This window comes from Myzus persicae, unplaced genomic scaffold (genome assembly GCF_001856785.1).
Source record: "Myzus persicae strain clone G006 unplaced genomic scaffold, MPER_G0061.0, whole genome shotgun sequence".
Classification (NCBI taxonomy): Eukaryota; Metazoa; Arthropoda; class Insecta; order Hemiptera; family Aphididae; genus Myzus; species Myzus persicae.
The window spans coordinates 409,502-481,590 of NW_019101024.1; the positions used below are offsets into that span (position 1 = coordinate 409,502).

Consider the following 72,089-nt stretch of genomic DNA (forward strand, 5'->3'; position numbering starts at 1 on the left):
CATAATATGCACAATTTCCTTTTATAAGCATTTAAAGTTCTAACTTTGACAAAATTCATCAACATTTAGAAATTTAAATTATTTTCTAGTTAAAAATGTATAAAATGTTTTTAATTTAAATCTGGCCACAATTATACAGATATTTAACTGAAGAATAATGCTTTTAGTTATTTTGTTGATAATTGTACTTATGCTGATTAATTTTCTATTCAGGTCTAGTTTTTCATTCTCTGAATTAAATTTCTCCTACAAGACGATTTGTATTGAGTACGAGTTTATCTTGGTGTCATGTTGATAATAATGTAACTGTAGGTAGTTACAAAAAATGAAACTCGATTACACGTTTTTTTTATTCGAAGTACTATTTTTGTTTTATAAATATCACTGAAGAACTAAAATACAAGTACCGTTTTCATTAAAGCGCGGAGATTGTCCTAGTGCAATAATAATAATATTGTAATAATAGTTGTTATAGGTAAAGGTAATATTATTTATTTTAGTTTACTTTAATGTGTTTATAGAATTTAATCATAAAATTAGTATACCTAAACGAGCGCTGACGAGACGTAGGTGTTTAGATGTCACGTAAACGCGCGTGCTTCTCTGCTTATTAGATTCATAAGAGGGGATTTGATATTATTTATTAATTATTATATATCTTAATAGTGTGAGCTTTACAAATATCATGTACTTATATAAATTGTAATTGTCGAGATGTCATAATTGAACATTAAAATCTTATTAAATAAAAAAATAATTATATAACCTTTATTATTTTCTAATATCTAACAAAAGAAGTGTTTTGGGCGAAATGAATACTATGGCGTGGATAGTTGAAGTTAAATCACCAAATATTTTCAGTAAATAGGGAAAAACTTTATTTGTGCATAAACGTTTGGATTTTATCGATAACATTTCGTTATTTTTTTATGCGTAGGTAAAAAACTTTATACTTTCAAAACGTATTACGTATACAAAACCAAGTATTTGATTTATCAAAATAATCAAAACTCTTAAGCATAGATAATATTATTCTCTGTAAGTCAATATAAATTCGGAGAATTTAGTACCATTGTCCATTATAGTCTATAGACCTTACACTATTTACAGTATTAAAAATCGTGAACCATGTTTCTGCCACGGATATAGATACTATATATACTAGTATCTATATCCGTGGTTTCTGCTCTCATAATTAGGGTGGATAGGGTGGGGCTGAGACAGATTTCTCGATTTTGATAGCGGTAGTGATAAGCTTTTGGCCGAAATGATAAGAGTGGTTGTTCTTTGGTATAACAGCGGTTACACAGTGACCAACCTGAGGTGGTGTTGCATAGCAAGTTGAGGGATATTTTCGATTTGCGGAGCGGAGCGAAGGCGCCGAGGAGCGTAGCGACGTCGAGTGCCGCTAACAAGGCATCACTGTAAATTATTTCTTATTGGTGGTGTCACTGCTGGATCTCTGGTATATTCTTGTACGAGTTGTGGTATATCGAGATATCATCAACATTTTTTCGCTTATCAAAATCAGGATAACTATACCCGTCCCTCTTTTTGCATTATTAGTAGTCCCGAGTCCGTGATTATTATTTTATCATATCATGTCATCATCATAATATTTATTACTGTAATTTTACATTATAATTTAGTATTTACCAAGTTAGTATTTTAATATTTACGTATAATTTTTATTTACTGATTGAAATCATAATGTCTTGCATGTTTATCATGTCATATTATGCTGTTTATTAAGGAAGTGTCAAATTATAGTGAATTCTACTAAAAAGGAAATAATAAGCTACAATCTGGAGTATTGCAACATATTTTCTTGTTCATTCAAATACCTAACCCATACGCTATAAGATGGACGCCAAAAAACCACAGACTGTTTTGCCCGAAGAAGAATATTTAGAGGTAATAACTTATAACTTACATTAATGTACCTTGTTTAAGCTTAAAATTGGGAAGGTCTTATTAGACTTTGCAGCTTCCATGACCCATATAAATAATTGCATAATTTATAAAAAATAGCTAGTACCTAGGGACAACGAGTACTAATTTATATAAAAAAAATAATATTTGTTAGGTATCTCATTTGATATCAAATTATAAACAACTATTATTGCTCAGTATATGTATCAGTACTGAGTAGTTGTGAATGGTCATCACTAACAATGAATCTAAAAACCAACATTAATTTGATGTGAATATTACAAAAACTAGTCTTATCATTTTAAAATTGTCTACTACTATATGTATATGAATTATATTTACTTGTTTTAATTATCTGATACTTAGTAGCACTTACATGTAGAATTTTGGTGATGGATCATTAGGCGTTGCTTTTATGGCGCACAACTGATTTGGGAATATTGATGTTCCATAAATACATAAAAGTTTTCATTTAAGATAAATTAATATATTTTATCTGTATTTTATAGTGTATTGTGCATACCATACGGTATACGCAATTTTTATTGTATCACAATTTCTACTATGAGACTTATAGTTTTACTGTACATATTATATAATGTCAAAGCTGTATTAAGAAAAAACAATATTTATAATTATTTTTAGCCATTTAGAAAAATGTATAAGACAGACATTAAAAAAAATTCATAAAATGTGAGTAAAAAGTTTTTAATAAATGATATTTGTAAAAAATATTGAAAAAAGCAATTAAGAATTGGCCACTAAAGGCTAAAGAATAGCTAAAATAAAAAAATTCATAAAATGTAAAAAAAGATTCTAAATTAATTTGATTGTATTCAAACTTTGTGTTAAGAAAGTTATGTTTTACAATAAGCTAAAAAAATGCATTTCCCTACAAATTTACTGTCTTACCTAAACAATATTGATTTTAATCTTTAATTTATAAATATGGATATCAAATGTAACGGTTGAGGGGCGAAGCCTATTTATATTTTCGCCATTCTTCATAATTGGTTAACCATAATTACCTTGGTTTGTACATATTACTAGGTTTTAATTCATTGCTTTTTATTTGTTTGTTCCAGAGTATCGGTAAAATTATAGAAAGGGATTTCTTTCCAGATTTAGAGAAATGGAAAGCCCAAAAAGATTATTTAGATGCAGTTCAACAAAATGATACAAAGAAACTAAGAGAAATATATGAAAAGTATAGTTTAAGCAAACGATTGCTTATTGAACAACCAGGTAGTTTTACAATTTGTTATATTCAAAACTAAAAAAAGTCTGAATTCTTAATATATTATGATAGAATTATAATTGAAATTCTGATTGTTTCATTCTCAAAATATTTGGTCAACTGGCATTGTCATACCTAATTGTTTATTTTCACTTAGGTACTTGAAAAAAATATGATCAGTGTTGATTATTTTATTTTAAATAGATGCAAGTGATAAAAATCAATCACTAAATAATATCTTTTATTTTTTTTTTTATAGAACCTATTGATCACCAATAATATTAGTATTATTGATTACCAGTAATATTAGTGTATTTTTATTTTTCATCCGCAGATGCTAGCCCAGATACATTTGAAACACCACAGCCAACTAAAGGACCAATGAGTAGTAGAACTGTTGATCCTACAGATTTAGATGATGGTAAAAATGATGATTCTAAATCAAAAGACACTGGTCAGTAAATATAACATTTTTAAATACATTTAATCTGTACTTTTGAGTTATCACGACTACCACATAATCAGATTTTAAGTGCCAAGACTATATTAATTTGTTTTTGTTACATATATGGTTTGTCATTTCTACTATAATATTATAAAAAGTGAAAAGTGTCGCCATGGAATTTGAAGCAAAGCAATATTTTTGGTTTGAAGTGTTTGAACCCTACAACCCCTCACGCTTTTAAGCATGAGAACATAGTATTGTTTAGTACACCATTTAAGATGTTAATAATTATAATATAGAATAAATTCTGATATTGTGGCGGTTGGGATAATCCGTATGAATATTTCCTAAAAAAATTAAAGTAGTTATGATCATAGTATAAGAAATCAGAAATATTTATGCTCAACATGAGCTGTGTTTTCATCCTCGTTTGCTCATATGCATCACCTTGTATTTTTGTGCATACTGCATTGCATAAGATTAAATATATACTTGTGTCGTGTGATGTGTGCCCCTTCATAAAAAAAAAAAACGCAGTCTCATTATTGAGTATACTTCTTATTTCTTACTATGCCACCATGGTTATGCTAACTCAGAATAACAATTCAATCTAATGGCTGAATTGGATCTATTGAATTTTAATTTTTGAACAATTGCTGCAAAATAATTATTAAAATATTCCAATATTCCAATATTTCTAATGTAGTTACTAGTTATATGCATAATTATATTACACAATTCATGTTTCAGAAATTATTGGATTGGACAAATTTTTAAGCAATACTACAAGTGAAGATAATCATAGTTTTAATGAAATCATTAAAGAAGCAGAAATTCAATACAAAAAAAAGGTTTTGAATTTTAAATAATTAATAAATATATAATAAATAATAAATCAACATATCATTTTTAGAATGCATGGTTATTTGAAGGTGAACAAAAAGCATTAGAAATGGTTGATAAACTTGAAGTGCCTTCAATTGAAAGCCAAGCATCTAATCCAGAACGTGCTTTTAATCTAGACTCATGGGCATTTAAAAACAAAAACTTTATTATGTATATTCCTGATGGAGTTACTTTGACAAAAGACGAACTTATAAATATGGCATCCAAACGACAAAAAATTGACCATTCTAACACAAGACTCAAATTAAACCCATTTGACGAAAGACATAACAAACAACAACTATGCAGTTTAGCACACATGCAGACAAGACAATTGGATGGCAAAATTGGAGTTGATGGCAAAGAATTAACATCTTCTACCCCTAAAATTAATGGATATGGATTTGTTAAAACTCCATCCCCAGCTCCTGGTGTTAATCAAAGCCCACTGATGACCTGGGGAGAAATTGAAGGTACTCCATTCCGTTTGGATGGTAGTGATACTCCACTGACTCCTCATAACTCTGGTCCTATTTTCAAAATACCTGAACAACCCAAACGTGAAAGATTAGCACATGCACTAGCTGAAAAAGCTAGTGAAGGTCATAGAAATAAAAAAATAAAAGCTCTAGAGACAGCCCGAAAACAATTATCTACGTAAGGAATTTTTTTAAAATTTTTTTTTTTAAATGAATATGTATTTTTAAAATTTGTTTTCTTTATACAATTTTAGACCATCGCCTTCTAATCTAATGAATAGTCCATTGGATCGATTAAATTCTATGTCACCAGCAGCTCAAAGACTGGTATGTAACCGTATAAGTAGTGATAGAAGAAGAGATGCTGCATTAAGAGCATCTTATAGTCCATCACCGCATACAACTCCATCTGGATCTCCATCAATTTCTGGATTAAAAAGCAATATTAAAAAATCTACACCTACTTATCAGAAAAAACCGTATGAAGTACCTAAAAACCTTACTGATAACTTATTGAATATCAATGTGTCCAAACGTTCAAGAGCTGTAGATTTTTTTTAAATAATTAATTAATTTTAAAACAAAAGCTATGTCTTTGCACTTTGTCATTAATGTTTAATTTTTATTTTGTAAAAAGTTTGATACAGTAGTATTAAATATTGTAACATTTCCTGCATCTTGTTCAACAAATGATATTGATATACTGAAATAATGTAATAAGAATCTTATATTATACATTTGAAATATTAAAAATTGTATAAGTAATAATATTGTTTATGTTTATACTTCTTATTGGATAATTTTAAATTATCACTGATGTGTTTTACAAGTTTTTCAGCGTGTCCAATATTTTGTTTGGAACTGATTGTTCCAGAGCCGCCTACAATTTTCAATGTTCCTAAGACACATGGACCATCTAACCCATACCAATATATCTCTTGATCAGGGTTTATGTGCACAACACAAAACTATAATTAAAAAGTAAAATGTACAAATTAAAATAGGTATTAATTAATATCTCAAGTTCTTAACAATAATTATACATAATTTACAATTTCTATACTGTTATATAATATTTTTATACAACTATACAAGACTATGTACAGATGTGCTGTAAATTTATGTTTAGTTTTAATGTGAAATTAACACCTTTAAATTTTAACCTTCTAAATTTTAGTTTAAAAATTATGTGAATTAAAGTATTAAATAATATAGTAATTTATGTAATTATTCTTTTTTTTTTAATTGATAATTTCTCAACTAAATCACAATTTGTTAAGTTATCCCATTTATGATACTATATTTTTATCTCAACAATTAATTAGTTTAAGAAGTTTTTCCTAAGTACTTTCGTTTGGTATCTCATCAAAAAATAAACCCCAGAATGCGAATTAACAAGCCATTTAATCACCATGCCAGAGCTTAGTTTTTGAAAATATCCATTTAAAAAAACAAGAAACAAGTATGAGATATGAGAATATTAAAAGTATGTTACAATAATGTTTTTAAGCATTTTATTATCTCACGTTTAATGGTGATTTAAAAACATCTGCCATTAGTTCACAAGTCTTGATTGAAAAATCTAATGGCACATCAGTCATTGATAAATTGGTATCAATTTGCAAAATTGGCATTTTAGTTGAAAGTTTGAAATAATGAGAGATTTATTTAAAATCGTAAAAAAACAAAATTGTTAGAATATAATATTATTACATTAGAATAATGATCATAAATACATAGAACATGTTATAGAATACGCTAATATAAGTTTTATTTTATTATATGAGTGCCTGTAAGTACAGATCACATAATTATAGCAGTTGAGCTATTAACAATTTAAAAAAAAGTTAACCAATATTACGTCATGTTTTTGTGGCTATTTATTTTTAATATAGTGATTAAAAGCTTAATTATTACAACTTATAATTGTGTAACAAATTGATTATTTTTTCCACGTATAATTACATAACAAATTTAAATATAAAAAAAAGGTAGGACGTAAGTGGATGTCGCTCTGCAGCTCTGCTGTATATTAGGTGTCTAGAGACTAGAAGGTCGCTGTAATAAATGGTATTAACTTTAAATTCAATGATATAATATTATAATATCATTGTATACGAAAAATGATTCTGAGCAGAGATGGTATGTCAGTCTAGGATATTTTATATTGTTATTACTTACCTTCTATTAACATTTAATACGGTAGCCAATAAGTTAAATTAATATTATTCTAAAATTATCAGTGATGCTAAAAAAATATTAAATGAACTTATGTAAAATTGGGCTCTTTTGGAACCGAATTACAACAAAATGACAAAAATCGTTATTCATTGTGTTAAATGTTAATATGTAATTTTGTCTAAATTTGAACTTTAAATGCTTATAGACAAAAAAATTGTAACTTTGTATTTTTAATAATTTTCAACTGCTATTGTAACAATATATCAAGAGTTTTGTATTTAATTTTCATACTTTTTAACCCAACCAATACAATTTTACTGACAATTAATCCGGACTAATTGGTTTTCTAGGTTGTCTGAATTAATGAAAGTCCGGATTAAACAAAATAACCATGAATCGTAAATTATAAATTTAAAAAAATTGTATTGGCTATTTTACTATACTTACAATACTTAAGTCTATCTAATACATATATCGAACAATAATAAACCTAAAAAGTAGTGCATAGGTAGTTGTATAATTGAACTTGTTTTCATGTTTATTTTAATCTACATCATGAACTAGTGTGATAAACCGCTGTCCAGATTAAGCGAAGTACGGAGTAATGAGGTTTTACTGTATTAATATATACATATATTTATTAGATATATTTAAACAGTAGTCAATACTCGACTCTATTTATATTTAATATGCTATAATAAAATGGTATAACAGTATAATCAATCGATAGTCGACTTAAAATAATTATCAACTTAATATACCTACCAAATACCTACTTATAGGCAGTGGCGTGCCTAGGAAATTTCAATGGGGGGGATATATGTTATAAATGTTTTGGTAAAAGTACATTTAAATTATTATGGTTATCCAAATACAAAATTTGCTCAACAAAAAAAAGTCAATGGGGGGGGGGATATAACCCCTAACCTCCCCCCCCCCCNCACGCCACTGCGTATAGGTACCTTTTTTTTTTTTGCGTGGTATCGAGAACCAGAGGGGGGACCGCGTTAGCATTACTTCCCCTCAAAAGGTACCTAAAACTACCTTATACCTATAGTACGAAGGTCTTATAGTTTTAGTATTTATTATACTGGATGAATTTAATTTTACCTGCAAGTGGTTTTTGGATGTATCTTATTACTTATTAGGTATGTCAATTTTTTTTACCAAACCATAATTTTGTTGGTGATTGTAAGTGGTAGTAGCTAGTCAAAATCACTTATTAAAATTGACAAGTTAAATAATGTTTAACATCTTATTTAACAGTATCTACGACTATAAAATATTAAGATAGATCTTTAAATTTTAAAAAATAGATTGTTTTTATAATGTTTAAGTACGAAACAAACGTTCTACATCAACATCAGCATTGTGGGGTTTGGCTGATAAAATACGAGCCTGAAACATATATAATAATTAATAAGTCTTATAAATCCGTTATAGTTACATTTATAATACTTTTTTTCGTTTGCTTTTATAGTGGGTGCTTGCTGGCTACTATATCCATGATAGGTAATTTACTCAATTACAATTTGAATAAGAAATCAACTAATTTATTCAAAATTAAACCAGTAAAGCTACTAACACTAATAGGTAGTTATCTAAATACCTACACCAGAGGTCTCCAACATTTTTTTAGGGCGGGCCAAATTTCAAACACGCTTTGCCATTGAGGGCCAACATTTTTAGAGGAATAGTTAGCTAATGAAATTGAGGCATAGATAATATTTATTTCGAAAAATGTTGGTTTGAATTAGCAGCGTCGCTTGTAAATGTTCGTCACCTAAGTTGTTTTGTACTAAGATTTGACGTATTTCATTTTCGGAAACATCTGCTCACATGTATGTTGAGCTAAATATTAACATCATCTCACGCTCTTGTTTTTTGAGATTTGGAAATGATTCCTCTGGCTACATGATGTAAAATTGTCGGAGACTATTTTCCTTGAAATAGTCTTTAAAATATGTGTTTGATATTAGCTTTATACCTTCAATCTGAAGCTCTGTAGGTAAAGTTTCGAATTTTATTGAAAAAAAGATTATCAAAAATTAAAATACCGTCTTCCGCAAGTTTGAAACTTCTAAACTGAGTCTGGAACTGCTCTTTAAAATAAGTGAGAACTAGAACAGCAAAATATATTACAGTAGACTTGCAGAGTTCGAAAAACTCGTCGATCACACGTTCGATAGCGTTATTAGTATAGCGGAACAAGTCGATCGTATCTTATCTGACCATTGTGTAACTTCCGAGTTTAATGGGAGTCGGATAAGTGTGATTGACGAGTTTTTCTATTAATATTAGATAATGTCAGTAAATAATATATGTATGACTATAATAAGTTGTTATGATTCATAACTTATGAAAAGTACCGAAAGAAAAAATGATAAATTCAATTTGTTTAATTAGAATTTAAAAACTATGAAAACTTATTTTTGATTTTCAAAACATTAATTAGCTTGACGGGCCGTTGCAAAACGTGCGCGATGTTACCCCTCCCCCCCACTTGAACCCAGAAACTTCAAACCACTTTAGTAAAATTGCTACTCATTAGCTAGAAATTGGTATAGGGTTTTTAGAATTTGTATGGTTTTTGTTTCCTCGGAAAACAATTTTTTTTTACTTGGGGGGGGGGGGCAACTTGACCTTAGCCCCCCACTTTAATCCAGGAACTTAAAATTTGCATGGCCCATCTTTATTCACCTACGCATTCGAACCTGGTATCAAACATTTATATTCAATTAGAATTTTAAATTAAGAATATTTATTATTCATTTTAGATTTTTTTTATTAATTCACATTTTTTATTAATTTAAGTAATTTATTAATATGCATTTTTTTTTATTGAATTTAGGCATTGAATCCAATTATGAATATTTTTTATTCCATTTAGATTTTTATATAAATTCGATTTTTTATTAGAATTATATTTTTTAATATTTTAGGCTTTATATTTAATGAAGAATATTCTTTATTAATTTTAGATTTATTACTAACTTACGCTTTTTATAAGTATTCAATTTTTTTATTAATTGAGAATTTTTATTTAATCAAGAATATTTTTTATTCAAATTAAATTTTGATTATTAAAATATAGATTTTTGTCCTCAACTGGACTTTTTAATGAAATAACATTTTCAATTCATCATATTTTTTTTTATTCCAGTTGTATTGTTTTATTAAATATCGAATCATTTTTTTTTTATTTATTAAATTTAGAATAATTTCTCAAACATTGGTTTTTATCTAATAAGAATAAAAAAAAACTGAATAAATCTAGAAAAGAAGTTAAATAAAAAAACCTAAATTAATAAGCGTATAAAGTTTATAAAAAATAGTCTTAATTGAATAAAAAAACCTAAATGAGTAAAAAAAATCTATAATTTATAGACGGGTAGGTTGGAGACCCCTGACCTACATTATCACTCCAATCACAACTAAAAAATCATATTATTTTCATTGGTATTTACTTTACTATTCTGTTTATTGTTTTATATGAATATTGAAGATGCACACACAATATTATAGTAAAAATGATGCATAATATTATTAATTAAATGTACATTACACCCAATGAACACACTTTCTACATTTTTTCTTTTCAGAAACTTAATTTGAAAAATAACAGTATCTTTTTACATATTTACAGTGTGGTTGAACATGGAATTTTGCCATATCTATATAAAATCTTAGGTGGCCGGTGCGCATTTTTTTTTTAAGTGCACAAAGTGTGTCGTAAATCGTAATACACACAAAAATAGCCACTAACTTATAAAAATGTTCATCTTTAGACTGTAGCTTATGCTACCTAATTCAGGTACCTTCCACAATAATTGATACTGATTTGTATAGTTTCAGAAAAAAAGTATACGGAATGAAAACAAATTATTTATTAGTATTATAATATTATTACACAATAGATTTAAAAGTCATAAAAAAACAATTATTTTATTGTCACATTATCATCGAGGATCTGACAATCTATTGAATAATCTCTTGTAAAGTAGTACCTTTGACTCCAACATTACTTGGTTTTTGTTCCACGAATGATAAATAAAATCTGCAACATAACAATTATGTTTCAATAGTGCCTTATATTTAAATTAAATATATTACTATAGGTACCTATTTTATTAAAAATTAAAAATTATATCTACTTATTAATCATCAAAAGTGTTATTCGGTATAACTGCACAAGTTTAAACTATGAAAAAACACAAATATAGAATGTTATGTATGTTTAAAATAAAATATACCTACCTATAAAATATTAGAAAAGCAGTATTAATGAGATTATATGAATCAGAATATTTATTAAATATGTTTACTTATTTAGCAAGTAGTTAGGTACCTACTTTGTACTATGCCCCTAGTCTTTAGAATTTAGATAACTTAATTTATTTTTAAATGGTTACATGTTTACATGTACTTCTATAATTTTGCAGTCTCCGACATTATCTCTGACGTCATAAATTATTATATTGTGTTTAGTAACATTGTAACAAAAGAAATAATTTTTTTGTTCAAAATGATGAAAAAAAGTTTGGTATCAGTATTAAAATTTGATCTAAAGCTTATTTTTTTTTATGGGTCTTCAGCCGGGCAACTATGGCCATTAGCAAACCTTATTTTTATAAGAGCGATGTATTATAGGCTGTAAGTAGGTACCTAGGAAAAATTTACAAAAGATTAAAAAAGAGAAATATTTATCCTTAACTTTACTTAGGTTAAGTCTATTGACTTTTTTAAAATTTTAAAAATCATATGCCTAATAAACTAGGTGTTTTTAAATAATGGATATCAACGCAATATAATAAATAATAATTAGGTCTGTGAATACCATAATATATTATATAACATTGTTTGAACAGATTAATCGATCTAAAACTTAATATACCTGTCTTGGGGTATGCCAAGTTGTTTTTCAACGAAATCGTATATAATTGAAGCATAGTGCTTATTTTCCTCAATTCCGAAGTTTCCAGTTCCGGTTATGTTTCCCAGTGCACAAGGTGATTCATTATTATTCCAAAACATCTGTTGTCCAGCCTTGACTCTCACAGCAATGTACTGAAATAATTAAAAATTTGAATTTGATCAATCATATATGTAGGTAGATAGATGGATAAAATAATTGATTCATATTGATGTATATATAAATTAGGTAATAGATAGGTTAAACCTAGCTACCTATATAGTAAGTAATAACTGGGTGATAAGTAATAACATAGTTCATAAGCAATACCTATATTATAGACTAGATATATAGGTATCAATAATTAATTTGAAATAAATTTTTATTGTTCAACTTTTTAAAAAATTTCACAACATAAAGTCACATTATATAGGTACTGCCAACTGTATAGATATACTTGGGGAAGCTTGAAAAACTAAATTGTGAAAAAACTTTAAAAAACAACCAAAACCGATTTTATTACAGTAGGTCCATAAGAATCAATAAAAAAAACGAAATAATTTACTTCCAAAATGATGTATATTATTAAGTAACATGAGGTAACTATTCCAAACCAACCGGAATAGTACAATATTTTTTTTGATTTTGCGCCGCCGAGTCTCACCGGTGCACGAAAGTGTTGTGGCGTGACTTGGCACCGACATCTAAAAAAAAATAAATTATTGTACTGTTCTGGTTGATTTGGAATACCTAGTTACTCAGTAGTATACTTCTGAAACTAAAATTATTATTTTCTCTTTAGTAGACTTCGTTTGAGTAGGTTTTTGTTTTTAAACATTTTTTTAAATAGACGAAAGACATGCATGGGTTAGCTAATAAACATGCTGTTCGTACGAGACTTCAAAGATTAGCTAAGACAAATAAAATAAATTCTTTTAAATAAAAATAGAAAAAGAAATATTTTGGGGAATATAGGTGGACCTTAAGAATGTATCGACAAACTCGAACAAAGATTTTCACAAAGAAAATCTGTATTTAAACTCCGATTCAAAAACTTGGAAAATCGTGCTCATCGTCTTAGTATGATACATTGATACCCGAACGCTTATCAAACGAAATGGAGGACGATCGCCTTAATTTGATACGTGCACGCTTGTCAAATGAATCCTCCAACAGACATTGAAATATTGCTTGTCTGGCTTAGATAGCAATAAATTATTAAATATAGGTACCACACGACGAGAAATCTCTGGTGGAAATAAGCATGGGCGGATAGGTCCATCGAGAAATCGGGATTTCCCCGGTAGGCCCCCATCAATATTATACTCAGAGGCCTCTGATAATATCCCAAAATATTAAAAATTAATAATAATAAAAATAATATAAAAGTACATTTTTATAATACTGTCTGCCGCCCTGGCGGCTGTACAGTATTAATGAGTATTTGTAATATTTGTATCCATTAGGGCCAAGAGGCCTTAGTATAAATTCGTCGATACCCGTACAAATACAACTATGTATGTATTTTATTGTATGTACTATTGTGCTAAAACTTAATAATGTATAAAATTTAAATTTATATATAAATACATATAATCGATGTTCGAATAACATATATTAACAACCATAATAATAATTAATTTTTCGATTAGTGAGAGCTAAGTATGCCGTATCTACTATCTACGTCTATACACATAACTTTGTATCGTAATAAATTCGATTTGTTCTGTTTTTAGACAATGCGTATTAATATGAAAGTCTAAAATATCATTTTTTCTTACATCAACAAATAAACAGTATAAAGTATAAAGTAAGCAAGTACAATAATATAATTTACCTATTTTTATTTCTTACTCTATGCCTTACGGTATTATTTAAAATTTTATCAGGTGTTATTATTTTTATTTTACTTTTCCTATTGGCTATTGTGACACTGACTTTTTGCTAAATGTGTTTTAATTTATTAAATAACATATTATATGATCATTATTAATTATGTCCAAACGAAATTTCGAAAGTGGGGCTTCAAAAAGAAAAAATAATGGATCCAGATTTGTTAAGTAAATGTGCCAACGATAAAACTCAAAAAAAGTTAAATTTTTTTTACATACAATATATAGGCGCTAGGTACATCCGTATATGTACGGCCCTAATAAATATATCCCGGTTAAAAAAAATTACCCATCCGCCCATGGAAATAAGGCTATACGCAATCTAGATCGATAAATATACGATACATGTGTAAAGGCTATCTAAAATGATAAAAGTTGAATCCAACTTCGATACTATTTAGTATAAAATAAAAACTGTAGGTATTCAATTTATGACTTGTATGATTCACGTATTTTGTAAGAACCTATCTATGTTGATCAATAGCCTTTAAAGTGTTAAAGTGTCAAATTCCTGTTATATATATTTAAAAAAAAGAAACAAATAGATGTAGAAATATATAATGTACATTAAAGCAGTATTTGTCGAGATTCGGAAATGTTTATAGGCTGAGGAGTTCCGTTCTTCGTCTTTGAGATGAATTTGTAGGTTTTCATCAATCGTCATCAAAATCATATGGGACCACCTTGTTCATTAAAATATAAATCGTCAATAGATTCAGAAATGTATACTGTAAAAGAGTAAACTAACCAATTTTTGCTTATAGCTATAGTGATTAACTGTTATTAGTTGTGGAGTTCCTCTCTCTATCTCTAAAAGTGTTCACCAGATCTTGATAAAATTAATATGGGACCACCCCTGAGATGTGTCGTGAGTCATGACCCGTTTGATAAAAGCATAATCATTTACTTATATTTTTACCTACTCAGGTAAAAAGACCTCTGTATCTTCCATTAATAGGAAGATATCAAAATTAAATATTGGTACACCACTAGCCTTTTCTATTTTATTTTTGTGCTTCCCCAAGTTACCCTATGTGCTATCAATTAGAGGCAATCTAGCAGTAACAACTCATAAACTCGTAAAATTGTATAAAATCCAATTCTTCACTATTAAGTGCTGTCATTGGGCAAAATATTTTAATGTACCTAGATGAATGTTCAATGTTGACGGTTAAGTGTAATCAAACGCGGTCAGAACTAGAAAAACAAAATCAGTTTTTACTTCAAGTTCTAAGCTTAAATTTGCAGAATAGGTACAAACACTACAAAAGTACAAATCACAATAATTAGAAATATTCTGAAAATATTTCTAATATAACATTGTTCCAAATTGTAATGTAGGTATAGTATAGGTAGTACAGTGTAGGTATACTATAGCAGTACCTATATAGCTATATATAGGTGTCAATGAAATATAAATAATACATTTAACTTACTTGTTCTGGTGTTTGGAGTGCTTGGCTGACTAATGTTGATACATCAGCTAAAAATGTTGATGGAATTCTGTATTTTGGTAAGTTAGTGGTAATGCTTAAAGTTGGCATGTTGTTGATTCTCTATAGTTAAATACCAATATGAAAAATGTCAACTGATTAATACAGTTATAGGTACGTTAGAGAAGTGAACCAATTGTATAGCTCCAGTACAATAACTAATTTATGAGATATTCGTATTATATTATAGGTACTCCGTATTTATCATGTTAATCGTCCGTTGTGTAATGCATTAAAAAAATAAATATAAATTCATTAAAAAAAAGAATTATGCAATAATCATTATCTCATAGTCTACTCCTATTTCTTATATTGGAACCTGTAATACATTATGGACACATAGGTATAATTATGGTTCTTACAGTTTTTAGTAGGTACCTATGACGTACCTATCATTAACAATAGTCGTACAAACGGGAGTTTTGGGTGTTCAACCCCCCCCCCTAGTATTTTAGATTCTGAGCGGAGCGATGAATGTATTGATTTTACAATGATGTGTGTTTTTAATTTAATTAATTAATTAATTTTTTTTTTGTGTGTCATTATGATTTTCTTAAATAGCATCACCGTTTCTGGTAGGAAAGTGAATCTAGTTGGTGCATTCGGGAGGTCAAAATTCCCAATAGTTTTCAAAAGCAACAGAAAAAACAAACAAAAAATTAAGGAAAAACTGGAATTTTTACGCGAAAAAATCTATTTTGGTTTTTAGTGTAACTCTAACAAAAATGACCGTAGATACATGAAATTTTCACTGAATATTTGTGTAAGCACGCTCTGTCAAAAAACTTGAAAATGTAATACAAGGTTCTTTGTAAGCTGTGGTTAATGGAAATTAAAAAAAAAAGTTGAGCGTACATCCACAATAATTTTTTATCAGTGTTTAAACTTAGAACTTTGACAAAATTCGTAAAAACCATGAAAATTAGCAAATTATATTTAGTTAGAAATGCATTAAAATGTTTTTATTTATATCTAAGATTTAAAAGTTTAATACAAGATTTCTTACAAGCTTACAACCTTGATCCAAACATTTTTACCGGAAAGTCAAGTTAAATTTTTATGAGAGTTCGAAGTTGAAATTTTGACAAATTTGGGTATTCACTCGATTTCTCTTGTAGCGATTTTCTTATTTTGTTGAAATTCAAAAATGAATTATTGTAAACACTTGAAATTTACACCAAACGTTTATTTCATCAATTCAGATACTTTATACAATTTTCAAAATATTCAGACTCGTTTTATGCTGTTGACGAACATTTCAATTTTCTTTTTTTTCTATAAGTGTCAATACAGTTTTATTGGTTGGGTAGAAATGCATGAAAATTTAATACAACTCTTGATAGCTTTTTACAATAGCAGTTGAAAAATATTAAAAATACATAGGCATTTTTTTTTTTTTTTATAAGCATTTAAAGTTCAAATTTTGACAATATTTATCAAGTTGAAAATTGAAAATGATTTTGTAGTTAAAAATGTATAAAATATTCAATTTTTATAGCCAGAAATTGAAAATTTAAAACAAGGTTCCACTTAAGCAGTTATTTCCATAACTAATAAATCTTAAAAATGTATTAAAACAGTAATTTTTAACAGAAATTGGGATTTCAAATTTGGACAAAATTACATATTAACATGAAGAATAATGGCTATCGTTTTGTTGTAATTCGGTTCCAAAACAGCCCGATTTTATATAAAAATATATCGTTGTGGGTATTGTTATATTGTTTATATTTTCATGTAGGTATCTGTCATACACGTGTGTGAAAAATATTTCAAACTTGAGATGTATAATATATTATATTTCATGAATGTGATCAATATTTTAGATTCTTAGAGAAGCTATGAATGTATTCATTTTACAATGATGTGTTTTTTTTTACTTCATCACCTTTTGGAACAGTAAAAATGCTTGGATTTTCAACTTCGATATCTTTTGTGGTAGGAAAGTGAATTTAGTTGGAACTTGGAACTAATTAGTAATGACATGAGGATTAAAAATATAAAATGACTAGGACATTTCTTAATAATTGAGAAAACCGGAATTCTTAATCACATTCAAAAGCCAAGCCCTGATTAAAGGAGCAAGGGGTAGGAGGTAGGAGGTAGGAGGCCATGGCGTTGTGCCCACAGCGGACATTGTACAATGGTGATGCGCCCCAGGTGTGTAGTACTTTTCCTAAAACATAGATATGGATATATTTTTATAACTCGATCTCGAGCCTAAAATTATCTTATACAGACTTGTCAAAAGCAGAATATTTTAGCAAGCATTTGAAGTTTAAATTCTTCTAAATCACGAACATTTACAAATTATTTTAATATGAATATAACTAAGGTATTAAAATTGAGTACAAGGTTCCTCCAAAATAGTTTATTCTAATATAGTGGTACCCAAGCTTTTTTGTTCTAAGTCCCTTTTTTAGTGTACATTTTCAAAATTCTCACTCCGGATAACAATTGATTGAGCTCCTTAAATACTTTTGGGTTATCGGAGTTGAGTCCGACCAATATTGTTAGATTGTTCGAGTTGAATCCCATCAGCCTATTAGAGTTACCCAGACACCACGTGCAGGTTGGCTGAGCAGTCGCCCAAAAAATGTGTGTGATTATGAGATTGTTTACACTGTTTTTTTTTTAATCGTAATTATAAAAAGTATAAAAAGCCAATATAATAATACAATGATGCTAATTAAATAGTATTGCTGGTAAAATTTAAATGATACAGATTTAAAAAAGTCGAATGAGCAAATTTGTTTATTTATATATTTGTTTGTCTGTTGAAAAATTGTTCCTTTTCCAATGAATTTTTACATGGTTTGGTTGCTTTGCTTCGTAATTTTATGTATGTATTGAACTACATTCCCAGAAGTGTGCCAACGGAATAAAAATATTTTGATGTCCCGAGTGAAAAAATGCATTTAATTTTGTGTGTAAACTTTCACAACTGATAGTGGTTCAATTAGTGCTTGCTGAAAAATCACACCAAACTTTGGCGGGAAACTGTCAAAGTAATTATTTAAAATATAATCTGTAAAAAGTAAAACTGCTATTTTTTTCGTCATCACATGGTTTTATTGCCATCAAATCTTCCTTGAAACATTGGACTACGTCATTTTCGTTTAAATAATATGATATTTTATCTATACAGACTCAATTCAAAGATATTAAGATAATAAACTGAACTTAATTTAAACACATAAAAGTAATGTGGACTCTATTCAATATCACCGCTTACTCCACTTCCCCTTTAGAGTTTAGACGACTTTATTTTTTTTGTTCAAGTGATACAAAATAACTACATATTATACTCTATGGTTAAACATTGTAATTATCAATATTAGATTACCTTCGAGAGGTCAATCAGTATAAAATTATACTCGTAGGAACAAGGTACCTATATAATAAATTGTTATCTGTGGGCGACCGTCTGAAAATCAATTTGTTTGTAAAATGGCAAAATTATTTCAACAACAAAATTCTCGTTATTTCATCACCACTATTTTCCCCTAATGCAGTATCTAAATAAATTCCTCCCTGACGAAAAATTCCCACTCACGGTTGGAAACTACTGTTCTATTGTAGGAGGTATTTAATCTGTTCTGTGATATTAACTATGTATAACTCAAAAGTTATGATAAAAATGTAATAAATGGTATATAACTATAATATGCATACTACTTATACCAGTTATAATACCGTCCTTATGTACAGTTGTATTAATAATAAAATAAATGTAAGATTTTCGCAAAAATAAATCAACCTACTATATTAGTATATTGTATATTACTAATAGTAAATAAAATTACTTTCTTTATTAGAAACATCAAAAATGGATATCACATCGTGAAATTCACTTATTAATATAGACTGACGGCTGTCTCCGTTCAGCCTCGTTTTTGGTATTCAATGATTTACAATAGGAATCAAATTATACTGATATTGATATACTACAAAAATGTCCACGTTTGCCACTAAAAATTTCCGAAATCAAGAGTGTCCGTAGTGAAATTGGACCAAGCTAAAATGTCAGTGTTAAGAAATAAAATTTTCCGATAGGTTTCAAAAATGTCCAAAAAAAAATTGAAAGAAGTAAAATTATTTAAAATGTTTATCATTGACTTTTGTACATATTGACGTAAAGGGTATTTATGTGTTTATCGTTTGATTTTTTTATAAACATAAATATAACTATTTTTAATAATAAATAAGGTAGTAAATAAAAGCAACTTTTAATTTTATTATTATTTTCAAACTTATTTAAAATATATGTAAATCAATCATTTATTTTTTTAAATATAAATCCATGTTATATTTAATATATATTTTTAGTTTGGTATAGGCATGATAATTTTTAAATAATTTATATATTAATCGTATTTTTCATTCCAAACACCTTTGCCAAGTACACTAAAATTATTTTATGGCGGAATTATTTACCTAAATTCACATATATTGACTGTTATTCAGTGTTACTGTACTGCATAACTGTTTCCTCTTTTTTAATATCAAAATGATAATTTTATATATAATACTAAAAATATTCTCAATTGGGGATTGTATTGCACATCCAGTTATTTTATTCAGTTTGCAGATGTAGTATTAATTTAATTGTAACGTCAATACTTAAATTAAAGCCGCAGGTAAATTAAATCATCATAAAACAACGGATTTTATACTTTACAGAAGGTAAAATAATATAAAAGCAAAACAACAATATTTTTACAATACTAAAAATGATTTTACACTGCAATAATATAATAATATGTAACTATGTTCATCAATTATTTTTTTGGTAAGCAACTTAGAATAAATTAATGATAGAAAAATTATCATAATTAAAATAAATCAATAAACATTTTTTTTGGTATAAATTAAAAAAAATATCTTGTGTAATTTGTGATTTTATTGATTTGCCTGCTCATGCTATTAGATAATAGAGGACTCAACATTTTTATTATATCATAATTGTTATAAACTTTATTATCTAATGTTGAACGCACTTTTATTTTACTTTAAAAAAATGATTCAGAGTACTTATACGTAAGTTTTTTTTTATGAAATAAATATACATATAATCTTTAGAGAAGTTCGTAATAATGTATTATATACCTACCTATTATTATGCAAGGTATTATGTAAAATTGAATTAATCTACTTGTATAATATATATATAACTGACTTGCTTGTTGAACTAGTTAATCATTTATTAATAAATAGGAGGACGTGAAGATTAAACATACGTTTTTATTTTAGCCATTGACAGTTTTTACAGTTAATTAAAAAAATGTCTATCCTAAGACTTGATACTAATGTTTAACATTCGGACATCGATGACGAATTTTTAGTGCAGAGTACAGAAGCTCTTGCTAAAACTTTAAAAAAACCGAAATCTGTAAGTACATAATTATTTATATTTAGCTTTCATGAAGTATTTGCCTATTTGAAACTCAATAATAGGTACCAATGTACCATTGTACCAAAACTGTTACCATTGATTATAAATTCTAGTAATTAAAAAAAGTATTTATAATTAATGCTGATACCAGTGATACCTACAAAATATATTAATATCTATATCTATAATAAAAATGAAATGCTAAAATGTAATAATTGTTTTTAGGATATTTTAGTATTTGTAAATGGAAACCAACCTATTACTATTGCTGGTTCCGCTGAAGAGCCAGCAGTGATTGTATCATTACTCAGCGTTGATGGTATAAATGAAATTGATAACAAACTCCACTCGGCTGCATTGTTTTCATTGATTACGAAATATCTAAAAATAAATGAAAATAGGTGAGCAGAATAAAATATTGTTTTCATATAATGTGTATGTATTTCGGGTTAAGATATAGGTAATTTAAAACATCCAAAAATACATAAACCTTAAGTGTGTATGTAGAAATAGATATGTATCTTTACTGAAATGGGTACAGTTTAATTTTAAACAGTTGTAGAAATACTATTAAATCGTAAAGCTATTATCTATTATTTATTCAATAATAATCATTTATATTGCGTAGTGCTGTATACCGTTTACCAATAGTATATTGTACAATTAAACACACAATATAATATAAACAGACAAACAGAACAATAATTGTATTATATATTATATACTATATATAGAGCCATATAGAGTGTGACAAAAAGATATATTACAAATGAAACAATTTGTGTTTTTATTAATATTATTTTTTCTTTCATCGTTGTAATGGTTAAAAAGTAATAATACGTGTTGTACAAACTACAAGCATCTATTAATTATATTGAAAAAAAATCAAAAATATTGAATAGAACACAAATTATTTTATTTGTTATCTTTCTGTTACACCCTATATATATATATTATTTAAACACTACGATTATATTTCAAAGGAAAAAAATGTGAATTAATATTTTTTAATGAAACGAATATACGATATTTTTTATTTAATATTTGTTTATGTTTTAGAATTACAGTTACATTCAGTCCAATTGAATCACACGCCATGGGACGCAATGGAAAAACGTTAATTCAATAAAACTTTATTATTCATATTGTATAAACTTTTTTTTAAAAATATTACTGTTGAAAAAAATTGGTTGGATTTCAAAAGTTATTATGACAAAGTAATATTTAAAAAAAATTATTTAAATTGTAATGTAATATATAATAAAACAAAATTCTATCAATTCAAATTATTAGTTGATTATTTATTAATTTCAATTGAGTATAATCTTATGAAAGTATTATTAGGTTCATCATTATTTTAAATATTATTTGTAACAACTCATGTATGAATTTTGTTACTTTAAAAAACACATACAATATAGTGACAAGCCAACAGCGTACTAATTAATTGGTATATAATACAATTTTCAGTTTCAAATATTTTAAGAAATATTTACCCTTTTAATTTAAAGTTATAACTCATAAACTACTTATCCAAAAATTTGATTTTTATGTATCTAAATACTCAGAAAAATATTCTACTTTCAAAGATTAAATTAAAACTGTATCTTGTAATTCTGATACTTGAAAAATTATGAGAATATAAAATATTTAAAATGGAATGTTTTAATAAAAACATTGGTTTGTAACAACTTTAAACCGTGTAAAATAAATATTCTCAAAAACATTAATACTTTTTGAATAAGTATATTCGTTAAATGAAAGACCTGGTACAGGAAGGTTATTAAAATATTAGGAGGTAACAAATTATTACAAAATATGATATTACATAATTTGACATTAATTGTATATTAAGTGGCAGTGCCATACTGCTATGGTAAGCCAGTATATATATTTTTTTTTAATCTGACACTAATAAATTTACTTCTTACAATTGACCAAGTCCTCTTACATCCCAACTCACTTCGACCCTAGGTTACAATACCTAAATCTTAATCAGAAATTGGAAGATAAATATTAAAAACATTAAAAAATAATTAATACTATGTTCCATATTAAATCATATTTTAATAAATATATATAGTAAATTATACATTATACATTATAAGCATATAGTGAAATTATGTTTTTTTTTACTTATTTTTAAATTCATCAAAACATCATACATGTGCATCGTGCATTTTCATTTGATCTTTAATTTAAAAATTAGTATAGTATAGTATAAAAATTCTAAATTAGTAACAATTCATAATATTCAAATATAAACAGTTTCACAATAAACATAGTTGAAAATCTACATTTTTAATACTTGGCAGTATCAATCCAAGTGTATTAAAAATATGTGAATGCAAATAAATAAGGAATGGCATCTAAGGCGTCACAAGGGATATTTTTGATAGTATGGGTACCGGTTTACTACAAAAAAAAAATATTTTAATTTTGAAAATGTATCAGTGATACACAATATATTTTATTGCCCAAGTCTTAATAAAAATGATTTGTTTTTTGTTGTATCATGGTTAAAAAAATGTTTAACTGTTGATATTATATAAAAAACAATAATTATTCCGTGAAAAACTTGGTTTTCATTTAATTTTAGAATTAAAAATTTGAGTTTAAATATTTACAATATTGTAATGGCATGAAATTAGCTGCATTTGAACATTAAGTGCTGTCTAAGAATTACAGGTATTAGCGAGTGACTAATTATTTTCACTTTTGAAAAATAAACTTTATACAAATCTTTTGTAGATAATTTTTAATGCAACCCCAGAATTTTGAAATTAGTGACGGCCATAGATGGAATTCCACTACAGGAGGGGTACATCAATCAATGTTCTTAAGACCAAATCAATAAATAATCATTTAGAAATGTGACGATTAGTAATAATCAGGAATTGGCGCACAAGCAATTTTTACAAATTCATCATAGTTAACTTTGCCATTTGGATGGACATTGGCTTCTCGAAAAATTTGTTCAACTAAAAAATAATAATATTTACTGATCATTATTTATTTTAAACTAGATTAAAAAAACAGGCCTTAGACATGAGGCCTTAATCATTGAGTTCATTAAATTTTAATAGAATGAATAACATACCTTCTTTGCTATTTAAATGTTCTCCCCAACCTTGTAATAGATGTTTGAGATGTTTACTATGAATTGTTCCGCTGTGCTGACGATCACTAGCTTTAAAAGCTGCCAAAATTTCATTAGGTAGTTTTTCCACACGACAATGATTGTGCATTACTTTCAGAAATTCTGGAAAATGTAATTTTCCATCTGAAAAAAAAATAACGCATAATATGATTTAATATAATATTCATTGATGTATATTTTTATTCTAAGGCATTATTAAACTATGTATGAAATAATTTAATGAATTATTTACAAATTAATTATGATAATTGGACTCAACAATATTTATGATTTAATTTACCTAGTCTTTAGTAATCTAACCTGGAGGGGGGGGGGTTGATAATGTGTTTACACAGTCTGTTTAACTAGGGTTTCCCACAAGTTTAGCATACTGATGTTGAGATTTTATTTTAGGTTTCGGTTGCTGAACTTGCAAACTATTCAGCAAATTATTTTTTTATTCAATTTAATGTCAAACATTAAAAGAGTTATGTATTTATGATGTTTATGATTTTAATAAAAAATACAAATATTAAGTTGTATACATTTTTCCATAGATAAACTAATTATTTTCAAGAGTAAATTTAAAAATAATATTATTTTATTTTAATCCCAATTACCTATTTGTACTTACTGTTTTCTGTGAAGTATTTCTTTAATTCAGTTATTGTTGGGCTCATTCCGAGAGATCTCATAATTACACTGAGTTCATCTAATTTATTAATCACGCCTTCTCTAGCAAATAGATAAAAACATTCCCTGAATTCTGAAAAAAAAATTATTAGAATGTAAAATACACTACACATATTAAGACAATATCCACAAGTAATCATTTCCATAATGGTTTTCACAATTAGCTATTGTCTTACCATCAATGTCTTCTTCCTTGAAGTGATGAGCCATTATCGTTGTTAAAATAAAAAACAATTGATTGTTTTGCTGGTAAATCTTGTAATAATATTATTCCTCCGTCTTACTGGGTATGTTATATAAATAATAAATTTTATTTTTATGATGTCTTACCTAATATAAATTAAACATTTGTTACAATATAATATTTACATCATAAGATATAAGTACATTATATTTTAAAATTTTTAAATAAATACGCATACAAACATATAAAACAGAAATTTGAGATATACATACCCCTAATACCTATGCTACTGTATTTATAGTTTGTCAATTGAATGAAGTGATAGAAGTATAGTACCTACCGATTTGATCTGTTAATAATAATTGTGTTTAATGGTTGTGAGTGTATGGCGTTTTAGCGTTTATGCCTTAATATGTCGTCGTCACAAATTTCGATATTTTTATTTTTTAATCTTTACGTCGTGCGTAGATAAGAAAAAAATGGTAGAGAGCATAAGGTATTCTCGGTGATACCGGAACAGGAGAGCGCAGACTCTCAGGTGTCTGTAGGTGTGGCTTCACCAATGTTGAATGAGGAGCCGGGGTACTCGGTCCTTTGTGTGGTACCATTTTCTCGCCATCATCATTTCTTTCATTCACTGATAAAAACACAACTGAATTCAATTTATTTTACTTTGTGATAATACCTTATACTGTGTTACCGTCACTATTATTATGTACCTATGTGTACATCGTGTACGGTTGTCGCTTTATGTACCCACTACGGCACTACGTCTCCCAACTCACTAGTCACTACACGCCACAGTGAACTGTGAAGAGACGGCGCGACAGGCGACAGCTGTTCGCGAGGATAGGTTTACTGCTATTTTTATCAAATAGTGAAAAAAAAGTTCAACGTTTAAGTGAAATCAACTAAGGGACAACGCAAAACTGCAAAAGTCCGTTTCGACCAGCAGACGTCGACTAAAGCGACCCCGACGGCCGTCGTTCGCTTTTGCGCGTCACTGTGTCGCACGACCGAGAACGGATCCTATCCACAGCCGCCGTCATCGTTGTTGTCGTCGTTTTGTGTGAACCACTGATCCAAAGGAGCTCATCTCCTTAGTCCTTACGCCGCCCGCAGTCAGTGAGTAAATTAAAAATTGCATTTATTGTTTTGCGACCTTTCTGATGTATATAATGTTTTTCGTCCGCGTCTTCTGTATCTAGTTGCTTCTGCATCGTCTCCTCACCACCACTCTCCAGCAACTACTACCCTCTTATAACCCGAGTGCATACTCTATAGCCGGTTGCTGACATCAGACAACCGAATATTTTGTGCTCGGGGTGGCTCTTGAGTTTGCCATGAATTTAACCTCCCCCCTCTCTAACTAATTATGGTGGTAAAATAGTCTAAACATGAGTTTAATAAATTTATCCCTTGTAAAGTAAAACAAAGTGAAAAATTGCTGCATATGCTATGCTAAAAGTGTGAATACTATTCTAAGTATGGGTTGCCTTGACATATGGGCTTATGTTGTTTTTGTTTTTATGCATTAAATTAGTATAACAAAGATATCTCAAACACACATGTTCTAAACATCAAAATTAACAAAATGAGCATACATCTTCCTTGTCTTAGCAATTTTTGTTGACATCAAGGATGCACAATATAATCAGTGTTTGGAAAGAATGTTATTTTTTAAACCCATGTTCACGGTCATGTTTAGTAAGCGTTGCGCTAATGTAACTCGTTTTTTTTCAAATTGAACGTAACGTTTATATTGTTATATTTTAATAAATTGAATGAAAATTTTTTTTAAGACAATCAATTTATTTGCCATTTAATAAATATATGTTTAAAATATATTGATTAGGTACTTATATTATGTAATAAAATATTTTATTACAATTCCTTTTATAAAAAAATTAAATGGACAACCTAGTGAATGTACTCATTTTTTCAATGAACTTGAACGTGTTCATTTGAAAAAAACACAAACGTGAACGAGTTCCATTTTTAAGAACTGAACGTGAAAAAATTCTTTTTTTTAGTGAATGTTTCGAACACTGAATATATTAGATATATTATGATCTATTTAAACTTTTAATAAATCTGATTACCTATGATTTATGTTAAACATAATATATTATCTATAACTGCATTACTTTAGTTTACGTAGTAACATATTATATTGAATCTAAGATGTTATTGTGTTTTTTAAATTATGTGTAATATACTAATACTATATGATATATTAATGTGTAGTTATCATATTTTTGTTCATAGAAGTAGTTCTATGATATCCTATTTTATGTAGGTATTAGTTTAATTTAGTTATTTGTATACATTTGATTTTTCTTATTACTAGGTACCTAGGTAGAGTTTGTAGTCATTTTTAATCAATAATCAGATTTGATTAATAGGTCATTGACTAGCTATTTTTACCACATAGGTATCTTTGATCTATAGTAACTAATTAAGTTACTTAATTTTTTTATAAATGTTTCAATGTTCTCATATGAGAATAAAAGTGTATTTACCAAGAACCATGAGTTCTAGAATTGAATGCCTATTTCAAAATGCTTTGAATAATATTATGTACTCTACTTGTACATAATTATATTTTCAGAAAAACCTGCTTTTTAAGAAAATAAATCATCTATGAAATAATATTAAGACGATACCTTATAGTTTATGCAAAAATAACAACTTGTCAATCCCTTAATAAATTTCATTGACATTCAGAACAAATTGCTTGACGGATGAAAACTGGTCGTTTCTTTTCGAAAACCTTTATAACCCCTACCCTTAAAAGGCTCCCATCGCAAGTGTTATATGCCAGCCTTATATGACGGTTGAAAATAATTACACTTTATGACATACCATCTAAAGTTTAGACAACCCTTTGGGGTTTTAACATTGTTCTACTACTTAATATGTATACACAATAGCAGTTCACAGTTTATACTAATCCTGAATAAAGCGTTGATAACTTCCTTGTTATTCAAGGTTAAAGACATTGATATAATAAAGTAAATGTCTAATGTAAAGTCAATTCCTAAAAAGGTATATGAATAAAGGTAATAATATATTGTTTTGTCTTATCACCTGTTAAGTGGGTTACCTATCTATGACACTTATTTATTGTACCCTCTATTGAAAAATCAAAATTAGTATTTTTATATTGTTAAGTTGTATTGTTATTTAAAAAAATACACATAGGTAATACAATTAATGACAGGTAGGTATTTAACATAGTTAGTTATAATTACTTAATTGTATAAGTTGATTGATAGGTAATTGTCAATAATTAAAGTGTTTCATTAAAGTAATTTTTAAAAAAGTGGGTTCCGCTCTACAGTAGTATATGGTGAGTGGGTTACTTTAATGGATGTGTTAAATTTGAATTTAATGATATAGAAACATTGTACACAAAAAAAAACAATTCTGACAGAATATGGTCTATCAGCTATACTTCTAAGTATATTTTATGATATTGCTATTAAAGTAATTTATTTTACTATATAGTAGGTTAAATTATTTTTGCCAAAAACATTTTATTTCAAAAGTTTTATTTTACATACTTACTTTAAAAGTTCCAAGTACTCGTGAATGATATTTTTAGATTATAAAAAACTGACTTAAATCATTATTCCCTGTTTAAATTACTTATTTCATCCCACTTTGAACTTAAAATATCAATTCAATTTTGTGTTTAAATAATTTTTAGATTTTTTGCTTGCCGTATTTAATACTTATGAGGAACTGTGTTTTGAATTTATAATCCTTCATAATACAATTTGAACAATGTACATTTTTAACTGTTAAATAATTTGCAAATTATCGTGACCAATGAATTTTGTCAACATTTCGATTTAAAATCGAGTTTAAATGCTTAAAAAAAAAACCATGCCTATTTCGAAGTAGTATTATAAACACTTGCAAAGAGCCTTGTACTCAATTTAGAAATCTTATATCTAAAAAAAAAAGTTTTATTGATATCTATAGAAAAAAACCTAAAAACATTTGAACATTTAAAATAGCAAAATGATTATAAATAAATCAAAAAGAGTCAAAATATTTTGAATATTATACTGAGTATAGAAAATGCTAATATGAATATTCAGGGAAAAATTAATGTATCTATAGACATTTTTTTAGAGTTACACTAAAACCCAAAATCTATTTTGTGTAAAAATGTCAGTTTATTCTCAATGATTTTTGTAACTACTGGGAATTTTCAATTTCGGCTCTTGAATGTACCAACTAGATTTATTTTCCCACTAGAAAAGTAAAAGTTCCTGAGGATGAAAATCGAAGAATTATTTCGAATATTAATCATGTACACCGACAATAAAGTTTAAAAAAAACACATCATTGTAAATCAATACATTCATTGCTTCTCCCAAAATATTTAATCGTTTGATTATTATTTCTTAGGTATCAGGAAATATACTAGATAATTTATATTTTATTAAAATCTATTATAATTTTTGTTCTTGTTTACAGGATATTTACTAAATAAATCTCTATATATACATATATATATATAAATAAACACTATACAGAGTGAGTCATGAAATTAGCCAATTAGCTTATACAGAAAAACACCGCAACCCACACTTTATGGATGTATATCATATTTATATGCATCATCACTATTGGCACAACTACAGCTCAAAAAAAATTTTTATTGTACATTACTCTGAGTATCTACATTATTTAATATTTAATGAAAAATTAAATTTTACAGTTTGATGATATACTTAACATTTTTTAATTGTTCTAAAGTTTAATAAGATTATATCTTACACTTTACACAGTTTGCATGATGATATATACTTATTCTGTTCATTCATTAGTTGTAATGAAATTTAATGAATCATATTTTTACAGATTTTTTTAGAAAACATATGTTTATTGTCTAGCTTTACTTCTCAATCAATCCGTCCATCCTTAATCAGTGACTAATTACTTTTCTCTGGTCTAGACCAATCTACTGAGAAATTTCTGGAATCTTATAATGAATTCCTGAAAAAATTATAGAGCCCAATTCCACAGTTATATTATTTAGAAAATCAATAAAAGTAGTTTAAATTATAGGTAAATACAAATTAAAATACATAACTTTCTCTTGTCACATCTTCAATATCTTGTTGTTTGCATCATTAACCCTTTAAAAAAAACATAGGATATAATGAGACAATATTTACCCCCTTAGAATACTAATAAATAATTTAAATAATACATTTTGAAAATCTGGTGACCACCTCATCAAATCTACAACTTCACCTCAACCTAATGACTAACTGGTACGACTAATAGGGTATCAAAATAAACCAAAACAAATCAAGACACGCTACATTTACTCTCAAGAAGGTTGTATGTCGAACTGTTACATTAAACAATATCCCAATTTCCACATCGGACACAATAAAATACCTGGGACTCAATCTTAATGAACGACTAACATGGAAAAGTCATATACGAACCAAAAGACTGACCCTCAATGCCCGCAAGCGCATCGTTCGTCCTCTAATATCGAGAACTAATAATACCAATCTAAAAGAAAAAACTTCTAATTTACAAAACCCTCTTTTCAACTCCTTTATTAAGAGTAAGCCACACTTGATTTATTTCTAAATTAAAAAAAAACAAAAATGTTTTGTTTATCTGAATGGTCGTCATTGATCATATTATATTACTATTAAAATTAGAAGAAATATATGGCGCATACATTTTTTTACAAGTACAAATACAAATACAAATACAAATCATTCGAACAGCTTGTACTATACAGAGTGATTTTTTATGCATGCTCACCCCCATTCTTTTTTTCATTTCTCTAATAGTAGATTTATTCATATTTTGATTTTAGAATGTTTAAAAGTCCATATTTTTAAATTTCTGATATTTTTTGTGCAACTGAGGGAGTGTCTTATGGGCTATGGCAATACACAATTCTATTTTTCTTGTGTCATTGTCCGCCATAAACTAGTTATGGTGATTGGTTTTTCCAATTTACAGATAGTGTATTTTTATGCAAAATATGTTTTCAACTACCCAACTAGACAATAAGTCTAACCACTGATCATATTAGTGATTATAAATTATTTTTTTTATATTAGTACCTACCTACTGTTTACAATTTTTACAATCAAATATTCTTACCCAATTTTTATTTTTGTTTTAGGTAACTCCATGACACAATGAGTGATTTAGACACTCCAATGGAAGTGGATGAAAGCAATGATTCCAAAGAAATTGATCAAAATCTCGACATTGTTAATGAATGGTCAAAAAAATTTGAGAATAACACTTTAACCGAATCTGACTTTCGAAGTTATTGGAAAACATGGGTGCCAACTATTTTGAAACCAGAAATCCAAGGAAATTCTCTAGAATGGTCATTTAATGAACAGAAAGCAGAAAAAACTTTACTCAATACACTCGAAGAATTTATCTGTAATGGAAATAGTATTGAAGTATTACATGGCTTAACAAAACAGAACTTCCCACCTTCAGTATGTGGTCGAGTATTCAAAATGGGCGAGCCAACATATAATTGTCGAGAATGTGGAATGGATAGTACTTGTGTATTATGTGTGGACTGTTTTAAACGATCTCCGCATAAAAATCACAAGTATAAAATGGGAACATCTTATGGAGGTGGATGCTGTGACTGTGGCGATATAGAAGCTTGGAAACAAGATGCTTATTGTCAAACTCATAAGCTTGGTTTAGAGAAAAAACATGTTAACTTAAATTTTTTAACAAGTGATATGGAGAAACGTGCTCATTTAGTTTTTGAAATTGTTCTTGGTTATGCTCGTACATTACTTACTTTAGAACACCCTCCTATGTTACCTGCTGAGTTGGATTCTGATGAGATGTTAGATGATTTATATAGTATATATAAAAATCAGGAGGATCGTTTTTGTACAGTTCTTTATAATGACGAGACACATACATTTGATCAAGTTATAACAACTCTTACTAGATTCATTAAATGCCCACAGCGAGAATCCATTGATTATGTTACATCTATTGACCGAGAAGGTAGAGCAGTTGTGAAATGTGCTGGTTTTGTGCAATGCAAAGACCTTAAAGAAGAAATTGAAAAATTTACATCACGTCATGGGGGGAAACCTTTGAAAACAGTTGTAGTTCATTCTCATGTTATTGCCCATCAAATATATGCACTTAGACTCTTGACATGGATGCAAAATTTATTAGGATATTCAGAACGTTTAAGATCAGTATTTTCAAGTGTTGTACTTGCATCTACACCAACAGAAGGTTGCATTATAGAAAGCATATTACGTAAAGACACTGCTCTATGGAAGTCAGCAAGACTTCATTGGCATAAACTTTTCATTGCTGGTATGTTCATAGAATATGAGAATAAAAGGGAATTTGCTAAGGTGTTTACAAAAAATTATGGTGCTATTATGAAGGATTTCATTAATGATGATCATGATTATTCATATTCTGTTGCTTCATTAGGTGTACAAATATTTACTGTACCTACTTTAGCTAACTATTTAATGGCCCATCATGATGTTTTATATCAACTTTTAAATACATTTTTATCAGAGTGTTCACATAAAGTAAATAAACAAGGCAAGTTGGAATTTGAACGAAATACATCAACTTTGCCATTCAAAAGAGCTCAACATGTTCTTGGAGATATTCGTTATCTCTTAGGTTGTGTACCTGATGCATGGAATCCTGAATTAAGACTATCATTTTGTCATGCTGTTTCATTGGTCCTTAAGATACTTAATTATATGCAAAATATGGATACTGTTACCAGGCAAGTAGGTCAACATATGGAGTATGAACCAGAATGGGAAACAGCATTCAACTTGCATATTAAATTGAGACCATTAATAACCAAAATCCTGTTATGGTGTGGATCAGATAGTATTGTTTTAAAAAAAGTATACAGGATGACTTTAAAAAAAATTTATGAAAATCCAATTTTAGATCCTCAAAGACCAACTGTAGTTAGAGAATTGATTGACTATAAAGTTTCTTGTATTGATTATGACGTATCAAGTGAACCTGTATCTATACATCTTCCGTTATCTAGATTTCTTGCTGGACTACATTTATATCTAGACCATTATGGCTTAAGTTTTGAACATTCTGAGGTACAGACTGCAAAACAGTCTCCTGAACAGATTATTGAACCAGTTCTTCGGGCTCTTGTTTTAATATCACAAGTACATGCTGGAATGTGGAGACGCAATGGATATTCACTATTAAATCAAATTTATTTGTATCATAATTCTAAATGTCGTGTGGAAATGTTAGACAAGGATATTGTTATACTTCAAATGGGCGCATCTTTAATTGACAGTAATGAATTTTTAATTCATGTGTTAAACAAGTTTAATTTATTGAAGTGGGCTCAACCAAATTATGAACTGAACTTATTAAATGGATCAGAAGATGAATCTATACGCCAAACAATTAGTTTAGTTGAAGAATTTCTAGGTCTTATAATCACTATAGTTGGTGAAAGATATACACCTGGTGTTGGAAAAGTGACCTTTAATGATTGTATAAGAAAAGAAGTAATTCAGCAGTTATGCGTAGAACCTATGCCTCATTCAGAACTAAATAAGACGCTCTTAAACCTTATTGAAGATGAGGAGTGTTTAGAAAGAGTTATACATGATGTTGCGGACTTTAAAAAAACTAGAGGTAAAGGTGTTTATGAATTAAAGCCAATTTTTTATGATGACTATAATGTATTTTTTTATCATTATTCACGAGAAGAAATGTCTAAATCTGAAGAAGAACAAAGAAAACGTAGAAAAGCAGCTGGTGAATTAGAGTGCTGTCCTCCACCCCGTTTACCATTATTCAGTGATGCTTTTGCAAAGATTGCTAATTTATTGCAATGTGATATAATGTTTTACATTATGAGATTGATATTAGATAGAACCGTAAATTTAAGAAGTAGAAGTTTTTCTGAATCTCAGCTTCATAAAGTTCTTCATCTTATTGGTTATGCTCTTCATGAAGAAGAAAAACAACAAAGTCCGTCATTTACATTTACGGAACGCTCTGAATCTTATGGTATAGAAGTTGCATTAGAAGGGCTTAAGCGTAGTGCTAGAGTAGAGGCTTATAAAGACTTGGCAATATGGACACTAAACAAGTTTAAACAAGTATCTGCTCCAAGAAGAAAATGTGTACCAATTGAAATAATAGAGAAAGAAGTTGAACAAATGGATGTTATTAAAAATGTAGATGCAGAGTCTGAAAAACAAAAAAGAGCTAAATTAGCTGCTGAAAGAAGAGCTACTGTTATGGCTCAGATGGCTCAAATGCAGAATAATTTTATGAAAGATAATGCTACATTATTCGATAACACACCTACTTATTCAGAATCTACTAGTATGGATATCCTAGAAAATATTGGTGAACTTTCTGTTGCTTTAGGTCCATATCAAACTACACCCAGTGTTTTCGACAATAGATATACGTGCATTTTGTGCCAGGAAGAACAACTGGTGACACATGATAGCCAAGCAATGGTTTTAGCTACATTTGTACAAAAATCGTCCATTCTTTGTCAAGTAAGAAATAGTTCAGAAAATGTTACTGATAACTTTTCTGACCCGTACTATATACCAGCTAACTTTGGTCCCTCTCCTCATATTTCCACCTGTGGACATGTTATGCATGTTGCCTGTTGGCAAAGACATTTCGATATGATTCTTGCCAAAGAAAATAGAAGACCTTATCGATTAAGACATTCATTGAGTTTTGATGTGCATAAAAATGAATATTTATGTCCACTTTGTGAAGGACTTTGTAATACTGTTATGCCATTGTTACCACCTATTTCAAGTTTTACTGAGTCAGAGAACATGAAAACTTTTGAAAATTTAACATTTGAAAATTGGTTAGAAGGATTAAATATGGCGCTAAAACAAAGTAAGGTTGTCAAACCAAAAACTCCTGAAGTATCACAATCACAACCATCTGTTGTTCAACAATCAGCAAGTCCAGAACCTGAACGGCGAAATACTCGAAGTAATTCTTCATTACAGTTGCAGGCTGCTAATAATTTGGCTCAGGTAATCGTTATACGAGATAATATTGAAATACCCCAAGAAGAAGACGACGACGAGGAAGAAGTTTTACCACCATCAAACCAATTCTCCATAGGAACTAATGATTTTATTATGCAAATACTAATGTTTGACAAATCGTCCCCAAAAGCTGTACCTAAAGTATCTGTATATAAAAACAGTGCTCTTTCAACCAGCTTAGTTGATACAATATTGAAATTTGCTCACAGTACTTATTCAAAAGCTACTGGTTTTAACAATCCACATCCAGATAATAACCAAATCCCATTAATGACTTGGAAAGCATGTGCATACACAATACATTCAAATGAAGTAATTCTTCGCTATAAAAACAAACCATTACTTGGTGAGTTATCTTCTCGACAAAAAGATTGTTTAGAAGCATTGGTTCGGGTTTCAGGTATTCTCAGTTCAACTTGGAAAAAAGAACACGAAATCAATTTACACGCACTTCGCCTTTTATCCTTGGCAATAGATAATGGTGGAAATAACTCAATCGGAATACTCGATTGGGATGCTTTTGGAATGTTAGTTTCATTGACAATGACTCTTCCGAGCTTGTATTATACTGAAGTGCCCGGGCCAGCACCTAGAGGAACTATGCTAGATTTCCATACTCTACTTTTAATGTTCATTTCAAATTTAGTACAAATTATATTAACCATTGATATCCAAGAAGATTCTGAGGAAATGCTTGAAATGGACCCAGAAGAAGCAGAAGACACATTTTGTTTAACTAATTTGGTTTACAAACTTCGTGGCATTAGTATTAAAAACACTATAGCTGTTTGGAATTCAATAGAAAGTTGTTCCATACCATTTTTGAGGTGTTGTTCTCTATTTTATCATTTCCTTACGGGTGTTCCAGCATCAGGTGTCTTAACAGAAGTGAATGGAGATACATACCATAATATGTGTTGTTATTTGGGATTGCCTACTACATGTAAAGAAATATTAGACAAACCATATGTTGAGGCGTTGATAAATAAATGGTCTGAAAATGATAAGTTAATCAAAATCAAACAAGGTGAAAAAATACCATTTAAAGATTGGTTGCATATCAATGAATTAGTACAGCTACCAGATGATTATAGTGAATTAATCAACACTGTATCAATGTTTACCTGTCCAAATAGCGATCACGAAGATTCGAGAAATCCAACTATGTGTTTGGTGTGTGGAACAATGCTATGTTCTCAAAGTTACTGTTGTCAAACTGAAGTCAAACGTGTTACTGTAAGTAATTGAATATCTATTCATCTAAAATGTATGTCTAAAGTCCCTATGAAGGTTTAAACTAAGCTCTAAATACAGCCAAAATAAAGAATGATAACTCTTCATTTCAATTTAACATAGTCTACAAGTTTTGTTCATTATACTTGATGAATTTTATATTTTGAGTGCTATCTGTATTGCGTTATGTAGCCTTGATTAACTTATCTATTTCTTTATATTATGCCTTATTTAATCAGCACTGTTTATTATTATACTAATACCTAATGTCTTAACAAATATATATAATTAAATTATAATATAAAATAAGATGTAGAATAAAATTAGGTATTAGATTAATATAACGGTGAAAAGCATAATTTAAGTTATATGTGTTTTCATTTTTATTTTCTCTTCACTGTAATAACAGTTTTTTTTAAATTTTTTGAAATAAATTTAAACTTTGAATGTTAATAATTATCGACAATTTAAAAATTTAGTTCAGTAATATTTTGTGTTGTTAAATGTGCACCCATCTAACATTAGAACAAAAAAAATTTCAGCTTGCCAACATGCTTATTTTTCATATTTTATTTTTGTTAGGTGTACTGTTTTATTTTATCAGTCATAATTCATAATCACCACTAATATGTTATAAGTGTACTTATAATAAATTATTGTAAAGAATTCATCAGTAATCTTGCCTATATTAAATATTATAATACATTATGTCAATAAAATTATGTAATTGACACATTTTTCAATGCACAAAAACAGTGTAAATGACTTATGCAAATAAATTACTTGTTCCCTAATATATCTCCTATTATGTTTCTAAATCACAAAATAACAAAATTGTTATTATTTTAGGTGGGAGCATGTTCTGGTCATGCTTATACATGTGGCTGTGGAGTTGGAATTTTCTTACGTGTACGTGAGTGTGAAGTTTTATTGTTAGCCACTTTAAATAAAGGAAGTTTTATAATGCCACCATATTTGGACGAGTACGGTGAAACTGATCAAGGTCTAAAACGTGGAAATCCATTATACCTATGTAAAGAACAATATCGCAAATTACAAATACTTTGGCTGAGCCATGGACTACATGAAGATATATCTAGGTATTTAGATTCAACACAAAATCTAATACCGATTACTTGGCAACACATGTAAATGGATGTATGATTTTTTACCCTTGCCTGTCTGATAGAGACTATGTTAATATATTCTATCATAAATAATTGATGTTTAAATTTGTTTTCTTCTAACACTACAAGTGATAGGACTGTGTATGAATATAATAAGATACGTAACATTATATGCATATACTATAAGTCATAATAATTATATTGTACCTATTGCAAATACTATACATATATCTATAATATTATATTGATATTTAAAAATGTATGAATGTTATTTGCATTTCAAGTTAAGAGATTAAATTATAAAAAAAAACTACACTTATTATATTTTAATCCCATTATTTTTAAGTTGCTGTAGTGTTGCTCTATAGATTATAATGGTTGCCTCAGTGGTAATCAGTAATTAGTTGATTTATATTTAGGTTGTTTGTTTGATTCAAAAATAACACAAACCAATAGTTTTTAATGTTTTATAATTTAGCTTAACATTTAATAGATTAATTATTTTAACTAACTATCTTGAATTTTCTGTACAAAATATATTTTTAAATATTAATAAAACAAATTAACTTATGACTTTGTGTTATACACACTCTATAAATTCAATACTTACCAAATTGTATTCTGGCGTTCCTAATTTGTATTTTTAATTATGTTTTATGCAATAGCAAAATTAGGCTAATATATAAAATTGCTTATATATACTCCAATCACGTTAAGAGGGAACTTGTGACCAGTCACCTAGGGTGGAGGTCAGACGACATTTGTTTGTCCTCCCAACTGATAACCATCTGTATGCCTGCTGTGAAGTAGAACTATGCCCCTGTAATTAGTTCAGCCGCCGAGATTCCTTCTAAATGTGAATGGAGTATAATTATATTTTCTGTGTTTATTATTGTTGAGTTAAATTGAATACTTATGTGTAACATACCAATTTTTGATGTTAGTTGATTGTATCATTAAAAACTATTTGTTATAATTATAAAATATTTTAATAGGCTATAAATAATATTTTATCCTATCTATATTGTAAAACAATTAATGTCAATGTAATTATTAAAAACTTATAATTTATAAGTAATTGTGTATTTACAATTTATAAGTGATAGCTTGTATATTGGTACGTTATTAACAATTCAATATTTTTAGAACGTTATATTTGATTAAAAAATTGATAAATATTTTAAAAGATTTTAATTATTTCATATGGATTGTAAAAATTCTCAAAAATGTCTCGTAACATAGTTTTACTACAATAAAAATGCATAGTTAAAAATATGGATTAATTGTTAACTTATAATTATTATGATTAAAACAATAAAACCTAATTTTTTTTTCTAAATGTGAATAATATTGTGAAAATAATTTTTAAAATTGTATATTGTATAATAGGTATAAACTGGCTAGTTTCAATTTTGAAGATATGGAACATTGTACTTGTTATTGTCTATTTAAAATATGCATGTAATAATAAATAAATAAGATAAAAATATTAAACCACAAAAATATCAAATTAATGGTCAATAGATGCTAAAAAAATTGTATTTATTTATTCAATTTTAACTATTTTCTTTAAATGCAATATTGTAAAAATATTTATTGAATGTGGTTAAATAATATAGTATCTTCATAAATGTGGCAAAAACAGAATATTTCAACATTTTTCATAATAAATGTAGTATACTCATGTTGACTAACATCTGGGGAGGAAGGTACTACTGTGCAATTGCATAGTGGGCTGTTCTCGTAGTATGTCTCCAGGGAGCTGGTATAAAATCCATCTGGTTGACAATTTTATTAGTAACCTCTTCTATTCAGAACACCTTGGTAGTAGACAAATGTCCAATTTGCTCTACTTTAAATACTTATAACTTATAAGTTATAACTACAATAGGATATAATGCAAAACGCATTATTTTTGGGAAAGTCCACGGCAATACTTTTCAAGTGCAAAATCCGTTACATACGTCAAAGAATTGAAAACTTTTATTTTAATTTTTATTAGTTTTGGGTTTTTTTGAGCGATAACTATTATAATACGTTTTAAAACGGTTTTAAATACGTTTCCTGATTTGAAAAAAAAATGTTTATTCTGTATTTCTATTTACTCTAAACGAATAATAATAATATTAATAGGTACAAAATCAGGGGCCGCCCGACTCTGATTCATTTGGTATCGTTTAATTTAAAAAAACGAAAATACATATTATGATGAAATATAATATAAATATATAATGTAAGTAATAGATATAATAAGCACTAAAGCACATAGGTATTATGTGTTATAATAATACAAATTAAGAATGCAGAAATGGTTGTAAATTAATAATGAATGGAGATGGAGTGTACAATAGAGCATAGTAAAAACATAACATAAATAAAATATTAATTTAAATTTACTATCGATCTAAGCTTTTCTTGATTTTACCAACTTTCTACAACTTACCTAATAACTAATGATTTTGAATCGTCAACTAGACTGTTGTGGCGTACAGCCGTTGCCAGATAAATTGGTCCAGCGGTGGCTGCGCTTTTCAGTAAGTATAGGAAAATAATAAAAATTTAACTCAGTAATAATAAGAAGCTGGGTTAGGTTATTAATGTAAAATATTAATTGGAGAGATCCGATCTCACACCTAAGCAGTACAACGATTTGAATCCACAAAAATGTCGGCGTGAACAGTCCCAAAAATTTATATTTCTTAATTATTCTCCTAAACTATGATAGCTGAAATTATTTAATTTTCACAGCTAAAAAAAAAGTTATTTTTCACTAGTTTTTCATTTAGCAGAGTAAATTTTCGAAACTGGAAAACAAATTTTGTTGTTTGCGGTCTTGTTAGATTCACGTTGGCTAGGACAAGTGCAGTGAAGATTTTTAGAATTTTATCTTCAGTCTTTAATTATTCATTACAGAGATTTAAGGCTGAAAAACATCAAAAAGCTCCGAATAAAATGTGTTTTAATTTTTTTAAAACTCTGTAATGAATTAATTATTATTTATTTAAGATAAAGTTCTGAAAATCTTCACTGCACTTCTCCTAGCGGCTAGCCAATGTGAATCTAACAAGACCCCAAACAACAAAATCCGCTCTCCGGTTTCGGCGGAGAACGGAGATCTATCTATCTCACTAAATGAAAATGATTTTTTTTTGCGGGGCTGTTTACATCGACTTTTTTCTGGATTCAAATTGTTATATCGCTTGTGTATGATATCGGAAAATATTCATATTAGGTACACAATTCGTTATCAAGTTTAATAAATAAGTTATTAAATAATTAAAACAAGCAAAATTACTAATACCTCTTAAATTCAAACTAGTTATATTCAACTTACTATATTCTACCATTATCTAATATTTTCTCAATAAATTGATTTGCAATTAATAATTTCTTAAAGCTACAATTTTGGTTTAATCATATTGTAATAAAATACTTACATATTACATACAGTTACCTAATACATATTTTCTAACAATTAAAAACCAGGTAATCTCACTCTCACACCAATTTCTGACTTGGCAAGCGTTTTATATTTATAGAGCAACATATTATAAGATGAATATTCTACGCTAAACCATAGTAAATATATACTTAAAAAGTTAAAAATGAACTTGTATTATTTTAATATAGGTATGGCTAAACGAAATAACCATAATTATTTATATTTCAGTACTAAGTTAAAGGTATTTCATATTCTTAACAAAATAATAAAAAATAATATTACTGACAAAAATGTTTAAATGTGTGAAATTTTAAAGAGCAATTTTTTAGTTCTGATGTGAATGGCACATTAGTCGACCGCTTGGTCGCCTTACCCTGACTCCGGCCCTGATGATATTGCTACTAAAGTAATTTATTTTACTGTTCAACAATACTACATTAGTATAATACAGCAGGTAGAATTAATCTTTGTCTAAGAAATGTAATTTGAAAATGTCATTGTGGTTATAAAATATAATAAATATTAATAATATAGGTAGGTAGGTACTTCAAAAGTTATATACCACAAATAATATTTTTATACTACAACAAAAAAACTAAACATTATTCTTCGTTAAAAATGAAATATCAATTTTCGCTTGGAAAATTGTCTATATAGATATTTAATAGGTATTCGTGTTAGGTACTCTAAAAAAATAAACAGCAATTTTGTAGAAAAGTGGATCCTGAGTGTTTGCATACAAATTAAAAATTCCTGTTTTTTCTTAATTTTTTTTTGTTTTTCTCTACGCTTTTGAAAACTACTGAGGAATCTTTTACTTTTGACCTCCTCAAAGTACCAACTAGATTCTTTCTCCTACCAGTAGAGATGCTGGAGTAGAAAATCGAAGTATTTTTACTGTCTTCAAAGGCGGTGGCATTCACAAAGAAAAACAAATAAATAAAAAAACACACATTGGAAAATCAATATAGATTCATAGCTCCACAAACCACTCAGAATCTATAATATATATGTTCCATTACGTGAAACATTGCAAATGTATTGTAATCCACTTAAATAATGGTTATTTATAAAACAATTTATATTTATTTAAGTCAGATAAAGTTTTTAAGAACTTAAAATTTAAAAAACGTATTTTTCATAAATACCTATTATGGAATAGGTACTCAAGAGTCAAGACAGAATTACTGAACTTAAAGTATCATATATATTGGTAATTGAATAGTGGCCAAATGTGAATTGATCTGTTCGTACCTACTTATTTTTTTACCATTATATAGAGAAATTAGGGGGAAAAAAATAATATCTACATATATAACATCGGGGAGGTCACAATCGGCTCTTCAAATCAAGGTTATATTATTATAAACTTGTACAGACAACTGTGTAGGTATAATTGAAGCATGTATAAAAACTGTTTCCTCTTATTTAATTAGGTCATGACTTTATATAATTCACTGAGAAATTAATACATCGTTTTATTACGCATACATGATTATACATGATACATATTATACCTTCTGTAGTTCTGTTGTATTTCATTTTTCATTTTTTGTACCTATATTTAACTTACACATGGCTCTCGTCCTCGTGTCTCATAGTAATATGTAGGTACTAGGTAGGTAGGTTAGGCACCCATTACGAGACTTGGATGTATAGTATAACTAGTGGCGTACAAATGGTGGGAGGGGGTTATGCAAATTGTAACGCGTGTACTGTGTAAAAAATAAAATATTTGACAATATGATGGAATTACAAAAACATTAATTTTTTGTTCCAGGAGGTATAAAAATAGACATTTTCTGTGTAGATACTAAATATTGTTTATCTTCATTAGTAAATAATTGTCTGAGTATTATGGCTTGTGATGGATGTGTTTGTGCGTGTTCCTATTATTGTACTAATGTACTGACATATCGGCGTAATAAATTGAACTATTATTTGATTTCTTATTTCCGTATCTCTTGTTCATTATAATATATTTATTTCTATTGTAAAAGGTATTTGATACCGTGGTTTTCTAGCTTAGTGGCTTAGTCTAACACACGCACGGCATAGGATTTTAGACGGGTTCTTTGCCAAAAGTATCGGTTGATATTATAGTGAAGTTATAAGAATTCTAAATACAGAAAAAACGGATTAGAATTTGTTGTAAAGTCTACTTGAGATCGTCTTCCCCACATTTTTGATGTTTTGATTTTAACTTCTCTAAAAAATAAAAATTGAAATATGACAATTTTTTAATTACTCTTTTAACATACAATGGATTTAAAAATTTGGTGGATAATATTAAAAATGTAGGAAATTTGATCTGAAGTATAGTCTTAACAAATATTTAAATTTGTTTTTATAATTATTATCGCTGCATTATATCAATTGGAACGTTTGGCAAAAAACACATCTAAAATCCTATGTCACGCTTGTTTTAAAAAAAATCACGGTATAAAATCTCCATACTATATAGTATATTATATTATGATTGTCCGGTCAGAGTGATATTATATCGTACTAATAGCCAATAGGCAATACTCAAATAATCTAAAAGGGAAGTCTGTTTTATGAATTAATTTGTCTAAAATAGTCTTAAAATCTTAATGCACTCGGTTGCTATTTAATGCTACTCCGGCAACCCAAAATTCATTCTTTTTTTCAAAAGCTCTCCTGGATACACATAACATTATCTATACTTTGACAAACATACTATGTATAATTTAATCCCACGCACCTCATAAGAAAATCGAATGTATGCCATAGAATAGATAATGACTAAACTGCCCAAATGGTTCTGGTCAAGCCTTTTACAGTTTTACCAAACAAATTTCGTGAGATAATAAGTGTAACTCCTAATAAGTGCCCTCACAAAGAATGAGTAAATAGCAAAAGCATAATCTGCAATATTCTTCTATGCAGGTACAGGATGTTTCATCAAGTATGATCAACTCCCTTTTATCTTTTAATAATAAATGTATTCAAAATTTGAATTATTGAATTTTTTAGTATGGGTACCATATTATTTCAAATAAAAACTTTATACTTACCTACCTAATTATTCATATTTTTCATACCATTTGAGGAATGCTCTGTTGCAATACATGCCATAGATGAATTTGGTGATCCGGCGCCACTAATTGGATGTACTTACTACTTAATTTAAATTGCTTACGAGTTACGATTAACGATTCTGAGCGGAGATAGCGTGCCAGCCTCTATTTTTAATGATATTTTATAAATTATTTATATCACAATTAGAAGGTACTAGGTACCTACCTACCTAATTTATTTATTTATTAGTTGTTTGGTACGTTGAACTTATCTTTGCCAAACACATCATATATATTATTATAATATGATAGGTAGTCAGGTAGATACCTAGTAGCTAATTATAAATAATATCATATCATACATTATTGTTATTTTTATTATAATTTATAACTTACTTAGATGTTAACACTGATGTAGGGATTCGTAGAAAGGTGTGAATGGAGTATCTAGTGGTATAATTGTATCTATAAATAGATTAAAATTAGTTCAAACATTTAGAAAATGTCATTATGCATAGAAAATTATAATTTAAGTAATACTGGAATGTCTAGAATGTTTAAAGGGTCTTCGATTAATATTATTTCATATTTGTCATGGCTGCACCGAAAGTTTAGTTGCCGCTGACGGCTGGAGCGTTGGAAAACGACCTTTTTGCGTCTAGCGGGCGGTAAAGTGGGAATCCCCATAGTGCCAGGTGGTAAAATGGAAATCCCCAAAAGTGCTGGGCGCATCCCCTGCACAACCCGACACTGAAATCTATACCATGGTCATATCTTATATTTAAATAATAACGTCTTTACGCGTTAACATTTTCCTCTCATGAAATTGTTTTCATAGAATAACAACATGATTAGGTACTAGCACGATTAAAGATATATCTTTAATCGTGGGTACTAGTGACGTAACCACATCCAGCTGTGATGTTGGCCATATTTACGAACAAACGCAGTGGTGTAGCTTGTCTTTACGACAATATACAATAATCTAAATACCTATATATTTTACATTCTTACCCTACTGGCCTACTACCCTGCACTACCCTGCGTACGAGTCACGATTATAGATAGTATATTATATACGGTAAATCGTGGTACGAGTAATGGAGTAATCAAAAAGCGCCCTCTATGTTGTTAAGATTTCCATACCCTCGTTGCTTGTTTAGTACATAGATAATATATATATATATATATATATATCTTTATTATCTATGGTTTAGTACTATATTCACTGTGATAGATAAGAATATACTAGATAAGTATATTCTTGTTTATCTCAGTGACTATATATTAAGGTCTATGTATGGACCCCTGCATTGCCTTTGCCGAGAGCCCGTGACCGATGAACGCTGAGACGTGACAAAAGTAGCATGTGTTCCGCGTGCGTGTAGGCAATTTTAGTCTTGGGTGAAATGTGTGCTACTCTCCGCACTTGCTACACAATAATATACTATTTTGAATAATAATAAAACCGATAGGGAGTAAATATTTTGAAATAAAATAAAATTGTCTTGATCAGTGAACCAATTTTTCTATGTTCGTATATAGGATAATAGGTTTTAGAATTTTGTTTCATTTTGCCACCACCCTCTCCCCTTCCTAATTTAATACAATTAAATAATGCTATAATATTTCTAATAGCTATTAATCATTATATAACACGCAGACAAGTAGGTATACTAGGTAAATTGCAGGTATCTTCTTACAATTTACAAATAGTGTTAATGGAATGATTGAATACAAAATATAGATCATAATTATGTGTTAGCAATGGACAGGGCCTGTAAATAAATAAACTAAAAACTAACTTTTAGTAATTTTTAAAGAGAATTCCCGAAAAAAACTGTTGGCCAGAAATAGTTCTAGTCACACCTATGAATCATAGTATAACCTCATACTTACAATAACAAGATGGGTATTACTCATTTGCGTCAAAAAAAAAAAATACGTTTAGGTGGTAGTACAGCCTATTGGCAGCCCAGCAAAACTATTGTAAGACAAAATATAACTGCAGCATATATGTAAGCGTGTAGCTGTCGAAGACATAATACAAAAAATATATTGGTTTATTATAATTTATAAAAAATGTGCACTGTTCTCTGTTATTATAGACTATGATTTAAAAAAAAGTATCCATCTATTGTTGATTGTTATTTGGAAAAATAAGTATTATTGATCCTGATCTAAAAAAATTAATATCCTTGCTTATTTAAAATTTTTGTAGTATCTTAAAAATATGTGAATTAAACCAAGTCGTTAATGAAAATATTTACACAGGTAAATTTAGGGCGAATTGACTGTCTGAAAAACATACCTTTTTTATTTTGGCTGTGTAAATATAGGCTGTACGTAGGTACCCGAAACGCATTAATTTTTTTTTGGTGCAAATGAGCGATGTCCAACAAGATGACGCCAGCATTTATATCCAAATCAGGTACCTAACGTAGCCTACCCCTTCCACCGATAATTACATCGACATCGACTATATCTATTATCTATACTTAAATACAATTTCAATTTTCAGCTATTAAGTATAATATTATATTAAAAGGAACTTCATCGTGACCATGTGCCCGTCATGCAGTACACTAATTCAGACAACTTAATACCGAATATCAACTTCTATCGACGATCCCGGTATACGGTCTCATAATGTATATAATATGTAGGTACCTATAATAATAGGTATATATATATATATATACTGCAATATACATAGACATTAAATATAATATTATTATGTTTTCATCCAAAACCATAAATTATACACATTTATACGGTGTAGGTACTAAGGTTCCTAATAATAATAATAATATAAAAATGAATGTCACGACTCACGATTTCCAAATCTAAAATACGTTCACGTATAAGTGTATAACGCGTAGTGTTTGTATATATATATATATATGCTTAAACTACGATGTAGCATGTGTATATAATATTATTTATTACATATAACATGCACACACACACACACACACACACACACATTTTTATATATATATTTACGTGGTATGTAGTAAAAACCGTTTCCTGTATGTATAATTATGCGATAGAGGTAAAAATAATACGCCTATTTTATTTTGCTATCGCCTAGTGTAATAGTGTGTATTGCCAGTATCGCAGATATATCTATATTATCTTATAGGTAGGTAGGTGTAGGTGAAGTGTATGCTTATTTTGTCAGTTCCGCACAGTTATGATATAATAGGCAATAGGCATGTCCGCGTGTCCATGTAGGTAATTATATCTTATTTATGTGTATGTATATGTTACGGGCAAAGTGGAAAATTCGGGCAATGTATACAATGCCCGGGCATTGTATACATTGCCCGAATTTTCCACTTTGCCCGTAACATATATATTATTGTATATATTATAATATAGGCCGTCGACGCGCAAGGTGATCTTTTCAACCGAAAGCACTCTCATTTATCTACTTATAGGCTCTAGGGAATTTCGTTTTTGAAAAATATAATTATTTGGAGTGGGTAGGTATTTATTTTATAGCACTAATATAGATAATATACTTATGCATATTTATGCATATATGTCAGTTTAATATAAGCGAATCTATCAATATTTTATTTAAATAATAATCAAAAATATATGTTATACATGTTATACTATTTTAATTTCATACATTTTGTTTTCGCTCATTTTACATACTCGTATTATGGCATAATGTTGATTCCCCTAATATGAATTACCCTGTTTGTATTTTTAAAATCTATACATGCTATAAAACAAAAATATACAAGGATGTGCTTAAGTGAATATTGTGAGTTAAGGTTTGAATGAAACAATTCGCAACTATTATAGTTGTTCCGTGTTCGTACGGATGGTATCGAAGACGATGCCCATATTTTCAGATTAAATTTTGATATATTATCAATGTAATTTATTTTTAAGAATTTGTTTATCCTCTCATCATACATTTTTAGTAAAAGCGTATAATAATATATGAGCCGGTGGAATCAACAAATAAAAAGTTCGGTGTAGTCGAAAGCCGATGCAAATCCTAAGTTTCTTACTAACTTGTTATAAGTAAACAAGTATTTCCGATAGAACGATTTATAGGTAAGCCCACTTCTTAAATTGTAATTTAATCGATTGCGTATGATATATATACAAATATATTGAACTCCATTAGTAATTACTAGCTTGTAAAATTATCTCGTCCCAACATTATAAAAACACTCATGATCGTCGTTGTTGTAATTATAATAGGTTACTTGTATGTATGTATTTTATTAATTGTTGTTTACGCGCGTGTAATGTGTATTATAGTCGACAGTCGTGTAGGTAAATTAAATGAGTCAAACAATTGTGTTTTTTTCGCCATCACGTGGTCGTTAGGATTTACACGAGTAAATTGTACACAAGTACCTAATTATGTAATGATATGATAATAATAATAGTACCTATAATACGTCTTGTATTAGCGTTTAATTGAAAATTCACAATACATATCGATGGTGTCGGTGTATATTTTATTGTGCGTTTGTGCATCAAGAGAATATATTATCGATGCCACTCGCGACATATATAGCTTACTGCTAAATACACAATAATACGATGTAATAATATTATTTCTATGTGTATGTATACACGCGATGGTGTTGACTCTCATTTCTTCAAGTAGCAGCAAATACTTCCTCTTGCTGACAACGTGGGCAGGTACCGGTAAGCCGTCGCGCCCGACCGGATGTGTCCCTCCGTCGAAGCCCTGGCACGGAACTCCGGAGTGTCCTCCGTACGATTTGATGAACTGCACGCGCTGTCGCCAAACACTAACGGCCAACCTGCGTTATTGTTGTAACGAATTTTATTGTCTGTCACATAATATTATATTATGATAACCTAATGTTAGTGTAGTAAATTTTGATATATTATTATTATAAACGCCAGTGGCACAAATGGGAAACATTTTAAGAAGGTATTCAATCCCCTATATTATTTTCAAGCCTAATACAACTTATGAGGCAATAAATCTGCAGGGGAAAGTATGTGTAAATCATAGTAAATATCTTGTTGATTAAGTACCTATACGGCCATACCTATTGTTTAAAGGCGGCCGTTAAGATTTTTTTTGGGCGAGGGCAACGATCAAATATGGTGTGATATAAAAAATAATAATTATGACGAAGGCAAGGTGGATATACATTGAATGAAGGAACACGTATTGACTTATAGTCGCATGAGGGTGTTGGAGCATTGGAGGGGGTTTTTTAGAGGTCAGATTTTTAAAGGGCGGAAACTGCGCCGGGAACTTTATTACAGATAGATTAGACTATTAGAGTCGAAACACTCAAAACCAACAGTGTAATAAAATGGTTGTACTAAGGGTGAGTCGCCGGCGACAGGTCACTATGAAAAGTTCTAAGTTTGTAGTACTTTCACCGTTTACAAGTAATCTCAGTTTGACGATAACGGTATAACACTAAACAATTCCCATTTTTCTATTTTTATACTTGAATGTATATTACTTGGTCTTAATATAATATGTAATAAGCAAGAACAGTAAGCAGAACTCGAACCCCCTCCCCTGTAACCACCATAAATTATAAATACGTAACTGTTTATACATACCTACCATAGGCAAGTGGTACCTCCCATTATAATTTTAAGTGTTATTTTTTATTTTGTAATGACGATTATTAAAAATTTTTCAAAATAACAACATAATATAATAATGTAAACACATATAATATATATGACTAGGTATGTCATATGAGTATATGACTATATGCCAGTACAGTCCTAAACGATTGTTTACGAATTACGACACAAAGTTATACACATTTAGTCATATGTAATTGTAATTTATATATCCTGTCATTCCTGTGTCTACATTATTTTTTAATCCTTCAAAAATTAATAATTAAATGGTATAGGTATCTATACACTGTTAAAATTACTATGGCATATTATAACGACGATAACGTATGTGTATGTTAGATTTTTAAACGTCGTAGTACCTACGTTTAACTGCAACAATGGCCATGATCTAACCGTGATGAACATATTCAATATATAATAGGTAATTTACAAGTTGTTGAAAAATGAATACTTATATTATTATTAGTTATTATTGTATGAACATGCTTAATTTTTCAACTTTTTTCTTTGTATCCTGTCGTGTTAGGCACTTAGGCTAAGACTGTTAGGCTGAGAACCTTCATTATGTCCGATATTGCACGAAAATACTACTTATTAGTTATTAGTTATTACTTATGTAATTCGCAGTCCGAATACTGCAAATTGCAATACATAGAATTTTTGACGATATTAAATTGTATCCAGGACTTGGGACTCTGATGTGATTAGTATGAAAACTCAATTCTGAGTAGGTACCTACGGTTAGGTTAGGTTAATAATAATGATAGCTAGTAATAGGTAGGTATACTTATAGGGTGGCTAAGTACATGGGCGGATAGGCCAATTTTGGCCTACCGGGAAATTTTACAAGGGGGCCCCACGCATGAAAAAAAAATTTCAAATTATTTCTATCATAGGTAATTGCATTTTATTAAAGGGCCCCATTACCAAAATACGAAGGGGGGCCCACCGGGAAATGCCCGGTTTCCCGGTAGGCCTATCCACCCATGGCTAAGTATATGGGTGAAACCAGTTCCTATTATAGCGACTGAGCAGTGAGTGCTGAAGAAATTAATAAACAATAAAATATAACTTGTATGTAATAACTCATAAGTATATAAGATGTATCTGAAATAAATTAATGGTGTTTTTCAACATCCATGGATATTTCTATTTACATTTTTTGAGTATAAATTAGTTTAAATTTTAAATACCTAATTAATAAACTATAAACTATCAATACAAATATTGCAGTGGTGATAATAATTAAAATAGTAATTGATAATAGGTTATTATATACTATACTGGTTTTCAGGGACGAGATGATAGAACAACACAAATTGAAATGTTTCCCTTCATAAAGAATAATGTTCAATGTGTATTGTTTTGTATAATATCAATACTTAAATAGTTACATAATTATAAATATGTTACAGCTAGAAACAAGTGTTAAGGCTACCAAAGTTTAGGTACCTAAGAGTTAATAATATTAACATTTCACACTGCAGTACAACCGGAGTCCGGTTACCGGGCCGCCATAATATTATTTTATAATTTATTATTATGCAGTGGAGCGCGTGGCGGTAATATTGAGAAACATTCGATTTTATAGTAAATTTAATTTATTGCCTACCCATATATATTTTAATATTCTATATTATCGGCTATAGAAACTAATATACGATCAAAAAATATTTGCCATAGGCACGTTTAAGATGGTCACTGGTCAGAATGTTTAGATAAATTATTAAAATAAATCTAACATTGAATATTAATCAGGGACGTATACTATTAACATCTATTTAGGTAACTGCGCATTTTATAATAATTAATTACAAATACAATTTTTATTATCTAGCTTTAACAACAAAACTAATTTTAATCTTTTTCACATATATAATTTAGGTACATAGTGTGATCGAGATTTAAGGTAATACTAAAATATATTTCAGCCAGATGACCTTTAATTTGACACAGTTTTTTTTAAACTGTATACGGCACTTAATATTCCACTTATTTTTGAACAAAAAAAATCCAATTTTTAACCCTTTTTTCAACATGTAGCACAGTGAAACAATTTTTTTTTATCAAACCTTTTCTTTTTAAGTTTAAACTTGAATCATACTTATCATTTTTTTAAAAAACTTCGAATTAAAATTTTTTTTAATTAATTTCGTTTGAAACAAAAATTGTGTATAATGAAAAAAAATTAAAAAATATATACCTAACGTGAATAAAAGTAAAAAGTATTTATTAAAGTATATTAAAAGCGTTTTAATATTTTAATCGCAATTATAGATTACGTTTTAAATCAAAAAAGCAGCTTTGAGGCTGTCGAAAATAGTACCTACCAGAGTGGAAATTTTGAATTTGAACTGGGTATAAATGAATAATTATTAATTATCAGAATAGGATTCTAAGTGGATCACGGATTTTCCTAAAAATCGTTAAGGTTTTGTCAAAAATCAGCGGGTTCTGGCCATTTAAGATTTCACTTTTCTTCATAGTTTTTTATATTCCTCATTCCACTATCATCTATATGCGCAATGAATCCGTTACGTGGATACTATGTTGTGCACTACTATTTCTACTTTTGACATTCAATAAATTTAGGATTATTTTGAATATGAAGTTTAAATTTGTAGGTACATTATGTTTATGTAATTAAGAGCACATGACCGTGTATACTTATTAAAAATAAATAAATAAATATTAAATACTTATGAATCTAGATGCTGAATTGAAGAGTGCTTCTGCACCGTGATCAGAAGAAGAACGTTTTAGTTTTGGATTTTTAGACATTGATTTCCAGCATGTGAACGCTTCCTTAAATACTGCATATGCCTAAAATATGTATATATTGTGTATATTATAAAATGTAAATACAATTAAAATTAAAAAAAGTCTACAAAACTAAGAAAAAGTTTCATAAACCTGATCGACATCTTCCCGCACTGAAATCTCATGAAAAGCCACGCACCCAAGTTCCTGGCACCGTTTCCGACCTTCAGCGTACGTCACCATCCGATCATATTGTTGGTCCACTTTGTTACCAACTAGTATCACTGGCACATCAAATGGATGATCCTTAGGATCAGGTCAATTATCAAATTATCAATTACAGTATTAGTGTATTACGTTACGAGTACCTATAGTGTTCTAAACTGTACCTACTATACCTACATAGGTACATAGGTCTACAATTTATTCAATGTTGAAGTTAATGTCAATATAAAGTATAAACATTCTTATTTCATATTAATTCAGATTTCAGATAATATTATCACAATAAGCAGACAAGATTTAAAAAATTCAAAATATTAAAACAATTATAAATGCATGAGGTATGTGTTATGTGTACATAATATTAGTTGATAGTGTTGATACATATAAGAATAGGTATTTAATTATATCTATGGTATTGTAAAAATATATTTGAACGTACAAATAAATTAAGTGATGAGTTAATAATGAAAAATCATAAAATCATAAAAGCTTAAAAATGTATACATTTTTTTATAGTTAAGGCTTGAAATGTAATACAAGGTTTCTCATAAGTTAATCTTACATAAATCTAAAAAGCTCAAAAATAAAACTAAACAGTTTTTTTATAGATATTTCATAATTAAATTTCTACAAAATTCGATATTAAAAAAATTATTAATTTTAAGCAATTTATACGAACCTATTTCCATCGTTCTTTGGTGCACTAGTATGGATTTATAAGTTAATAATAGTTAGTAATAATATATTAAATTATATAATAAATTATAATATTTAGTAATTATTATAATATAAATTATAATTTTTCATTGCAGTTTCTAGATTGCCTACGTGGAGCCTACATTTTTGAAATACTCATATTTTGCTTTTATTGTGATTTTACATGATTTCACGCCGATATTAGAACGGCCACATTAGATACACCGAGTAGCAGAAGAATCCAGGCTAACTTAATATTTCTACCTTATTTGTAGTAATAATAATATTAACTATAATACCTGTATTTAATATTATGTTGTGTGTTTTTATAATGAATAAAAAGGGCTTGTTCCATTAATTATAATAAATAAATATACTTATATGTGATTTGTTTGTCGTAAGCTAACAGCTAGTATTATTTTAATTAGGTACTACTTACGTATAATATATTTGTACTATATCTATGTGCAACATTACAATTTAATTAGTTTTGTCAAAAATTAGTTCAATCTACGTGTTCCCTATAGAAAAATTAATTACTATTTGCAATATAAATATATAAAAAAAAATCCTTAAACTTAGATTGACAAACAGTTTTTGCTCAAAATTGTTTTACGTTCCAACAGAAATATACAATAATTTATCACTGTATTAAAATTGAATACAATCATTACAGTGAAATACTCAATAACGATGAGGTACCTTCACTCAAAATGTACTACACAGCAGAGAATGCTTAGGTTTAAAAAAAATTATTTTATTACGATAAAAACAAAAATATAGGCAAACATAAAAATGATTTCGTTTTAAAATTATATAATTTGAAGAACATTCAAATTTATTACAAAATATATAAAACAAATAAAAACTAAATGAAAAAAATCCTAACAATTATTTAAGATAAGTAGTAGGTGTTAATGTGATATACTGATATGCATCTACAGGAAGTAATTTTAGTAGTTAAATATATTCTGCAGTGTTAGCATGGCTATGGACGCTGAGCTGCAAATGCGGTTTGAACTCCTACCCCCTTTCTTTGGGTCTCTTAAATTTTTCTGTTCACTTGGCTTGTTTCTGGTCTATGTAGGGAGAATTTTGATTAGTAGTAGGGACTCCGTAATATATCTATCAAAATATTTGAACGTACATAATTTTAAATCACAATTTTTCTTTACAGGGCCCAAGGCCATTCATTAAAAGCTCCATTAAAAAACTGATCCATGGGCCTTTGGTGTACCAGGCCGACACTAGATGTAGATATTATTAATATTATAATATGTAACTAGCTGCAGGCTATATAGGAAGTAATTTATGTACAGTAATAATGCAATGAAAATAATAAAGACATAAAATAAATAACATGATTATAATTGCAGTAGTTAGTTCTTACTGCTTACTGCGTATAGGCTATAAAAGTATAGCTATAAGTTATAACTATTTAAAACATAGTTCATGTACGAAATTGTAGTAGGTGCACAGTTAAGTAAATACAGAAATATCGTTAAAATAAACAATGATAAATGGAATGGAATAATGATCAACACATCACACATGAATGACATGGTAAACATGTCCGAATCTTAGACTACAAATCACATAAAATGATATTTTAATAACACAGCTAGGCTAATACTTTATACTTTATAGATAATCTATATTGATATTTGGTCACTGGTCAGTGGTTACCATAAATATTTTGAGTGCAGCACTGCAGCCACTACTTCACGATGGACGAACCTGATCGGCAAGAGTATAAAGTATCATACAGAGAAACCTTAGAAAAATGAAAATGTTGCACTTATGTGTGAATAATATTGTTGAGGATATATGATAATATCTATAAAGCAGAATTCATAAATAAAATATCTAATTAAAATACATATTAGGCAAACCAGTTTGTGTAAGGAAAACATTTGATCACTGAAGTGAAAAATCCAAAATATATACCTATGGGTAAATTATATAAAGAATCCTTAGAGTTTAATAAATTATGATAAATTGTTACATTATGGGTATAGGTACCCACTAACAAGCACTAAGCAGTATATAATTTTTAATGTATGGAAATTTATAGGTAATGCGATTATAATTATTAAGTGCAATTAACAACACGGGTTTTTATGATACCTCTTCATTTATGATAGGTACCTAATATTGTCTTAGAGGTGTAAAAAAACCACCAGAAATAATTACAGTAAAAATGATTATAGTTAGTCAACAATGACTTTTATAATTTATGTAATATTCATCAGTACAGTCAACAACTATAATTAATAACGATTATATGTAACGACTATCTATCAATCTCTTTTACGGAAAGCACTTTCTGTAAATAATAACGTAATAGGTGATTATCACCATCTTGGTTGTTTGTAAGCTTATCTAGGTACTAGGTATATACTACATAGTATATGGGTACTGTAATAATTTATAGCATAGGTTATAGGTATGTACAGTAATATTCATGCATCGTGGTCGTATTAAAGTAGATTATTGTTTATACAATAATATCCCGAAAACCCATTTTTTAAGTTGGTAAGCACCCGTCGCCGCCCCCAAATATCCATTTACGAGGTAAAATGCAGCGGCGCAGCATGACTGAAAATGTTTACCTGTTGGGCATTCAAAATACACACACACACACACACACTAAGTTGGGGCACACCATATACTTAAAAAGATATCACGTTTGGGCATTAAGATTATAAAGAAGTAGGCTACTTCGAGTAGATACCTATATATTTTGTTGAGATTCTCAACTCATATAAGCCGTACATGGCTAATACTATACTATATAATAGGTACTCACTAATTATATTAGTAATTCAGATAAGTGAACAATGTGTAACATCAATATCTATTTATATACATACAAATGGATTTTGGTCTGTCTGTAATTAATTAACAAAAAAACTACTGGACCGTTTTCAATAAAAGTAATAAAAAGCAATAGATTCCTTGAGATTTGAGAATCGGAACGTGCCTATAGCCTATTTTTTCAACTCCTTGTGTTAAAAGGTAGCTCACAGATGCATTTTTTTTTATTCCGCTATAAACATCCTCAAAGTTTCCAGGAATCTATTAATATAACTTTTATTGAAAATGGTCCATTTTTACAACAAACATCCATTTTTAGCTCTATAACTTGACTTCGCCCATGAAACAATGAAAAATATAAAATATAGAGGTATTATGGTACATAGGTGTTTCTTGGTTTTGATGTACTTAAGTTTTGATGCATGCTTTTACCTTATATGGCGGTATAATACTTGTGCATTATATTCTATTCTCATAAAATATTAAATATTTTTTTCTTTTGGTAGCCCCCCCTTAGTGTTTATAAATGTGTAAATTAGTTAGCTATTTACAAAAGATTGGACCACTCTGAATTAGGTAATCGATAAATTAATAATACTAATAATTTAACATTTTTTTTTTCTTTTGGAAATCACAGATGGATTTTTGATATTGTCTGTGATATTGCACTATATCGCAGTCCACTATATGTATTATAATACTATCGTATAGTAAGATCCGTATTCCATTTCACATCTACGAGAGTATGGTAGGTAAGTAGTACTCTGCATTTTAACATAAATACGTTTTTAGGTTGGCCAAAACTTTTTTTCTGACCGATTTTAGGGAGGCCGATCTATGTAACGCTTATAATATGTGTAGTGCAAACACTTTATAATTCATAACGTACTTTGCAGAGGAAAAATATCTATAGTAGAATTCATACATACGAAAAACATTTTTTTTTATAAATTCCAATGCATTATTTTTTATTTTGAGCATTCGTTTACCGTATACGTATAGCGATATTGTGTTGCATATTTTGGTCATCAGTATTAAAAAATAATTAAATTATTCAGCATAACAATATTATATCGTATATTCGTGTATACAGTATAAATCTACTATCTCGTTATATAATTATATAATAATTTCAGCGGTGGCTCAAATATTTTTCACCTAATTCTTACTTTAGTGGAGAGACGACGTTTCTTTTTGTTGTAGTTAATCAAAAACTTGAGCCTACTGCAATCGTCAAACGAACATTTGTCCGTAATGGAGTATACCAATATGAACACGTCGGCCCAGCGCATGTTCATTTCCAAGTTGCAAGATTTCTAATACATACAACCGGTGTCATTAATTGGCGCTTGTATAAAATAAAAAAATGAAAAGATTTTAGAAAAACGACTGGCATTTTCTTACATCTTGTACGTATCCGGCGGTATCCAATATCTCGAAGTTCACCATTTCCGATTCCATTGACACTTGGTACGTGTACATTTTCTCTAGGTTCGGGTCGTAATCACCGATGAACTTTTTCGTCACAAACCTCACCAATAGCGCTGCAACACACATAAATATTATATTATTATAATGCAAGAGGGTAAAGCAATTGTACACATTTTTCACACATATTACGTCCTAAAGTGTAATACCTGTATATTATATAAGTATGTTACGTATGTAAAGAGGGAAAGAGTATACAGATGCGCATCCTTGTCAAACAGATGTAGGTATAAATCTTTTTTAATGCAATTATAAATTGTGTCCAAACGAGTATACAAAATAAATAAATCGAATGGTCACACTAGATATTTTTATTGTTGTGTGTCTTACCAGTTTTCCCTACTCCGGGTTGTCCCATTATCATTACTCTAATCGGTTTCTGCTTGGGTATAAGTCCAATCTTATTGTACAGCGTCGATGTCATGGCAGGCGGCGGTTGGACAACTTGTCTGGATATTGCTTTTATGTTAAAACATAAAATACGGGGAAATGCAAATATTTGTGAAGTTCACGGACAACCCCTTTATTACAATTTACAACGAGTAAAAAAAAACAACAAAGAAATAATAAAAAAAGTTGTAATAAAGTATATTATAATATAATTTTAACGTCGAGGGACCTTGATCTTCAATAACAACGACCTTGTTGGACACGACAACGTTCGGCCAAAGTTATTATAAACGCGTGCGGCGCGTGTGTACCTATGTTACATGAAAATTATACAATATTATACATTATAATATAATACAAATTTCATTTACGATCGTGACAAAAAACACTTAAATAATGGTGCTCGGCGGTATAAATGTATACGATTTTGCCACAAGTAATTATTATTATACGATTTCGGCGTCGTTCCGTACGACGGGATCGCGGAAGACCGTTGATCTCGAGGCGTCTGTTATTATGCGGATTGTGTGTAATATGAACGTATACAATTATGATATAGGAAGGTAAAACATTTATGCGCTCATCAACCCCAATTATTGGTAATAGTAGATGAGCAAGCGAGTATCATGCGACGACGGTTAATCCGTATCAAATATTTAATTTCACACGATTTCCATACACATTGTAACACACAATCGTATCGCGCAAAGTCCCATCGCACTTAAAACATACTATGATAATGTATACACACTGCCGGGTATTATTATTATTATTATTATTATTATTATTATGACGTACAAAATACACGTGGGAGCTAGACGCGACTGCAGATACCCGACTACTGCGGAGTTTGAACAGACTGTGGCGTCGGCGAAGAGATACGTTATTATTACCATTTTGTATATTATATATACGCGACAAATCGGTGGAAATGTAGTGTCAGAAAATAATGTCAGCGTAGTGGAGCATGCGTGTGTGTGGTGTACCGCGAGTGTCGTGTGTGGTCTGGTCGGGCAATAACGATATACCTATACATATACGTGTGTTTATACCGTATATATATGAAATGTGTGTGTAAGTGTAGATATATCCGAGTCCCTGGTCGATCGTGTGCACACGGACGTGTAAGTAATGCTTACGGACGTTTGCCGGGCACGCGATGGTGCAGGCTGTGGGTGAGCGCCATTTTAGGGAGGGTCGTCGTCAGACGACTGTATTGCGATCGAGACGACGTGTGCACTCGCTCGCGGGTACGTAATATTATTATTACATTTACGTACACTATAGTGGTGCGCCCGTCCATATATTATATACGCGTATACAATAAAATTCTACAGTTAATAGGTACATATTTATGTATATATAAATCATAATGTATAGAGTATATTATGTATATACCATCGTCGAGCAGTATACTATATTATATTATACGGACGACCTTTGTCCGAAATCTCACATCGCCTTTAATCTTTATGCGTATACGGGCACATACGGTGTCCGTCAGATTTACGAATATATTTTAATGATATGCATACAATATTACAATATATTACACCTCAGTATTTCGTGTTATTGAATATTTATGTGCGAGTTGTTTTATACTCATTATCATAATATACACTAGGTGCCCATACCGTAATTATTAAGTAAATGTATATCAATAGTAATACACTAAATTCGAATTTGAATTCTCGACGTTATTCATAATCTATATTATTACTAACTATAAGTGCCTAATTTTATGCAGGAGGTACAAATAATATGACATTTTGTAAAGGTCAACCTCTTTTGAAGTATAAACGTATTCATGGCATACGAGTACCATTTACAATACGTTTGAAATCTTATAAAATATTAAAATATCTATTTAGCTAATTATAGCTTTTAAAATGTTTTTTGTATACTCGTTCGTATACTTGGCTAATTTTAATGGTTTGATAATAATTAATAATATGATAGTAATTAATACACAACGAGTTCATTCAGGGTTTATTCTTCGGCTATGACGGCATTGGTTTTTTATTCGAATTGTCAACCAGCGAACTGGTGTGCAGATGAAATTTTAAGATAACTAATGTCTTAGATATTTATTCTACACACATAATAGCTGTTGTTTTAATATCGTATCGTTAGGCATTTGGAAAGTTTACTTAGAGACTATTTATTTTTTAAATTTAGGTATAATTCAAGTTTACTGAGGTATACGTATTATACTTTCGTTTAATGTAAAACTTTTTTTCCAAATCATTCTTAAAATTTAAAATTAATTGTATTTAAATAATAATAAAGCGACAACAAGCGTTTATAAAAATGTAGGTACAGTTTTTTTTTTTATTACAAGCTGCAGGATACACGTTAATATACTATGTTATGAGTAATGAGTATAAGGTGTATAACATCGTTATTATTATTTACACGTTTTTACAATAATAATAATGTTGTCCTGTCGTTAAAATCATTTTAAGTCTATAGGTACACACTATTAGAACATAAATACATAACTACGTTACACACCTTGACAAACGAGTTACCTGGGAATAACTAATAATGTTGTCATCAATACAATTTATTGTGTAACGCATAAAATCATTTTCAATATATCACAAGTATGTAGGTGCACTTGGACGAGTTTCTTGGAAAAATAGAGTGTGCACTATAGGGAATAGAAGTTTTGGCTAAACTTTATAGTTTATTAATTATTGGCTAGTTATTATTGTATAGCGAGGACATTCTGTACCATGTACAGCATATACATACAATTAAAATCTACCGGTACCTAGGTATACAATCGGAGAATTAAAATATATAGAAGTAAAAATATGAGTTATCTAATAAGCAGTCTATCGAACTGTCCATTTTATTCAAACTTACTTATTGGGACAGAAGTTTAGATTGTGACAAATATGTATAGTAAATACTTTATTCTTTTATATATATATTATTATATAAACGAACCTTTATGACGCTACACTTTAAGATGAGCACGTAAATATCTGATAATTTATGCGTAATTGATGCAAACATTATTTTTGAAAATAGACAGTTGCGAAATAAATTAAATTACTAGTTAATAAATAAAGTTTTATTAGATACCTATCATATTATCATATACGTGCGTTCAAGCCCTACATGATATAGTTGTTTTTATATTGTAAATCTACTTTGCTAAATAATAAAAAACATAAAACGGATTATAAAGTCGGTATATACTTGTCGCCGCCACCGAGTCGACCTTGTTCCTGGTTCTTCTGCATCTCACGATAGAATCTAACAGACCACATACACGAACAATATTCGTATTCCTCTCTCTGACTCTATCACTCTCACTCTCTCTCTCTCTCACTCTCTCTCTCTCCTGCGCTGTTGTCTAGAGAGTCTCGTTTGTACTTCCTCAATAATTCAATGTAAAACCTATCAGCTGGCAGTTGTTATAGGCTATTATTATTATGCGCGTAGTTATCTGATCGAAATACATCCTTGAAACTTTAACAAGTTTGATCATGTTATAGACCAGTCAAACGGGTGGTTGTCGGTAATTTTACAAGACTGCCCTCCCAAACCGCCACCCCTGCTCACAGTGCGTACACGAAAAGCGCTAGAAAGCTTAAAATCATACGGATATCTATTGCAGTATCATAAATAAAAGTCTCGCGTTGTAATTACTAATTAATGTACCGAATACACGCATGCGCACACACACATACACACACACACACACACACACACACACACACACACACACAATAATATAGGTAATAGGTATTATGAGTACTATTGTACACTAATGCGCATCAGGAAACACAGGATCGTCTATAATACTATCAAATAACACATACGCACTGATAAAATACCGATTTAATTTTAATTTTATGAGAAACTATTTTGTGTGGGTAAATGTTGCAGTTAATAATTTATCGATGACACCAATGGCCGCGGTTCCAATGTCAACTAGTTGACAATTTGATTGACATTGAAAATGTGCTACATAGAATAAACACTACCTAATGTCTAATAAATAATAATGTACAAGTACAAGATTATTGCAATAATTTTAATATAAATTCCGTTAAATTTCGAGCACTAATTATCTAACTACGAAAGGTGGGAACTCATTGATGATAATCGTGCTGACTTAAAGTTCAACAAATAAACATAGGTACTTATTTTGTAGATGTTGGACACACAGCTCGTAATTTAATAAACAGTATTAATACGTCAGGCTTGTTATTAAAGAATAAGTATGGTCAACGCCATTAATGGACAATTATTAATAGTGCATATTGTACCTATAAATTATCAACACATTTGTGAAAATAATTTAGATCAGCTAGTATTATTTTCTCAGTCACCTACAAAATTTTCACGATATTTATCTAATAATTTATAAGAAAAAAGAAGTGAAAAACATAATGCATAAAATATAAATCACAAATATTGATATACGTATATGTAAAATATGATAGGCCTATTAGCACTGTTATCTATGAAATATTTATTATATAAAACTATTAACTACCTATAAAAAAAAAATGAAAATATTAGATATTTGAGTATTAAGTCGGCACCAAAGATATTTGGGTAACTTAATAAAATAACATTTGATAAGTATCAACCATATTACCTTAGTGCATTTTTGGTTAAATTTAAATGCATAAATATATACATAAATACATATATAGTATAAATCAAAAACCTTTATATATATGTTCAGATGTGAAACAGAGAGGAATATGTGAGATCTAAGTTAAATTTGTTCCGTAAAAATCAACGGCAAAAATATAAATTTTTTTTTCGCTAACCAAAGAGCAAATGAATATAGTTAGTACATTTTTGCATAGCGAAGATCTGTCAAGGGAAGCATAGTCTATTTATAGATTGTGTAATTATTTGTGGTATAGATAATTGAAATAAAAAATTCAAATTAATAATGCATTCTTAAGTTAAAATTAGTTTTAAACAGTATTAAATAAATAATAATCAAATTAAGTTCAAAAATATAATATTAATTTAATAATAATATGTCTAATATTCACTTAGTTTGTAAGGATATTTTATAATTTATTTATTACGTTAGTAATTTGTTTTCCTATCGAAAAGTAATGCAGTGTGTTGAATTTTTTTTTACAAAAACGTCAAATTTATTATATTATTATATAATATCATATATTGTGATTATTAACTTATGATTGTCAATACCATGTATAACTAACAGAACTGCTTGTATAGATTCATAGTGTTTTATACAATAAAATAAAATATTTTGAAAATCGCAATGTGAAAACAAATTGTGCCAATGAATTGTTGATATATTTATATATAGTTATAAGCACAATTTATGAGAAATCATCTGTTTAATTTTTATCAATATGTTATAATATGTACAGTAAAAATTAAAAATTCTAAATGCTTGTAAATAGTTAGAAATTAGTTGGAATATTTTAATATTTTGTACGATTTTATTGCGCATAGAAAATAATAATTTAAGTAATTTTTTAACGTTTCATATTTTTATGACTCTAATATTATTTTTTGAAATACAAGAAAATATCATTAATTGTTTGAGGAAAAATTTTTATTTTAAGTTTTAATATCTAATTGCATCACAGTTTAAATATGAAACACTCATGAAATATTTATGTTGCTTTAAGCTAAACTTTTTTAATTATGACAAGAACAAATGAGAGAAATTTCGTGTATGTCTTATTTATACAAACTAATAATTTTATGATTTTTTCTTCAATGAAATAGTTAGCAAATATCTGTGACTGACGAATTACAACAAAATGTAAGCTTCAAAATCGTATGAAAAATAAATTATATAATTTTTTTGATTTTTTAGTTGCTATAAAAACCGCATATTATGAGGAACCTTGCATTACATCTTCAACATTTATACAGAAGAAAAATGTTTTTTTAATGTAAATGTATTAAAAGAAAAACTAAAATAGTTTTAAAAAAACCGGCCAAGTGCGAGTCGGACTCTCGCACGAAGGGTTCCGTACCATTATCTGTAAGAACGGCAAAAAAACCATGTCTGTTGTGTGGGAGCCTCACTTAAATATTTATTTTATTCTGTTTTAGTATTTGTCATTCGATCGGCCACAGAAATACATCATCTGTGAAATTTTATTCACACTTTTCTGAAGTAAATAATATAAATCAATATTCTGTGAATGTTTCAAGCGTCTACCTGTTGCCGTGATAAATATTCAGCAAAAAACGAGTAAAAAATCACGTTTGTTGTATGGGAGCCCCCTTAAATATTTATTTTATTTCATTATTAGTACTTATTGTTATAGTGGTAATAGAAATACGTCATCTACAGAAATTTGAACCGTCTAAGTATCACGGTTCATGAGATACAGCTTGGTGACAGACGGACGGTCGGACAGACAGCGAAAACTTAGTAGTAGGGTCCCGTTTTACCCTTTGAGTACGGAACCCTAAAAAAGAGTCAAAATAATTGAAAATATGTACAATATCTGTAAAATGTAAATATTAATTATTGATGAAAATCGCACGGATCTGCAAATATCTATTTTTGAATTAGTTTCGTAAACATTCCTGTTTTTATATAACTTTGTTCTTAGGCATTCTCGATTATTCCAAAATAAACTGGAAAATACTTTTCTCAGAGACCTCTCCAATTACCAATAATTTGAGGTTAATGACTTATGATTCATGTCTAACAAATGGTTTATTATTTTGAAGCATACTTAATGGATAATTAAAGAAATTGTCCATTCTACAATTGTATAGGCACCATTATTAGTTTGACAATATTAAGAGTCAGTAGTTTAAATTAGTGGTCTCTTGAATATTTTCTTAAAATGAAGACTATGAAATTAGTATGTAGTTTTAATACACGTGAATCCAAAATCTGACTGTATTCGAAACAAGTTACATCCAAATTATTAACAACTTAATTGAGTATGTATCATATATACTATTATTTATATTAATAAGGTTTGATTTTTTAAATTAAGTAATATTTTTTTTTTTTTCATAAATAGTTTGAATACCAAATAATTAAATTATACCTATCCACGGTATGCCTATTTAAAAATGATTTTTTGGGGGTACTTAGTAAATTTACGATGGATAAATGACGAAGACACAATGATGTGCAATTTATAATTTAGTATTGCAGCATTACTTATCATTAAAATTGAGGAAAAACAATTGTAATGCAGTAACGGAAACCAGTTGCGAGGAGGTCATCATGGACAGCCGCGTAAGTATAAAAGGTATCCGAACATAGGGATGCGGTATCACACTTTCAACGGTTTCAGTTTCAGAAGTAACTTCGGGAATTAAGATTTTCCTTAGTTTTTTCAAAACTAACAAATAACCCAAAACATAATTTGCACTTTACGATCCGATATCGATTTCGTTTGGAATTTTTTATTTTTTATTTTACAATCTAAATATTTCCAATTTAAAAATGGCAAAATCGTTGCTGATCGTCTGTGCTTTGTTTTTGGCCGTTGTTGCTTCTGTAACCGCTGCACCTACACCGAAAAAACGTAAGTACTTACATATTTTAATACCCAATAATGTTGTAACAATCGTATCTAAGTGTAGTTTCATTCCATGTGTTTACTTTCAAATAATTCATTATATGTATGTGTCAATCCACATTATGCGTTAGGATATATTATATTATCAATCACAATTTTCAATGCAAAATTGTAATGTCTATTTTATCGAAATGTCATTTTATACTTATAATTTTACTTTAAAACGGATTGAAAATGAGATATTTTAATTTAACAGCATTATTCATGTTCATTTTTTCATTTAAAAAATAAAGCATATTTATAGTTTCCTAATAAATAAGCAAAATTAATAGCCGTTTGGGACACAAATAACAGAGAATAAATAGCTTTAAATTTAATATTTCATATATAATTTTATTTATTGAATTTTTAGGATTAAAACTTTGTTACAAAAATAATTTGTATATACATTTTACTTTTTTTTAAAAATATTTATATTTTACACTGAAAAATGTGATATAATAATGTACTAACTGTACAGGCGGGTAGCAACATTCTATAAAATATTGCTGTTTATAAGACTTAAATTGTTAGAACAAGGGTTTAATATTTAATACTATATGTTTTATTATAAATTAATAATTAATATTTTTGACTTCCAATCTCATCCAATATCCATTATAAATGCAAATATGTACCTATTTTGATTAAAATATTAATAGTTTGTGTCAATAATAATAAGTTTACCGAAATCCAGCATTAGTGGAAACATGATTAAACTATTATTGATTATAGGTGCATATATAGTACATTTATAAGTATGTTAGCGTGGAGTAAGTTATTTCACACGAACAGTCTTAATTACTACCTTCGGCATCACTCCAAATAATGATGATTTATCCCGGAAGGTATAAAACATAAAAAATAAATATGGTGGCAAATAGCCAAGGCTAAAACAGTTTAGGTATTCCGTGCAAATTCCGTGAAATAATAATCTTAGACTCGGTATAAGAGAAGTTTTATTTTTTATTTTTGAGGACGGAATTGGTTTACTATATTTATTATCCACAAAGTAAATATCTTATACAATATCAGACAATATACCTAATACCTACACAATAAAAACATCAATAAAATACATAATATCAATTAGGTTTACAAAATTAACTTGTTATTAAATATGTAATACACATCATGATTACAACTGTTTTTATAATTTTGTAACAATTTTTTTTACAGAAATATCTTTCAACTTATGCAAGAAAAGTGATCCAAACCTTGACAAATGTTTGAAGACCTCTGTCCAATCAGTCATTCCTGATTTGGCCGAAGGATACCCGAAACTGAGGATTCCGGCCATCGAACCGTTCGAGTTACCGTCATTGGAAATCGACCAAGGCAAGGGCTCCAGCAAATCAGTCAGCATTGACCTGAAGCTTAAAGACGTCAAGATCATGGGTTTGACCAGCACCGTGATCGATTCCTTGAAAGTCGATGTTGACAATTACAAACTGACCGGGAAAATTGGTTTCTCAAAGCCACTCGAGATCACTGGACAATACACGGTTAACGGCAAGGTGCTCGTTTTGCCAATCACCGGAAACGGACCGTGTAACATTGTCTTGCGTACGTTTGTTAAATTTCTATTCTAATTCATATTTTCTATGCGTTACCTTTTTTTTTTGGAAATTCGTGTGTGATCCAAATTTTTATAATTGTAATTGTTTGTACAGACGATCCCGTATTGGAATTGAAAGAAGTGTCCGGATCTCCAAGCCAGAAGAACGGCAAGACCTTCGTCCAAATCAAGAAATTCGAACTTAGGTTGGTCAGTGTAAAGAAACTGAGTGTCAAGTTGGAAAATCTTTTCAACGGAAACAAACAATTAGGTATGTTATCCGTACTTTAAGAGTTTTATTCTACTCAATAGTCATTGTCATAAAATTTTATTTACAAAATACGATTGAGTAGTACTAATTTTTTTTTCTATGCTAAATCCGTTGTTTTTGTTTGCACAATAGGCGATAGCATGAACTCCATCCTGAACGAAAACTGGGAAGTTCTTCTTGAAGAATTGAAACCAGCATTCGAAGAAGCAGTCGGAGCTATTGCACAAGACATTGTTAATAAAGCATTGCAAAAGACAGCGTACACAGACATATTCCCTTTGTAGTTCGTTGGATTGTTGTATTTGTTTAAGTTTCCTAACCAAAAATGTTGTTATTTTTAATTTAATACACGTCACAGTCAGTATGTGCTAGAGTAGCTCGACAAAAATGTCAAAAGTGATCGACGCTAACGAGATGCTCACATATAGCGCCACTTTCTGTTGACTTGTTATTATTTTTTATAAAACTATGACTATTATCAGCTCGTCTCAATATCAAATTGATGACTTGCAAATTATTTATTTGAAAAACCTAGTGTTTTTTTTAAGTTATTGATATTATTTATATGAAGAATATAAATTAAATTATTAAATTATTACATATACAAGTAATTATTGAGTTAAATTATTTTCCTGTGAATATATTTTCGTCCTGAAATCACCGCTCTAATAGTCCTACGCTTTATCTCCAATGTTAAGGTCATCACTTACCACAGTATAATATCTTTCAGTAGTCAAATTATGAATTTATGTAATTGCTCATCTACACGGAAACATAATATTCTAATATTTTCTATTATACTGCAAATTAAGCTAATTCAAATTTCACATATCTATTTAATATTTATATAATCGTATAATAATTCACCTTCAATATTTGAATAGAAATTATAAACTCTGTAACATCTATTTTGTTTAAAATGTTAAACTGAACGTTTTGTATTGCTATAAAATCGTCGATGGTAGTTTAATCGAGCCTATATCAAAAATAGGTGTTGTAGATAGAGTATAGACTATTGAAATCAGAAACTAGTTTCAATAGTTAACCCGATGTCTTATATAAAAGTTACTAGGTAGTTAATACTTACAAAATGATTAAATAAATCGGCCACTAAACATACGTCAAATGGCTGCAGTCAATTCGTACTAAAATTCGCCTAAATGTATTCCACATGTGTAATCTGCATCAACAATTTTTAAATGTGTTTGTAAATGTGCACCAAAATTCAAATCGGTTATTCTTTCTATTGTACTACACATTTTGAACAAAAATGTATGAAAATATATAGCTAATAACTTGAAGTATTCTATTTTAGATTATGAGTGGTTATTTCACTAACCTATATTCACACCTTTCTACGGTACATCAGCATTGACTTTAAAGCTACTTAACAACAATAATATCATACGAAGTATAATAATTATTCATAATATAAATATTAAATACATAACAAATGAATTATTTTTGTCGAAAATCTGACCACGGATCGAATGTCAAACATTATAATGATTATTGATTACTTGATAAGGCCCCGGGAAGTTAGAAATTCCGAAAAATATTTACGTTTTGTCATTCGAGTCCGTTGAATCTCGATGTCAACAATTGAGTATTTAATATTCGACTTATACGTATATTATACATTGATACACATTTTGGTGCATATAACAAACATCATTTTCAACTACTTACGGTGGTTTTGCAAATTAAAAACTTCCTGCCAACCATGTGGAAATCCTAAATCTATCAATGACATAGATATTCATAGAATGCAGAGGCACAAAAGAACTAGGCAAAACTACAACATGGTACCAGAACTCCTTCTCGACTCATTTTATATCGAAAAAGTGATATTCACCACCATAAATATTTACTAGTACAAATTGGTTTAAGTTTATTTTATGTATACGACTGTAAATTATTATTTAAAAAAAATTAGAAAATAGCTGATATGTAAAAAAAAATACCCAAGGCAATGGTTCAGCTTGGTACCGAGAGTTCAACGATAATGTAATAACAATAATTGAACATAAATTAAAGCATATATATGCTTATAGCATATATTTAATGTATTTGGATGATCGTTGATCCTATCGGATTAACAAAAAGTTTAATGTCTAGAAAATTAAATGAGTGGTTTAAGTCATATATATTTATAAATGAAGGACGGTGTTCGGCAATAATCAACTGACGGTAGATACCTAGCGCATAGAGTTATAAGCTTATAACTATTAGGTACATGTTCATTTAAAATTAAAAATGTATACATTTTATGTAAAAAATATTAAAAAATTATACATTAGTTCTTGAGTATAATTTACTCATAGCATTTTTAAATACTAAAGGTTATATTTATAAACTACAATTTGACTTGGAAAAAACTGGTTGGTGACTCATGCTGAATGTTTCATTTTTAATAATTATAAAATATATTTAAAATCATTATCTTATTAATTTCACCGATTTAATGGGTACTGAACAATTATCATTCAACGAATAATAGATTCTTAGTGGAATGAAGAATGTATCGATTTTATAATGAAGAGTGTTTTTATTTATTTATATTTGTATATGAAAACACTTCAGAAAAATGCTAGAAAAATGGTAGTAGACAAATTCTTTGCTCATCAATTTTAAGGAAAGTTTCTGGTAAATAATTGGAAATATAATTGGTGATTTTAGGAGGTCAAAATTGAAAAATCTCAGAACTTTTTAAAATAATTATGACAAACAAAAGTGGGCAAGTGGGTACCATTTCACTGTACAGTTGTAGGTGTCGTAATAAAAAAAAAACAGTTTAGTCGAGATACTATTATACGAGTAAAATAGTTGGTAAAGTATAGAAAGTTGAAGAACGTAGAGATCTGGGGGCTAAGAATTTAATTTTGGATTTCATGGATAAGTATAAAACGTTCTTTTTATCATCGTTTTGATGTGGAAAAAATAAAAAACAACCAGTAAGTTGTATTCATGGAAGTAAAACGGGTTATTCTCAGGAAAAATAATTTTAAGAACCTATTATAACTTTTCTCTACGAAAAATCAAAACAATAAAAAACTTCTTTAAACTAAACCGATTGTAATAATTACTTGTCTTTATATTTATGTTATTTTTATTTTTTATACGTACATAATACTTTTATTAGTTCTATGGCGCACAAAACCAACGACAGATACCAGTATGAATCACTGTTTTTATACCAATACACTACTACATAGTTCCATAGTAGATATGCCATATGCCATAGAACATACAACCAAATTCTTAAAATATGATAATAGGATGTTGGATTAGATTGAGAAGTGAATTGCTGGCAATTATATGGAAAATAAACTTGACGTATGATTAATTCATAATAAATAACAAAAAAAAAGATATAACATTTACTTTTAATAGTCATCATGTTTCAAAAATGTTTACAGCTATAAATAATTTCAACATTAAAAACAAGAAACAAAATAGTAGATTTCTGATTTCGGGTGTACCTCGTCTTTGAGTTTAGTTTACGGTATTAAAGATATTTTATAACATATTAGTATTAATATTAGAAACATGGACACATGGCAGGTTGAACTAATTTTTGACAAAAGTATGTCATCTATAATGTAATAATTACTATAATATTTATTATTTTATCATATATTTTTGAAATTAATATCCAATTAGATCAAAATATTAACTCCAATAGTAAATGAAAATATTGTGTCTATATTTAGGTATTATCTATATTTTTGAATAATAGTAATAAAGACTTAAGACGAAATATGCAAAACATTTTCGAACGGTAGATATTAAAATATTTTTTAACTAGGTACAAATTAATAATACTTCATATACATTTCCGAGAGTATGTTGATTTTTCTCGATAATTGACGGCTGTAAGAAAGAAAATTATATCTTAGAAAATTTTTGTTGTCAATAATTGTAGATCAATTATTGTACTCATACAAATAAAGCAATATTATAAAAATTATACTATACCAATGAACTTGCATGTTTGGACAAAATGTCAATAGTTATTCATTAAAAATTTAAAAAATATTTATATCAAAAACTAATAACGTGTACATAAATGTTATTTAATTATCATACATAATACTGAGGAGTTAGTTCTTTTGATTTCCTGATTTCTTCTATATAAGACGTCAGACACAAAAATCACACACCAATACGTTCAATCAATACATTAGTCAGTCCACTCTATAAAATCTAACTAAATGTATAATGTAAGTTCAAATGTATATGCTAAGGGTACATTTTTTATAAAAATATTGGGTTATTGCACGTACAATTAAATATAATAGCTTAACTATAATCATTGAACATTGGACACTGGTTAATAAATTTACTGTCAAATACAGATCAATTTGTATGCCACTGTTTTAAATATATTTTCTATTTCATGCAATAACACATTAAAATATATGATAAGACCAATAAGTAAGCTTTTATATAATAAACATAATATAATACTATGTAAAAACAAATATAAATCGAAGTATGTTTAATTAAAGATTCACCTTCAAAAAAATGCACATAATGGTTCTATTTAAATAATTTATAAAATAATATTATTATATTTAAAATTAAAGAATATTAATAAAAATTAAGTAATGATATAACAAACGTTTGAAAAATAAATGGACAAATAATCTAATAAACATTTATATAAAAAAAGTACGATTGTTCGAATAATATAATATGATAACATAGCCCACCAGTAAAACACTTATTATAGCCGTCAATGGGTGTGTCTTTAACTAGTTCCGGGGAGGTCAACATGAACAGCCATGCGAGTATAAAAGGTATCCGAACACAGGGCTGCGGCATCACATTTTCGACGGTTTCAGTTTTAGAAGTAACTTTGGAATTAAGATTTTCCTTAGTTTTTTCAAAACTTACAAA

At 28.7% G+C, this 72,089-nt stretch overlaps 9 protein-coding genes across 12 annotated transcripts in view; 5 read left to right on the forward strand and 4 right to left on the reverse strand.

The window, feature by feature from the left end:
- Positions 1-1,530: 1,530 nt before the first annotated feature.
- LOC111027351 (protein DGCR14 homolog) lies at positions 1,531-5,743 on the forward strand. Of its 2 annotated transcripts, XM_022305719.1 has the most exons (7): positions 1,531-1,659; positions 1,754-1,914; positions 3,018-3,177; positions 3,504-3,623; positions 4,365-4,465; positions 4,528-5,156; positions 5,233-5,743. In XM_022305719.1, the coding sequence occupies exons 2-7, from the start codon at positions 1,864-1,866 to the stop codon at positions 5,537-5,539; spliced, it is 1,368 nt and encodes a 455-aa protein (XP_022161411.1). In that variant the 5' UTR covers positions 1,531-1,659; positions 1,754-1,863; the 3' UTR covers positions 5,540-5,743. The 2 variants fall into 2 exon arrangements, with proteins under 2 accessions (XP_022161411.1, XP_022161410.1); XM_022305718.1 differs by having other exon boundaries at positions 1,534-1,914.
- On the reverse strand, positions 5,574-6,806 carry LOC111027352 (macrophage migration inhibitory factor homolog). Its single transcript, XM_022305720.1, has 3 exons — positions 6,505-6,806; positions 5,765-5,946; positions 5,574-5,681 (listed from the first exon to the last, which is right to left on the reverse strand). Exons 1-3 carry the CDS (start codon positions 6,610-6,612, stop codon positions 5,594-5,596), a joined length of 378 nt encoding a protein of 125 aa, XP_022161412.1. The 5' UTR covers positions 6,613-6,806; the 3' UTR covers positions 5,574-5,593.
- A 4,218-nt stretch (positions 6,807-11,024) lies between these two features.
- Positions 11,025-15,651, reverse strand: LOC111027367 (macrophage migration inhibitory factor-like). Its single transcript, XM_022305736.1, has 3 exons — positions 15,400-15,651; positions 12,054-12,226; positions 11,025-11,216 (listed from the first exon to the last, which is right to left on the reverse strand). The coding sequence occupies exons 1-3, from the start codon at positions 15,505-15,507 to the stop codon at positions 11,138-11,140; spliced, it is 360 nt and encodes a 119-aa protein (XP_022161428.1). The 5' UTR covers positions 15,508-15,651; the 3' UTR covers positions 11,025-11,137.
- Positions 15,652-20,725: 5,074 nt separating this feature from the next.
- LOC111027341 (D-dopachrome decarboxylase-B-like) lies at positions 20,726-22,013 on the forward strand. Its single transcript, XM_022305702.1, is given in 3 exon segments — positions 20,726-20,848; positions 21,077-21,252; positions 21,911-22,013. Coding segments are annotated over 3 exon segments (354 nt in total). The 5' UTR covers positions 20,726-20,740; the 3' UTR covers positions 21,981-22,013.
- Positions 22,014-22,690: 677 nt separating this feature from the next.
- On the reverse strand, positions 22,691-25,461 carry LOC111027340 (calmodulin). Of its 2 annotated transcripts, none has more exons than XM_022305701.1 (5): positions 25,208-25,461; positions 24,860-25,013; positions 24,625-24,756; positions 23,952-24,134; positions 22,691-23,832 (listed from the first exon to the last, which is right to left on the reverse strand). In XM_022305701.1, exons 2-5 carry the CDS (start codon positions 24,891-24,893, stop codon positions 23,732-23,734), a joined length of 450 nt encoding a protein of 149 aa, XP_022161393.1. In that variant the 5' UTR covers positions 24,894-25,013; positions 25,208-25,461; the 3' UTR covers positions 22,691-23,731. The 2 variants fall into 2 exon arrangements, with proteins under 2 accessions (XP_022161393.1, XP_022161392.1); XM_022305700.1 differs by having other exon boundaries at positions 25,140-25,461.
- Positions 25,462-25,549: 88 nt separating this feature from the next.
- On the forward strand, positions 25,550-38,594 carry LOC111027339 (E3 ubiquitin-protein ligase UBR2). Its single transcript, XM_022305699.1, has 3 exons — positions 25,550-25,992; positions 31,043-36,197; positions 37,044-38,594. Exons 2-3 carry the CDS (start codon positions 31,059-31,061, stop codon positions 37,344-37,346), a joined length of 5,442 nt encoding a protein of 1,813 aa, XP_022161391.1. The 5' UTR covers positions 25,550-25,992; positions 31,043-31,058; the 3' UTR covers positions 37,347-38,594.
- A 9,637-nt stretch (positions 38,595-48,231) lies between these two features.
- LOC111027359 (ras-related and estrogen-regulated growth inhibitor) lies at positions 48,232-58,847 on the reverse strand. 2 transcript variants are annotated; one of them, XM_022305727.1, is made up of 6 exons: positions 57,740-58,847; positions 57,326-57,465; positions 57,091-57,237; positions 52,337-52,489; positions 52,123-52,246; positions 48,232-48,606 (listed from the first exon to the last, which is right to left on the reverse strand). In XM_022305727.1, exons 1-6 carry the CDS (start codon positions 57,831-57,833, stop codon positions 48,431-48,433), a joined length of 834 nt encoding a protein of 277 aa, XP_022161419.1. In that variant the 5' UTR covers positions 57,834-58,847; the 3' UTR covers positions 48,232-48,430. The 2 variants fall into 2 exon arrangements, with proteins under 2 accessions (XP_022161419.1, XP_022161420.1); XM_022305728.1 differs by lacking the exon at positions 57,740-58,847 and adding an exon at positions 57,559-57,690.
- Positions 58,848-65,051: 6,204 nt separating this feature from the next.
- LOC111027354 (protein takeout-like) lies at positions 65,052-67,794 on the forward strand. Its single transcript, XM_022305723.1, has 4 exons — positions 65,052-65,325; positions 66,538-66,924; positions 67,032-67,187; positions 67,320-67,794. The coding sequence occupies exons 1-4, from the start codon at positions 65,244-65,246 to the stop codon at positions 67,469-67,471; spliced, it is 777 nt and encodes a 258-aa protein (XP_022161415.1). The 5' UTR covers positions 65,052-65,243; the 3' UTR covers positions 67,472-67,794.
- Positions 67,795-71,998: 4,204 nt separating this feature from the next.
- LOC111027349 (protein takeout-like) overlaps positions 71,999-72,089 on the forward strand; it is a 2,120-nt gene continuing 2,029 nt past the window's right edge. Inside the window, exon 1 of the mRNA XM_022305716.1 lies at positions 71,999-72,089. This exon is cut by the window's right edge and continues 179 nt beyond it. The gene's annotated coding sequence lies outside the window, so the exon portion shown is untranslated.

Coding starts and splice junctions, on each gene's coding strand:
- LOC111027351 (XM_022305719.1), top strand. CDS start 1,864: ATGGACGCCAAAAAACCACAGACTGTTTTGCCCGAAGAAGAATATTTA. Junction 4,466..4,527: donor AAATTCAATACAAAAAAAAG/GTTTTGAATTTT, acceptor TATCATTTTTAG/AATGCATGGTTATTTGAAGG. Junction 5,157..5,232: donor GCCCGAAAACAATTATCTAC/GTAAGGAATTTT, acceptor ATACAATTTTAG/ACCATCGCCTTCTAATCTAA.
- LOC111027352 (XM_022305720.1), bottom strand. CDS start 6,612: ATGCCAATTTTGCAAATTGATACCAATTTATCAATGACTGATGTGCCA. Junction 5,947..6,504: donor TTTTTAAATCACCATTAAAC/GTGAGATAATAA, acceptor TTTTAATTATAG/TTTTGTGTTGTGCACATAAA. Junction 5,682..5,764: donor TTAAAATTATCCAATAAGAA/GTATAAACATAA, acceptor ACATTATTTCAG/TATATCAATATCATTTGTTG.
- LOC111027367 (XM_022305736.1), bottom strand. CDS start 15,507: ATGCCAACTTTAAGCATTACCACTAACTTACCAAAATACAGAATTCCA. Junction 12,227..15,399: donor CACTCCAAACACCAGAACAA/GTAAGTTAAATG, acceptor TAATTATTTCAG/TACATTGCTGTGAGAGTCAA. Junction 11,217..12,053: donor CTTGGCATACCCCAAGACAG/GTATATTAAGTT, acceptor GTTATGTTGCAG/ATTTTATTTATCATTCGTGG.
- LOC111027340 (XM_022305701.1), bottom strand. CDS start 24,893: ATGGCTCATCACTTCAAGGAAGAAGACATTGATG. Junction 24,757..24,859: donor CAAGGAAGAAGACATTGATG/GTAAGACAATAG, acceptor TTTTTTTTTCAG/AATTCAGGGAATGTTTTTAT. Junction 24,135..24,624: donor GAAATACTTCACAGAAAACA/GTAAGTACAAAT, acceptor TTTTTTTTTCAG/ATGGAAAATTACATTTTCCA.
- LOC111027339 (XM_022305699.1), top strand. CDS start 31,059: ATGAGTGATTTAGACACTCCAATGGAAGTGGATGAAAGCAATGATTCC. Junction 36,198..37,043: donor CTGAAGTCAAACGTGTTACT/GTAAGTAATTGA, acceptor TTATTATTTTAG/GTGGGAGCATGTTCTGGTCA.
- LOC111027359 (XM_022305727.1), bottom strand. CDS start 57,833: ATGACATCGACGCTGTACAATAAGATTGGACTTATACCCAAGCAGAAA. Junction 57,466..57,739: donor ACCCGGAGTAGGGAAAACTG/GTAAGACACACA, acceptor TGTGTGTTGCAG/CGCTATTGGTGAGGTTTGTG. Junction 52,247..52,336: donor TGCGGGAAGATGTCGATCAG/GTTTATGAAACT, acceptor TACATATTTTAG/GCATATGCAGTATTTAAGGA.
- LOC111027354 (XM_022305723.1), top strand. CDS start 65,244: ATGGCAAAATCGTTGCTGATCGTCTGTGCTTTGTTTTTGGCCGTTGTT. Junction 65,326..66,537: donor TGCACCTACACCGAAAAAAC/GTAAGTACTTAC, acceptor TTTTTTTTACAG/AAATATCTTTCAACTTATGC. Junction 66,925..67,031: donor ACCGTGTAACATTGTCTTGC/GTACGTTTGTTA, acceptor TTGTTTGTACAG/ACGATCCCGTATTGGAATTG.